Source organism: Buteo buteo, chromosome 8 (genome assembly GCF_964188355.1).
Source record: "Buteo buteo chromosome 8, bButBut1.hap1.1, whole genome shotgun sequence".
Lineage (NCBI taxonomy): Eukaryota > Metazoa > Chordata > Aves > Accipitriformes > Accipitridae > Buteo > Buteo buteo.
Genome location: NC_134178.1, coordinates 278,857 through 339,804, shown reverse-complemented (window position 1 = coordinate 339,804; position 60,948 = coordinate 278,857). Strand labels below are relative to the sequence as shown.

Below are 60,948 nucleotides of genomic sequence, written 5' to 3'. Positions count from 1 at the left end.
ACTTTTAGGCTTTTCTCTTTTAAATGACTAACAACATTATTTAATATTTTAAGACTGTTTCCTACAGGTCTCTCGCAATGAAGCTGGCATTAGGTGCACACTGGGCTGTACTGCTCGCTTGCTCTTGCTCTCGCTTCTCTGGAAGCTCGTTTGGGCGCATCGTTAGTGTCTGTCGTGATGTGCTCTCTAACAGTGCTGCAGAACAATATAATTTTTCTTAGCCTGCTATTTTTTCTTAACATTTTAAGCTGATCACAAGTCAGTTGCAACGCTTTACAGTTTACAGACTTCTTGCCAAACCTTCTCTGTATACTGAAAGCAAGTTAGAAATGACAAAGAATGCCGCGACCAATTAGCACGTACAAACATTTATTTTGAAATTTCCATTCCGACCGTTATGAAGAATTACATCATCAAAGCACTTTATGGCAGTGAAAATAGCTCTTACCCCTCTGACTCGTCCATTACTCCATTAAAGCTGCAAAATGTGCAATCTGCTTGAAAAATAGGTTGCTTTTTATTCAGTTTCCCATGAAAAGTCAAAATTCGATAACAAAAAAAAGGAAAGGAAAAAAAAAAACCAAACCAACCCAGCTTATAGGGACTCTCCATCCGATCCTCTCCCCCTTCCCCCAAAAATAACTTACAAAGATAGTTTAAAGTTTTAAATGAGTTTAAAACCAAGTGCATCTTTTTTTTTATTTTTTTCTTCTTCTCCTCATAATAATCTTAAAATTCTAAAAACCCATAATTTACTTTCTTGGAAAAAAGGCAGCGAGCCGTTGCTTCTTGATTGGAAGAATATGTATCTCCGGCGAGTTCATTTTCTTTAGCTTTACGCTCCTGTTTTTGACGGGTTTCCTGAGGGCCTCGGCGCTGTCCCGGGGCTCGGGCGGGCTCTTCACGTCGTAGCACTGCAGCACCGAGTCCTGGGGCAGGTCCCTTTTGAAGGAAAAGTTTTTGGTGGAGACCCCCGACAGGCCCTTGATCTTGCCGCAGAAGATGGTGGGCACGGCGTCCTTGACGGAGACGATGACTTTGGCTGTCTGCGAGGTGCTGACGATCTCGATGTTGTTGCCGGCCTTGGGCTCGCAGCCCGCCCTGCCCGCCTGCTCCACCAGCCACTTCTGCGGCTGCCGCAGCAGCTCGGCCGGCCCGCCGGCCGCCCCCCGGCCCTCCGCCTTGCCCGACGCCTCCTGGGGCTTGCAGGGGGCGAAGGGGGCGGCGGGGCCAGGCAGCTTGTCCGGCGCGGGGTGACCGCCGGCCTCGGCGGCGGCGGCGGCGCCGGTGCCGGCCGCCTCCCCGAGGGGCCCCGCCGGCTTGCGGCAGGAGGCGAGGGACAGGTCCAGGGCCCCGTCCTCGGGCGGCGGCGGCGGCGGGGCGGCCTCGCCGGCCCGAGGCGCGGGCGGCCCTTTCATGGAGAGGTCCAGCGCCTCGTTCTCGCCGCCCATCTTGATGACGGTGTGGCGGCTCAGCTGGGGAAGCTCCCGCGGGTGGAGGAGGTCGAAGGGCTTCGTCTCCTCCTTCTCCAGGGGGGTCTGGGTGCCCTTGCAGGAGTGGGGGGCGAAGAGCGGCGGCTTGGGCGGGTCGGGGGCCGCCTTGGCCTCGGCGCCGTGGGGCACGGGGATGGGGACGGGGATGGGGATGGGGACGGGGACGGGCAGGGGCACGATGACGGGGTAGGGCACCAGCAGCGTCGCGGGGGGCACCAGCGGGGAGAGGGGCGAGCTGAAGGCCTGGGGCGGGAGCGCGGCGTAGTCGGGGGGGGGCTGGCAGGGGGCCGAGCCCAGGGCGCCCTGCGAGGGAAACAGGTCCTGGAGGACGGCAGCGAAGCCCGGCGTCTGAAAGACGGGGGGCAGGACGGGCTCCTGCGCTTGGCCGGAGGGCTTGGGGTCCAGGAGCTGGGGCTGCCCGACGGGGGGGGCGGCGGTGGCGGGGAAGAGGCCGGCGTGCAGCGGGCTGGCGGGGCAGGCGGCCCCCGGGGGCAGCACCAGGGGCGAGTTCAGGTGCTGGAAGACGTGCTGCTCCAGGAGGACGGGCAGCGGGACGGGGCCCTGGGTGGTCATGACGTAGGGGGTCGCGGCGCCGGTGGCCGGCATCTGCGGGGCGGCGCTGCCGGCGACCTGCAGGTGGATGGGCAGGACGACGGGGCTGTCCCCCAGGCAGATGGGCTGCAGCACGGTGGCCGCCACCTTCAGGGCCACCCCGCTCTGCGACTCGGCCGGCGGCGTCAGGATGGAGGGCGCGGGGACCGTCACCAGCGGGGACAGGGCCTTCTTCATCAGGTCGGCCGAGTTGATGTTCCAGGCCTCGGCCGTGATCAGCTGGGCCACCCCGTTCTCCAGCTTGTTGTTGGCCATGGCCGAGGGCGGGCTGGTGACATCCATGGGCAGGTTCGGGGCGTCCTTGTACAGCTCCTCCATGTCGCGGGGCTTCTCGGGCTCTGCCGGCGCCGCCTCTACATCGCTGTCAGCGGGACCCGCGGCGGCTCCGGGCTGCCGGGAGCATCGGCACCGACATAATTTGGCCTGCGAGCCAGAAACATGTTTTAGGCAGCGCATAAATCTCCTCCTTAAAATAATATTTGCAATTGCCTTTAAAGACCCCATCGCCAAAGAAAAGCTGCTAAACGTTTCCATGCTTCAGGCTAACGGCTCCGTAAGACAGTGTACTATATATACAGTGATGCTGGATATACATACATCCCCGAGTGTTGTACGAAGAGTTTTGAGGAACTTCTATTTAGCTGTAAACACAGATAATGTAAAAGGCCTCAAGGACTGCCTGCAGCCAGCACCCCCCCCTCCACCCAGTACGCAGCCTGATGAACAAGGACTTGGGCCATCCGCTTCACGTTTTTAAACAAAGCTTCACGTAAATGACAGTGCACAGCAGAGCCGAGCAACAGCGTGCTGTTTTAACTCAAGCAAAGGCCCCCAAAACAAACATTTCTAAAAACAGCGCTGCTAAGAAATGTTCCACCCTGGGCGAAGGGTACTCGGTTCCCCTGTAGTACTTGGCCCTTTTTCATCCCGGTGGGATTTACTAAACACAAGCAGGCGCGCGCTGCACGGTGCGTACGGCACCTCCGAAACTGCCGTGTGCAGGGTGAGAAAGGAGCGTGGCCAGGCAACGGCAAAGCAAAACCAAACCAAACCCCAGCCCTCACCCTGCCACAGAGCTAGAGAGAGACAGTAGTGTGAACCAAGCAGCTGATTGATTAAAGACCCAAGGAATAACAAAAAAATCAAAGCAACTGCAAATTTATTTTGACAGCCCAACCCTTCACATTAACCAAGCAAATGGCAATTAAAAAAGGGCAGAGATGGTTTCTATTCATGATTGCGGTGAAATTTCCAGCCTATTTCCTAGAAAGACTACACACCCTCCCCCCCCACCCCCAAAAAAAGCAGCAAATTAATGGCGCTGCGCATGCATTTATTTAGAACGATAAATAATTTCAACGCCGCGAGCTGCCACCAGCAGACTTTGGCTGGGGGCTGGCCGCTCCGCCTGGCACCGCCCGTGCCTCTCCCAAAGTGTGTGGCGCATCCTGCCATAGTAGTAATCACCATGGAAACTTGTCCGGTTTCAGCTCCGTTACCACAGGAAAGCACTGGCACACCCAAAATTTACATTTTTCACCTGCACGTGGCTGAATCCTGCTCCCTACGAGCAAACCGTGTGCCATCGCTGCAGGCCGGCTGGCACGCTGGCGTTGGGATGATAGGGAGGGCAGTGCCGCTCCGAAATTGGATGGGTAAGGACTCCCAGCCTGGGGATGTGTCTGCATCTGAGAGCACACGAAGAGCTCCGCTGGCTCTGACGCTTACAGAAATTATTTGCTCGCATAGATGTTTGTAATACTGGCAAACCTGCAAAGGGGACAGGGAAAAGGGAAGAAAAGAAAAAAAAAAAAAAAACCTCCACAAACAAAGGCTAAAAAATGGCCAAGGCAGGGAAGCGGGAAATCTCCCAAGTCTCTCCTGAGACTTGTAAATCCTTGGATTTGGCAGCAAGATGCTACAGTGAGCGCAAGACTACAGAAATGCCAGGAGTTAATAGCAGAGGCTGGTTGGGTAAAATGCTAATAATTTATCAGACGCGTTTGAGTTCTTAAAAAGGATTTTTAAAAGTAAACAGATGAGTCATTTCTTTTCCTCTCCCACTGCTGGCTTAAGGAGAATAACTCTGGATTTTTCTCATCTCATGAAATGTTCTGCAGAAAGCATTCACAAATACAGGGTTGAGGGGTTTTTGTTTCCTTTTCCAGCTTCGGCTGAGACAGATTACAGGCAGACAGAGGTGCCCAAGCACCGAAAAAAAAAGACCAAAAATCAAATCCCTTATTCAGAAAGTGACAAGAGTCAGTATAAAAAAAATTGCACCGGTTGGGTTTTTTGGGGGAGGCGGGGGGAGGGAAGGGAAGAGCAATCATTTCTAAAAATAAAGACAATGAGGAGACCACTCAGCAGATGCAAGCTGAAAAAAAATAGATGTTGTTGTTTCTGTTTTAAGGAATTAAAAAGTCATTTTCTGCTGCTCTCATATAATCTCTCCCTGTTTTTAAAATGACCATTTTAAAACCCTGTGGTCTCTGCAGCATACACCAGCATCTTTGCTCCTCCAGCTGCTGCAGCACAGCTGAGTATTTTGCACATAACACTGGCTTTTCCCGATGTTTCTGTTTGCTTGAGAAGCGTGAGATCGCGGTGTTTTCATAGAGAATTAACGATCTGGCAGGGACAGGAAATGACCCCTGTTCCCCTGGCAAACCCATTTAATGTTGAGAAATAGAAAAATTAAGATGAAAATTATGCTGCATAAGAGACTTGAGGGATTAGCATGCTGTACAGACCCATGGAGAGGGAGACAGATCACGGATGAAGATGAAAGTATAAACCGTAATAAAATCCCCCCATTGCTGCTTTAAAAGGTGACAGGGCTGCAGGCAGAGGAAATATCTAGATGAGGGGAAGAAGAGCTCATCTATCACCATCAGACACCTTGAAGAAATGCCCGTGGGCTTGGTTGTTTGGTTTTTTTTAAAGCATAGTTAAATATTGTTTTCCACACTGAATCCTACATATTTCTGGGATCTATAAATACAGATTGTTGAGCTTGTGGCCCTACACTGCCTCTGGGAGGGCCCCACTGTGTGAGGGGAAGGAGAAGACGAGAAAGGTGAGATGCAGCCCTCAACCCAGGTTTATGGGTTTGGGGTGAGGGTTTTTTCCCCCCTCACCTTTCCTATGTGGAAGTTTTCCTTACTTCCAGTGTACCTGCTTCTTGAGCATGTGATCGCTACAAAAAAAAAAAAAAAAAAAAAAAAGACATACACATATATATATACACACACACACAAAAATATTTCACGATCCTGCCCGCAGCCTGCAGCTTGGCGGTAGCCAGCTGCCAGGTACAGCGGAGTCCCAGCACAACTGCCTCCTGCACCCTGTAAGGCAATTTTCAGTTTCACCTGGGAGGCAATCCCAGGGCTGCTAAAGATGTATTCCACTAAACACATATTATCAAGGTCAGTAAGCAGACTGAGTGAAAAGGATCCAAGTCCCCAAGCCTCAAAAGAGGAAACATTTGAAGATCTGGGATCAAGAGACAGTTTGAAGTTGTCCAAAGAGGTGTTTTGTAGTTCCTGGACTCCTCTTTTATACTACGTACACTGAGTACAAGGTACAAAACCGTAAGTCAACATGGAGATGACTTTAAAGTGATGTTTCAGTGTTGGTATTAACAGTGATAGCTATACTATATTTCTCCTATAATAAAAAATCAACCTGAAACATGCGCTGGGTTTGGGGTTTGGGGGGGGGGCTGGTTAAGATTGCTGCTTCACTGCACATACATTATTCAGAGTTACTCAGTTTTTAAAACAAGTTTCATGTACCTAATATACACAAATGAAGGTAATATAATCCAGTGAAATTGTTTTAAGTTTCCTCTGTCTACCACACCTCAGTGCCAGAAAATCAATTAATTTCACTTTGCCTACTTATCTATTTAATATTTAATTTGCTCTTTGTTTTAATTGAAAAGAAGCTTGCAACACTGAAACGAGCCCTATTGTAAATAACCCAGGCTTTCCCACCGGGGTGCTGATAAGAGTTAAGTTCATGGCACTGTGCAATGATGTGTGTAACTGTACAGGAAATGGTATGTTAGCTATACAGAAATGCCATGAAAGGGTGCTGATAACTCTAGCTTATTTTTTTTATCTCCTGCTGATGGCCGTGCAACAGACTTTTCTCAGGGCTGTTGCATGCCTTCCTGTGGGACCGCAGCACCGCACCGTACGCAGCTATCCCCATGCTCTGCGTGCTCACCCGTACCGCAGCTTGTACCTCCCTATCTGCACAGAATTCAAATTACGCTATGGGAAGGTTCTCAGATGCTCCCTTTGTGGGATGCCCTGCTCAGTACCTCCTGGAAAAATCAGGCTTCCCTTCAGTATAAACACAGTATCAAACACAAACCAAAATTACAAATCTTGACTTAATGGAACTGCTTGGGGACAAAATTACGGACAGCTTTGGACTTCAATGTTTTGCCAAAACTCACTGCTTGCCGTCGCTGATCCTCCCGCCAGAAGCAACATGTTTGATTTTTGCTTTACAGAAGCCCATGAACAAGGGTCATGGTGAGAGCATCCCCGACAGGGACGCCCCACCACCCTTTGGGAGGGCGGCAGACCTGCCGAGCACCCCCAGCAGCGAGCGCCCAAACAGGTCCTGCACGCCCCGGTCCCCGTCGGGCTGGTCGGCCACCAGCACGCCCCATTGCCCTCGACGCTCCACGAAACCACGCACCCAGCCTGTGCCTTGCTGAGACGCGGGTTGGTTTCTGAAGGAGCTCAGGGTTGGGCCTGCCCCGTCCTCAGCAGTCTCAGCGGCCGAAGCCCGACCCATCTTTCTGCATCCTTCTGCAGTAAACACGCAAGTGGGCAACGACGACACATATTGACCCAGACCAACCACTGTAAGTCATCTAGTCATCTTCCATCCTGCAAATTTTGCTTTGTGTAGTTCGAGCCATACGCAAGTAAAGGCTTTACCATAGTGCTATTGGTGTTTTGTTGCTAGAATAGAAAAAAACGTATTTGAATAAAGTGAGCTTTCATATACCAGATACAAGGAGCTATTACTAGACAAATAATGTACAGGTGGGCTCTCCCATACATGAAAACCACAGATGATTTCAGCAGCGTTTGCCTCTCACGTTTCCCACCGATTCACATATTCAGGCGCCTGAGACTGACAGTCCTGGCTATCCCGCATACCCAAAAGTAGTGTAATCCTCGAGCACCAAAGGGCAGAGGAGTAACCAACTCACAGCTGATGGTGAACCAGCCTTCTCCCCCACCTTGTTTCACCATTCAGGGTGCTGCGTTTGATACCCCCCTACCTTGGCCAGGTGCAGAGGCACCCGGAGGGCCAGTGGGACCTGTCCCTTCTGCTCGCAGGGAGGCTGATGGTGACCCCCCTCCGAGGTACGGGACAGGCAGAGTGGAGGAGACCCACAGGACATTTTGTTAAGGCAACCAGCCCTCCGCCCCCCCCTGCTGGCTCACTGTCTGACCCCAAATGCAGTCCCATCGCCTCTGGAACGGGGGCTCGATTCCCCCCCCCCCCCCCCCCCCCTTGGTCATCAGCAATGGGGAACCACCGGGGATGCACTTCTCTGTCCCCTCCAAGGGGCACTGAGCAAACATCCTGGCTTAGCCCTGCCCTCTCCCCCCTTGTTCCCTTGACTCAACTACCCAGCAACTCCTTGTTAAGATTTAGGAGGCACCATTCAAAAGTGACTGAGGGCAAGGTGAGAAAGGCATTGGAAAGACGGTACCAGCCAGAGAGAGGAGGGAAGGCTACACCAGGGTACCCCCGCCAGTATGAAAGCTACAGCTGCAGCCTGTGCTCCCCGTCCCTCTGCACAACGTCCCCTGCTCACCACGCACCCACGCGCTGCCCTGTGTTACTTCTCATTCTACAGGAGCTACACGGTAGAGGATGAGCTGGACGCTGCCGAGGAGCAGTTAAAATAAGAGCATCTCATCAGACAACTTCAGAAGACACCAGAGGAGTAACAAGGCTCCCATGCAGCTCATGCAACAGGTACTTTTATTTTCCACCGCTGCATTATGGAACCTTCTGGGAGGTGAACCTATTTGTGCCAAGGCTCCCATCCAGGCTGTTAAGCCCTGGGGGGAACGAGAGGGAAAGGAAATCATTATGGCAGTGCAAAATGGCATGTTATAGATAGGACGCTGACAATATGTATACACCGCTTCAGCACACAGCACAATCGTTCCCAAATGCAGAGGCTTGACTGGCTGATTGTACTTCGGTCTTTCAGATAGTTCAGCTGAGAAATACCACGGTGGTCTGCCTATTGCACAGGCTAATCGCCTGCAAAGAGCTGCGTTGAAGTCATATATTTGCTAACTATATTGCTGTTGTCAACAGCCTGTAGTTAGCAATCTATTCCAGGGAGGAGAGAACTCACTTTCTTCTCATTTAAAAACAAATCAGACCAATTGAAAAAAAGATCCTGTCACAGGTCTCAGACCAGTGTCTTTATAACCAGGGGCAATATATACAAGACAGACGATAAGTGCTGTAGAAGGAATAGAGCATTTGCCTGACAAATTTCAACCTGTAGTGAATTTTTATACCCAATTTGGACACCTCACAAAAAAACCCTACATTTGCAGTGGAAACCACGACATACCCCAAGCATACAAGAGATAGCACATGCCGCTGTACTGCCAGATGCCTTTTCCCTTCCTCTGCTCCATTCACAAACTATTACACTAACTGGATATAACACTTAACTGATGGTCTCCTACTTTCAAAAGGACCACCGCTCATGCAATATACAGTATTATATATAAGCAGGCACTATAAAAACAGGGCTACTTTGAAATTACTTGAGATTGATCTTGCTATTCCCAAATGCTCGTTTCTCATATTCACTGCATATCCCCGTTCCTGAGGTCTCTAAACTGTCACACTTGGAGGAACCTTGCAGCAAGTTCCCCAAAATAAAACCTTTGGAATGGTGGTTTATTTTTTTTTCCCTTGGCATAGTACAGAAATGCCTGAACAGTGGCAGCTTGCTTAGCCCGCAGTAAGCCGAACACACACTCTGAGGCGGAGACAGTGCACGGAAATCTGATGTATTAAATGTGACATGTGAAGGACAAATATAAATTTGCCAGCCATAATTACTGCTGAGTCACGTGCCACCCAGTTCAGTGATGTCCCTTCCACCCAGCAGGCTCTCCCAACTCAGGGCAGCTTTCGCACTCCAAATTTCTGTTCAAAAAGGGAAGGCAAGTTACCGCTTTTGCGACTGCAGAAGTATCTGTTTCAATCACCTTTCCCTCGATGCTGCCAGCAGCATGCAGATGTCTCCTCCCGAAGCGTGACGTAGTCCCTTGGGATGGGGATGGCGGCGGCTGCAGCGTTGTGTTGGGATGGGTGCGTCGGTGACCCGGCAATCACCCCCCTGCCCTGAGCACCTGCGGTGAGGAGGTGCTGCCTGCGTGGCCCTGGGGGAGCATCTTCTCACCGGCAGCTTCCCAAAAGCCAACCTGGAGGGCTGCTCGCCCCTGGGAAAGTCCTGCCGCCCTCCCCTCCCTGCCTCTCAGCCCCATCACGCACTCTGCTTGCTCAGAGTCACTGAACCACAGATGGGTTGAGGCTGAAAGGAACCTCTGGAGGTCCTCTGGTCCAACCCCCTGCTCAAGCAGGGCCACCTACGACCGCTTGCCCAAGACCATGGCCAGACGGCTTTTGAATATCTCCAGGGACAAAGACTCCACAACCTCCCCGGACAGCCTGTGCCAGGGCTCGGTCACCCTCACGGTGAAAGAGGGTTTCCTGACGTTCAGAGGGAACCTCCTGTGTTTCAGTTTGTGCCCATTGCCTCTGGTCCTGCTGCTGGACAGAGCCTGGCTCCGTCCTCCTTGCACCCTCCCCTCGGCTACTTCTATACATTGCTGAGATTCCCCCCGGAGCCTTCTCTTCTCCAGGCTGAACAGTTCCAGCTCTCTCAGCTTTTCCACATACGTGAGACGCTCCAGTCCCTTCGTTATCTTCACGGCCCTTCGTTGGACTCTCTCCAGCGTGTCTGTGCCTCTCTTGTACTGGGGAGCCCAGAGCTGGACACAAGACTCCAGCTGTGGCCTCTCCAGTGCTGAGGGGAGGGGAAGGATCACCGCCCTCAACCTGCTGGCAACACTCCTCGTGCAGCCCACGGCACCATTAGCATTCTTTGCAGCAAGGGCACATGGCTGGCTCATGGTCAACGTGGTGGCCACCAGGACACCCCAGGTCTTTTTCTGCCAAGCTGCTTTCCAGCGGGGCAGCCCCCAGCCCACACTGGTGGCTGGAGTTGTCCCCAGGTGCAGGGCTTTGCACTTCTCCTTGTTGAACTTCATGAGGCTCCTGTCGGCCCATTTCTCCAGCCTGTTGAGGTCCTTCTGGATGGCAGCATGACCCTCTGATGTATCAGCCACTCCTGCTGGTCTGGTGTCACCTGCAAACTTGCTGAGGGTACGCTCTGCCCCATCATCCAGATCGTTAATGAAGCTGTTAAACAGGATCGGACCTAGCATTGACCCCTGAGGTACGCCACTCATCACTGCCCCCCGACTAGACTTCGTGCCACCGATCACCACCCTCTGGGCCCGGCCATGCAGCCAGTTTCCAGTCCACCTCACTGTCTGCTCATCCAGCCCATACATCAGCAGCTTGTCTGTGAGGATCTTACGGGGGACAGTGTCAAAGGCCTTCCTGAAGTCTATGTAGGCAACATCCACTCCTCTGCCCTCATCTACCAGGCTTGCTTCTCACACAGTAGGTCAGCTTCCCACGGGGAAGGCAAACTGGCAGCGGGTTGAGAACCTAAGAAAGTCTAAATTAAAGTGGTATCAGGGCAAAACTGGACTTACTCTAGGGATCTCTTTTGCATCAGAGCTCCTGAGATTTACTATACCTTGACCTCCACAGTTTTCACACACATGGTGGACCCACATGTTTACTTTTGGAGCGAGGCCATAGGAAGAATGCAGACTCATGCTAGCATTAAAAGACTTCTTAGGCTTGAAAAGTAAAGTGCATGATTTTCCTATGGGAAAAAAATATTTTAAAAAATTTTTCCTGTCATTAAATATCCCGTTTAACTGATTATTTAGTATCATTTTCAATCAAAACATTATATTTGCCAGCTAAGCAAAGACAAATGAGCTGTTTTGAGAACACAGAGCTAAACAAAACAAACAAGAGAGCCGTTACTTTACAGTAAATTTTAAAAACCGTGCATTTTGTTTTCCCAGCAATCGATACACCAATGATAACAAGAGGAAAAAGGATACCAATGAAACGTAATTGCCAGCCCCACTTCCCCCAAAACTCGAAACAAAAAGCACTCAGTGTCAGCCTGATAAAATATTTGCTCCTTTGCCAGTCAAGTGCTTTATTAAACAGTCCTTAAAGCATCTCAGCTCTTACAAAGGATTTCCAAGTTTGATGTCAGTGAAATGACTTCAAAGCCTCATTAGCTCCCCAGCGGAGGTTTGTTCTCTGCTCAGAGATGCTCGGCTCGCTATTTTGTCCTGACCCCCTCCACTGATCCCAGGCTCAGATATTTTTACTACATTCATTTGATCTTTTCTGAGATCCAGATGAGAATTGGTATTGGTGTGGCAAAGGCCGCCACCCATTGCCTGTCTCTTCTTGCTTATGTGAATCTGTCTCGCTCCCAGTTACAAGGGACAGGGACCCCTCATGGACCACTTACCAAGCCTCAGCCAACAGGTTAGTGAGGTAACGTTAAAAAACAGTTTTAAACTGCTACAGCACTTTTGCAGGTGAAACATCTGCCTTTGCCCCATTATACCGACATGGTTTCGACTGCTTCAGCTGTCTCCCGACTAGCCACACAAGCAAAGCACACCAGAGTACCCCTTGAGGGGTAAACCAGCTTTACCAGCTCAAACCCCATAAACGAAGTGAGGTGCCACCAGCACCACATGCACCCCAAGAGCCCTGGCCCCTCAGACACGCTGCAAGCCCTTTCCCATCCCCTCCTCATGCTATGCCAGCTCCAGCTAAAAACCACTTTTTCTTGGTACAGACAAGGCCAGAATAGGGCTAACCTCAGCACTGCTGAGAGGACTCCCCTTAAGCTCATCTTGCTTGCTAGACCTTCCCGAGTCAGAGAGAAAGAACAAGTAGGAAACAGTCTTACTGTATTTTAAAGCCATGGGGGTTAAGCATAACAAATCCCAACAATTCTGTAACTCATCTTAAATCAACTGAAAGCCAAATTTTCACATAATCTCTCATCGTCCTGATTTAGTCTGGCTTAAATAAATACATAATGGGAAGAAAAGCAAAACCAAATGAAAAACTGAATCTTCCAGCTCACAGATCCTTTTTGGTGAGGTAGAAATGCTCCTAAGGCCACAGGTAAGGACATGCAGGTGATTAACCACATGCACGCGTGCCACCCAGCTTGCCACGGTGGGCTGAAAGGGCAAACCCTTTCTCCCACCTATAGCTCTGATGGCTCTCAGTGGCATGGATATTGTCCCAAATGACAAGATTCAGGGATGGACCAAAGAGCTGAGGACCGAAAACAAACTCATCAGCTTCTCTTGTGGGACAGGGTCTCACTTGGGAGCACGGGCAGATACGAAGGCACAGGAGTATCGGGCTGCTGCTTGGGAGCAAAAGGGTAGAGGAGTCTTCCCTCTCCCAGTGCAAAACGTGGAGATTTAATACTTCATCCTTCCCCACTGGCATGAGTAACCAAATGCTCCTTCAGCTTGCCACTTCAAGATCAAGTTTTATGTTCATAGCTTCAGATTTATTAGACTGACTTTCCCTCTCCTCCACCCCATCACTTTGATAAACGAAGCCCAACATTTCATCAGCTACCTGACGGTGCTAATCCTCAGCAGATTTCAAATTTGCCCTGCTCTTGCACCACCCTATCTAAAAATGTGTGGATGGAAAAACTTTCAAGCAGAAATAGCCCCTTACTTTCATCCTTGCAAAATTTGTAAGCAGCTGCAAGGATTTTGTTTAAAAGAGACAGAAAAATGTAGGACTCCTGTGATTTGAGGAAAACTGCAGCATTTTTTCTTTGAATTTCGCATCCTTTTACACACTCGCTTTCACCCCAGTGTCTGGACCATTTCCTGGTCTGACTTTGAGAGGCAGAGAAATGACCACTTCTCTCCGTGATGCACAAGATGTCAGCCTTCTGACTGAATTCAGGCTAACACCAGCGTGAGATGCAGCATTACAGTGCTGATGATAACGAGAAGACTTCACAACTTTTCACTGTGTTTTCACTCTCAAAGACCAATTTAGCCCCCCTAGAACTTCAGGCCCTGTGCTGAACTGTGAAATACAGATGCCTCTGACCACAAATAATATGTAAATAACAGAAAATACTGAAATTCTGTCTTGTTGCATTTCAGTACTGCTGAGGTTACTGCTGTTCAGTTAACCCATCCAGGTTACCTGTAACACCTACAAATGTCCCCCCCACACATGCACACATGCAAGTACTTCTTCTCTAGTGCCTTCTGCCTCACCTATTTGACCGTGAGGTCTTCTGGGCGGAGATCGTTTTTGCATATGATTAGCACAAAGCACAGACCTCAGCTTGGATGCCAGTTACCACTGCAATCCAGATTACACCTTCCTCGTGGGGACGGGTGGGCACGCGCTCACTGAGGTGGCACGGGACTGCCTTCCTTCTCAGTCTAGCTGCTGGCCGCTACTTGCAGTTGTGTTCCTCCAGCATGCCTCTTCCTCCCATTTCGTTAAGGTCTACTGTGTTTCTCTGCTGCCAGAGCATTTACAGTCTGCCTAAGGGTGAATGTTAATGTCCAAATTTTACTAATCTGATCCTATACGAACAGAGACCTTCCAGCCAGTTCAAAGGAGCCTTCTCCAGCTGGGTATCCTGGCTCCAACCGACACACTGCTCGTACTGCACGGAGGTGAGACTATTCCAGACTGTGCCCAGACTACACAAAAAAGTAATAATGCTCTTTGTCATCAGGGATCCAGACTCCAACCACTCAGAAAAAAAAGGTTATATTTTAGGAAATGCAGGCAGGGCAACCAGTGCTGTAAAAATAGCGCTGCTATTGCAGGTAAAAGAAAGTATTATTTTCCTGATACTATGAACCAGTCAACATGAACATATTTCGCAGACACATATTGCAAGAGGAAACAAGGTCGGTCCTGCCCATGCTTTTCCATCAAACCTTTGGAAAGCACATACATCATGATGAATGCAGTATACCAAACTTTGTTATTATCACCTCCCCTATCTTAATGATGGCTGCGTGGTTCCAGAAGAGGAGTGTGCTGCTGTAGTATATAGAGCCGCTGACATATTTACTGCAGCATTTTTCACCAGCAATTTCCACTGCGATGTGTGCTATTACATGTTCAGAAAAACTTAGGGAAACTGCAGGATGCAGAACAACAATTACATCTTTCCCAGATGAGACTACTATGTTAATGGATCGGCGTCATCTATCACCATAGATCGTAAGTCCTCTGGGGAATGTCACCAGGCCACTCCAATAAATCTGACTGGGAGATTTCGTATTTGGCTATTCGGCTCAGCCTTAGGAAACAGTTTAGCAACACACTCCGCAGCATGACTATGGGTCAGCTCTCCCGGTGAGGTGACATTGCTCTACAGCCGTGAAGCTCTGGATGCAGGACGTCCTGCACGCCAGCATGGAAGGGTACACAGGGCTGCAGCCTGGCATTAATTCCTCACGTGGTTGGTTCTTCAAAGAACCAAATTTTGGTACGCAGATCGAAGACTGTGAAGGAAGAAAGCTGACGGCGCAGCTTTGTTCCTTTACCAACAACAACAAAGAAAAGAAAATGAAAACTAAAGAACAAAACTAGCAAAAAAAACCCCAAACCTGCCAGCAGACCAGTGCAGCTCTGAAGTAAATTTTTTTGCTGTCAATCTATCTTCTTGATTCTTCAGGCCACCTCAGCAGGCAGAGTAGACTGTCTGCCATTAAAATGTAAGGTGATGCTCTATTAGGGAAGAACATACTTCTCATAGGATTTTCCTTCATGAAAGCCAAACAAATAACCTACAGATAAAAACCTCCACGGCTGTACCATGTCCTAGCTTATCCTTGTAATAACAGGAGACTAGGACCTGAGGCTGTCTCCCCTCGTCTCCCGCACTAATGCAAATACAGGAGCAGTGTAAGAGCAGGCTGAGGGGAAGGTCAGCCCCATCAAAGTCCTTTTGGGAGGCAGCTCCAAGCAAGGGGGTCCGAGGGCACTTTTGTCTCTCCTGCTTTGTGTATATTCTGTTTCAGGCAACGATGTATTTTCCTGACACGCCGTTCACATAGCTGGAGCTAAGCATTTCCTCATACAGTACTGGGGGTGGGGATCTGCCACGGCATCGCTGCTCCCAGGCTTAACTGTTTGGAGTCCTCTCTTCCCTTAGGCACCGGCTTTCACCACCCACCCCACCCCACCCCTGCCCCAACACCATGGGCAATGTGCATGGTCCTTCTCCCTCGCCCACGTACCCAATGTGAGGGCATCAACACCAATGCCTGTTCCCACCAGGATGGGGCCACCACCGGACTTGCCCCCTGAAATGGGGACAGCCTTGGGGTGCTGCCCATGCCTGTCCAACCCTCCCCATTCCCACACGCCAGCCCTTAAGCTCCTTGTCCCCAGGGTGGCCGACCCCTCCTGCTGTCTCGGTATGGGTGCAGCGGCTTTGGCCAGAGGAGCAGGGATGGAGACTGACAGCTTGAACTACTGCAGCTCCTGCAGCAGCGAGTAGCTGATGGTAACCAGAAAGGGGCACAATGGAGCTTGGGAGATTAGCAAAACAAGGAGGAAGTAGTTTTAACTACATAATAATTTCAGGGAATAAAAAACTGCCTATAGCCTGTGTAAGTTGTGAGAAACGGCACATGCTCATCTTGCCTCAGGCAAATCCATATGTTGGTAGACTAGCTCAGCTACAAAAATGATACCCTTTCTTGCAGACAGAAACAGCAAGAGCACCCAAGAAGTACAAAATGTTCGGTATTTACTTGGTGGGGTGTCAGAGAAAACAACCATGCTCATTTAAGAGCTTGCTGTTGGCAAAGGGGGAGGGTGGATGCCCCCAGCCCTTGCCTCCTGCAAAAGCTCTCCACCGTCCCTCCAGCGGGGCAGTCAGCATCAGGTCTCTGCACTTGCCCCCTGCTCAGGGGGCTAAACCACTGCCGGATGGAGAAGCTGCTGCACCCTTCAGCTCATGCAAAACGTGGGTCTGCCCCACACCGCCCCAAGAAACTCCATGGCTCCAACTATGCCATAGGCACCCTCTATGTCCAGGCACCCCATGGGCAGGGACAGGTGGGCTGTGAGGTGCCAAAGCAGCGCGTGCCAGGCCGCTGGGCTCCCGGGGCCACTGCTGGCCGGCCAGTCTTTGCCCAGGATGGCGGCTGAGGGAAATCAGAGGAGTCTGCAATAGGGGAGGCACAGCAGGAACAAGCCACACCACAACAGAGGTTGCAAAAGAAGCCCAGAGAGCTAAGGTGGCAGCCAAGAAAAACCTCTGTTTTTACCGCATGTCGGTGGACGTGCTCACGTGCCAAACCCTTGGCCGAGCTGGGTAAACATCTGAACAGCACAAACCAAACCAGAGGAGACAGCTGTCCCCTGGCGAGCGCAAACCCTTTGCGACCCCAGCTGAATCTTTCCCAAAAAGGTGTCGAGATCCATAGTTTGAGAAACCAAGCAGCCAGCTGCTGGCCACGGCTGCACCGACAAGGGTGGCCACCAGGGCAGGTGTGAGTCACCACAAACCAGGAGCCAAGCTCTCTGCCAAGATGTGCTCCACGCCGAGAGGGCACCAGAGCTGCCCAGCACCCACAATTTTTGCAATGGGGAGGACGGGACGGGCTGCAACAACCAACCTGCATTTCCTTGGCTGCCTCGTCCAACTAAAAGGGCCATCTCCACGTGGTGCGTTTCCCGGAAAACGCTTCATGCAGGTTAACTCCAGTAATCTCAAGGGACAGCAGCCAGCTGCTGGGTGCAGCTCTTGCCTCTGTTCAGGCAACGTCCCTTGGCCAAACCCCACTGGCAAAGCCAGTGCCATTTCCCACGGCTTCATGGGGCACGCGGCCACAGGGAGCGGGTCCCAGCACGCACCCATCTTGCCACCCCCAGGTGCCCTCCATGTCCAGTGAAAAGGCTCCCACAGCATGCTGTAAAAGCATGAAAAATCAGTAGGCTCCATTGACTTTTAGCCTGACATTAGCAATTTCATAGCTTAATGCTAACCAGAGCAAAGAGGAGAGTATGCTGCTACCAAAAATTAATTAAAGGGGGGAAGGGTGGGGTGGATCTTCAAAGATCCCGAAGTCACCCAGTACCATGAACGCCTGGTAAACCCTGCCCTGTCCTCACTGTGATGAAGGACGATTCAGCCCCTCCTCCGGGATGAAGCCTTCGCCAGGACCCAGCCACCCACACGGCCTGGCAGAGGTTGAGAGTTGGGAAGAGGAGCAGCCCGGGGGCCGCAGGCGCCCCCCTCCCCCCCATGGTGGTGGCACCAAAGCCACCGACCCGGCAGCAGCGGCAGCACCAGGCACAGCGCTGAGGGGCACCGGCAACGGGGCGCTGGCGGCCGGCTGTTTGGGTTTATCTGTCTAAACAGGCACTGAGGGATTAGGTCCCTCGGCGTCTTTGGCGCTAATTAAAGGCTGTTTATTATCCGATTGTTCCCGATAGCATATATGTCTTCTGAGCAAGTTACGGGGTGCGAGGGACGCCCCGCAGCCCACCCTGCCATCGCCGGGCTTGCCGCAGGCACGGCCGCTCGGTGCCGGGCTGAACGCTGAGCTCCGTCCATTTCTTCCCACGCTGGTCGTGCCGTGGGCAGTAGTTACCAGGAAGAGAAGTTTTGGCTGAAGCGCTCGCTCTCAGAGCAGCACCAGTTACACGTGATCAGAGCTTAACAACGTGGCCGGAGCGAGCGCACGCCAAGGGCAAAGTCGTTACCGGAGCATCTCGGGCAGCGCTTGTACGCACAAAATGTGCATCTGGAACAACGGGCAGCAACCCCTTAACCGCAATTTTTGGGGCCCTAGAAAGGGTTTACCTAAATATAGTTCAATACGGCCCTTTGGCAACGTCTGCGTCCTCGATAGAGCCAGTGGAAGACGGGTGTTTCCTCCAGGCCTTGGCTTAGGTGGGCCGTGGGCACTGAGGGGGTTCGGCTGGGACTGGAGCCTGGCCTTTACATTAAAAAGCCACCGAAGCTGCAAACACAGGCACTGAGAGCAGAAATGCAACCTTCTCCTGGTTGCCTTGCCTATATGCTCCTGACTCTGCGTGGCTGCGTTACGATGCGTTCTTAAAACACACAGTTATCCCCTCTCTTTCAAAAGGCCTTGTTATGCTGCAAAAGGACATACGCAAAAGGAAAAAGTAATTTTTTTTCATAGGCTTCTTTCTTTGTGACTTTCAAGCTTCTGACTCCAAACTAAGTAACACTTTTTTTCATGCCGATTTGTACGTGTAATATAAAAAAATTAAATTGGTCTATGAATCTGCTTTTAATGACACGATGCTACCTGCTACCCTTGTAAATGTATAGAATTATTTTAGTCTTCCTCTTGCTGTGTCTTACAAAGGCAACATACTGTAGTTTCAGCAGTTGCATTTTTAAACGTGTTTATCTGGGTCACTGCTACTTACAGCATAAGAAGATTTAGTGAAGCCAGTTTAGCATCAGTCTAGTGCAAAGGAAAAAATTCTGTAATTAAAACCAAAAGAATTATACTGTTTGGAGGGTAAAAATCTCAACATTATCAAATTAAAGTGTTTGGGCTGATTCAAGAAGAAAATAGACCTCTGGGCAATTTCATTCAAAAGGCACTTGGTGGCTTGGGGGTTTTTTCGGCTCACCACAAATTATTTCATGAAATTGGCAATTTCAGGTATAGAAAAGAGAACCGAGAGCATTACAACGTCAGGATTTTCTTTAATGGTATGACGTAAAATCACTAACGATGGAAGAACATGACTCCTGATGATGGCGGTCCATCTGACGCACATGGAGCACTGCCGATGTGCGTGCCAGCTTGCCCCGAGCGGCTGCACCTCTTTGCCGTGTAGTGGCCGTCACGGAAGACAGGGGAGAAGGCAACCTGTTTTGATGGAAGTGCTCCCAGATCTTTCCACTAAGATACAACTGATCTGCAGACAGAAGAAAGCAGGGGGGACGTTCAGAGGCCAGGAGAGGCACCTAATGTAGTCTCCATGTGTTTCCAATGGTCCTGGCTTTCCAGTGTCTTGGAAAATGCCAGAAGAAAGGAAGATGTTGTTCAGGAAAGGCGAAGCTGCCACTCACGCGGGAAATGACGTGTGAGTCTGAACAGCCACCGGGAGATCAAAGTCTGAGCGCGCCCGCGTGATGCAAGAACAACATCCCTCTGCATCACGCTGCCCGCCGGGTGACAGGGAAGTGACTCAGAAGACGAGCGCACTTCAAAGGCTCCTGGAATACTGGTTTATTTTAGCTGAAGCCCGTCTGCAGCGGACTGGGGAGGACTGCAAGCAGAAAGCATCTACTCCGCACCCTGCAGCCACTGCTGGGGCAGTTCATCCCCCAGGAACAAAAGCCGTCCTCCTCTTTTCCCTTTCTTCTGGTCAACGGAGGAGGGCAGGCAGGGAAATAGCTGCCACTGCCGCTGCCAAACCACAGCCAGCGGAGAACTGACACCGCAGTGGAGCGGGATGAGATGCTCAGCGCCCGCCCCAATGTGCCCCATGGTCTCTACGACAGGAAGCTCAACAACTGTCCATCCATCAGTAGGGTATCAGTGTGACAGAAACATTAGGTTACTACAGCCACATCACCGTGATCCAGAGTTAATTATTCCCCAGATCCAACCAGCAGCAACATAGGGAGCATGGGACGAGTGTGTAGTCGGTAGTTTGATCCTGTTATCGATTGGATGCTAACAGAGGGACATAACTAACTATAAAATATTTCCTGTGTCAGAAACAGGGAGGAAGGATGATGGATTTTCTTCAGATTATTGGGGGCAAGAAAAGGAAAGTCATAAATTCTCAAAGGCTCAAAGTTTTTACTTAGTTTTTCCGAACATGGCAGATTTTTTCCAGGTTTTTGGGGTTGCTTTTTGCTTTTTTCAGTTCCTTCAACATATTCCTTGCTGACAGACAGCACACCAGCTATTTACTGGATATGGTGATCTACAGCTTTAGTCCTTGGGGTTCCTGTTTGATTGCAAGAGGGCAGCTTCTGGCACTCCCAGTCCTGCTGCAGCAGAAGTTGTCTCACAGTCAGCAGGGCCAGCTACAGATCAAGACCCCGAAGGAGTAAAAGGCTCCGTATCTGGCCCCTTAGTTAGAGAGGATTTATTTTATCATACTGTTTTTAGAGATTTATCACTTCCTTTACCTTCCTCCATAAGCACAGTGAAGAAAATCTGTTTTAAACATGGGACAGGCACGGTTTCCATCAGAGGGTAAATTTGGGGGATAAATAAAGAAAAAAGGAGCTATTTTTAAGCCAGAGACACAAGTGTTGTTCATCATGTTTACAAGATCAGGTTGCCACGCCATTCTTCAGATCATCTGAGATCACTGGAACCTCCTTCCTTAAAAATACGGCTATAAGAAGTAATTAAACATTGGCTTGGGGTTTGTGCACATTGGCATGACCACTTTCTCCTCAGGTGCCTTGGAAGTCTGCCACTGGTCCTTACGGAAAAATGCACTTAGCCCTAATATGAGGTCCCGCCTGTTATGAAGCCCTACATTCAACTTGGCAGGATTTTGGTGCAACAGCTTCAGAGCTGTATTGGATCAGTAATGCAGATGCCTTTGCAAGCAGGTTGGACACCAATGCTGCGGAGATCAGGAGCATGCCCCAAAAAACTGAAGCAATGGGCAAAAAGAGGGGGAAGAAGGGTAGGATGCAGGGCTCCTGACATCTGTATTGCAGAACTGCAAGGACCTCTGGACTGTCTCCAGATCAAAGGACCACTTGATAGCAGTCACCAAACGCCTTCTAGCAGAACACCACCATTCATCTCATCCTTCTCATATCCTCCCAAAAGAAGCCACTACGTTGACACACTTCATGATTTATTCGCAGGAGTAGCTGCAATGGAAGGAAGTGGTAGCACATGGAGACCTGGCACCAGCAGAGAGATTGGGGGATCCAATTCTGGGGACACACATGGTGCTGCTCTGAAAAGTGGAGATGGTGCAGGGAACAAGACACAGAGAGTTCTGGGCCTTTAAAAAAAAAAACCCGAACAGAAAAAAACAGTACGACTGCTGTAGAAAAGACGGAGAGAGGAAGAGAGGAGCGCAGGAGAAAAACCTAGAGCTGCTGACACAAGCGATAAGATGAACGAAGCAGCAGAGAACTCCTGAAGGGAGTTAGTTAGGGAAGATACAGAAAACAGTGACAAAAAAAGAGCTGCTGTGCAGTGTCCTTAGCTTGCAAAAATAAGACTCATTGAGGGATGGATGTCTACTGTCTTTCTAAAATAGTTGCTAAAGATGGATGAAAAATTCCTCTGACCACAACTGAGGAAGTGCTCTATTTCCATAGCTTTGAAAGCTGGAGAAGAATTGGGGTGTCTTGATCATACCGCAGAAAGCCAGGTCATGCAAACAGGTGTCCTTGGGCAGACCCATGCTCTCTTTTACAGACCTCCATGGGCTCCCCACAGCCTGGGCGTGAAGGTCTGCTCTGGATTGAAGGCCTGAAGGAAGTGATCGGCCAGCAGTAGAGTCCCAGAGCACCTCCACAGTATGATCCGCAAAACCATTCTCAGCTAAAATCGCAGGAGCTGAGTTTGCGCAGAGTGAAAATATATTGAGGACAATGTTTAAGGCTCTCGAAGAAAAATACTCTACTTTCTGTCTGCAGTCACTCCCACATACAAATCCCCTCACACTTTGTCTTCTAGAAGGAAAGAATATTACACTGAAGCCATTCTTAAGCAATAATGTATCTTGAGATGACTGAAAACCAACTTTAAATGCATGTTGTCATTTACTAAGCCATTAGGAAATTTCTTATCATTGCCTTGAAGCCACAAATTCTTGTGGCCTGCTTAGACCCACTTTGCGCTTCAAATTCTTAAATCAGCACAATAGCAAAGACATTAGAAAATGTGTGTTATGCTGCAGCTGGTAAACACCAAGGAGAACGTCCTGAGCTTTACAACAAAAGGTTACCGTGATTTAACAGACAGCCTCCAATCTAAGAAATAAAGTAACTAAAGTAAATAAAATGGAGTCTGAAAACCAAACAAAATATATTCTCAGGCCAAAATGTAAAAGAACCTGAAAGAGCCAAAGAAGAGTCAATACAGATTTTCAATTTTATTACTTTGATTTAATATAATTCTCTCGATAGTGTTGCTTGCTCAGTACAACCATAGAAATTGTAATGGCAAATACTGTACTGTGATTTATGGACTGAAAGGTTGTCTCATTTAATTATGCTGGTAAATATAACAGTGCAGACACCTTCTCCTGGAAAGCTATTTCTAAATTGCTACATCAATATTCAGATAATCAAAATTGATATTTACCTTCTACAAGAACAGCATGTGCGTGTATGTCCGCATGTGTGCGCGCATGCGCGTGCGCGCACACACGCACTTATATTCTCAATACTTCTCCATCTTTTGGATCGCAGGAATACATGCTACAGGAACTGCTGCTTTATTCCAAACCAAGACCTATGCAGCTGCAGGGTACCCAGCCCTTCACATAGGACATTTCTGCTAATTGTACCCTCTTCTCTCGCTAAAATAAATCCAAGCAGAAGTACCCAGCAGAGGTTCAGTTCAACCACTTGTTACTCTAGACCTATGAAGGTGTAACTTCATCTTCAGTTTACAATGACACAATTGATGGATAAATCGCTGAAGCCCTAAAACATGCAGTCCAACACTTAGGTTAACGCTGTATTTTTCAGTCGGAGTAGAGCACGGGAAATCATTTTTTAACTAAACCTTGCTTTTCTCCCATGGCTTTGCAACAGAAGTATAAAGCGGCGCGTTAAGGCAGATTTCAGGTACCAGAGCCCACGTGCCACTCACTACCTACGGCATCTACGGGGCAGGAGGCTGACAGGGAAGCGAAGGATGCGAGACGGCACCAGCGAAGGAGAGAGAGGCAACGTGGCCAGAGAGGGACAAGGATGTCCCTCTGCAAGGTGGAGCCTGCTGTCCCTGCCCACCCTCCCTTGCACACCCTGTGCCATGCATCCCTCCTGGCCATCCCCAAAAGTCCTGCCCTGGTCACTCCTCCCTTCTCCCCCATCGCACCGGCGTTAGACTGCCGGATGGCCACGTCGGGGGCCGAGGGAGTCGAGGTCCCACAGCAGGCACTTCGCACGCTCTGCAGTGCCGGGGGAGCTGAGAGCGATGGGGACAGCGCCCTGGCACGCAGACCCCCAAACGCTGCAGCCTGGGCGGCCGACAGCACTCCTCCATGGCACGGACCCGGCCTCGGGCTGGCCCGCGAGCCCTGCCTCTGCAGCGCGTCCTGCACGGCCAGCTCGCACGACCGCGTCCCCCAGCCCACGGGGCAGCAAGCCTCCGGGGGAACGCCTGAACAGGGTTGGAAGACGATTATGGGGACAGCAACAGAAGCTCCAAGGATATGTGCCCATCCTCTGCGGCAGGCGGAAGAACGAGGACGCGTCTGGCCGTGATAAATAAACCAGGCCACATCCCCATTTCTGCGCGCCGCCGCAGGAGCCCACGGGGGGATCCTTTGCCTTGTCCCCCTCGATCACTGTCACCAGGAACAACCACCGGCTCTTATCAGCAGAGACATCTCTGGGAAGGAGTGACTTCAGGACACAGTGTCCTTCCCTGGTCCCTTGAACCCCCGAGACAATTTACAACGCTGTCACTCATACACACTCCCTCCTCATCTGCACAGTTCTTGCCTCTAAATCTAACGTTTTGTTTTCTAAATAAATGTCCTTTAGAGCTCTTACAAGACCTTGATGATAAGCCATTTTATTGATATTCTGTTTCACTTTTCAAAATATTTGCAGATTATAGGATAAATAGCGTTTGCTTTTATCCCTTCTTTGGAAGATAACAGTTCGGTAACTTACGTTATCCAAATGAGAATTTATTGGTTAGCATTGGGGAAAGCAGATCCTTTCCAAAATTAACCTTTGACCCAGTTAGTCTTTCATAAACAAGCAATGATTTAATAAATCCTCAGCGCCTAAGAGATGTTTGCAGTCGCAGCATCGACTTGCATGACTGTTGGAAGGTGTAAGGATAACAAAGCTACATCATCCATATTTCACAGCATCAAGATCGGGGATGAAAAACTACGGAAAACTTCCCTAATGAAATGTCAAAGCCAACTAGCTTCACTACAGCTAATCCGCAAATCTTGATGACAGTGCAGATTACCCAGCCTGCTAAACTGGCAAGCACCCAAGGAAGCTCATCTCCCAGGGATTACACCTCCATTTAGGCTTGCCTTCCTCCAAATTATTTGGAAGAGTCCTGGAGGAAACAAGTTTCAGCTCATCCATTTCCTTCTCGAGGCTTTCAGTACACCACCCAGTCTTAAAGCATCAAGCAACAACAGTGCGCACACACGCATACACGCACGCATACACAGAGCCCCAAATATTGACGTTACTGTGCAATAGGCCAGTCACCTGCAGATACCAGGCAGAAAGCTGCTGACAGATGCTGCAGTATAAACCTCCTAAGAACCTTCAGGTTTGGTGAAGAAATCCCCTGCTCTCTGTCCACGCTGCCCCGACGCCTCGATCCGAAACACGCCCGAAATGACCGATTATTTTTTTCTCACACTGGCTATCTATGGAAGATCCTTTTTATAAGTCTCTGTTGTGCAGCTCCTGAATGTCAGGCCCAGCAAATCAAAACACTTTATTGTAATTTCATATTGTTTACTTTTGCAAGGCAGGATCTTGGCAGAGACGAGCGTTTCCTCCAGGGACGAGGAGGATGGGGCTGGGAGGGGGGGAGGACGGAGGGATGGAAGGAAGCATTTTAATGCAGACTTCCTCATTGTCTGCTTTAATAAGGACCCTGGCTGAAATACAAAGGAAGAGGTAACTAAAAAGACCTTTGCTACAAATTCAGAGACGCCAGAGAACGGGTGTGAGGACGCACCAGGGCCAGCCTACGCAGGCAGCAACAACAGATAAGGGATGCGGCAGGAAAGGGCCCGCAGCCCTTGCCCCCACCGCCCGGCCCACCCAGCAGGGCCGGGGAGGATCTGGGGCTCCTCTCCGGGTGGGCGCAGACCAAAGGGCCACGGCCGAGAAGGGGCAGGGAAGGGCAGCCTCCCCCCTGCTGCTCCCACCCCGCTCCCCTGCGTCCCTGCAGAGCCAGCCTGTCCCCCCATCTGGGGACGTTCCTGGCTCCTTCCCCGGACCCTCCTCCTCCCTCCCCAGCCCCAGAGCGTGGGCAGGTTGCCCTCTGAGGAAGACGGCACCGCCAGCGCATTTCTTTCCCCATCAGGGCTCTCCCGGGAAGGAGAAGAGGAGGAGGCTCCTCGCATCCTGCCGGCCAGGGACACTGGAAAGCACCAGTGACCCCACCACAGGCGCCTGTTTTTCACTGCACATTTCCGGGGAGATTTGACTCACAACGTTCAAATGTTTGGGTGAGCAATATTTAAGCTGATGAGAGCATTCAAGAGCTCGGCGTTGGGGGAATCAGGCATTTGTAGCACACGACATCCACGCCCCTCGCACGGACGTGGGTTCACTCTGAGCCTGCTGCTGAAGCCACGGTCCTCCGAGGAGCCTGCAGGAGGTGGACGATGCCAGGACAGCAGCATGGCCAAAAGGGATTCCATTGCTTTCGTTTTGTCCCCAACTGTCCATATCAGAGACCCAGACCTTCTCACCTTCTTTAATCCCAGCTTCCTTGGGCTGCTGCACGCGAGACAAAGTCCCGGGGCCAGACACGTGGAAGGAGCATGATGCCTTGAAGCCGCGACCTGCCCCATCTCTGGGACTACCTGCGGTCGCAGGCAGACGGGCAGAGGCAGGCGAGACCCCCCCACTCCCACACACGGCCTGGCAAACCGTGGCAGAGCCCAGCTGCCGGCTCTCCGCTGGGCACAACAAATCTCCCTGTCCTTCGGCATCATCTCCCCCTCCTCCTCCAGCTTTGTTTGGGTAGAGAAAGTGGTTCACAGAGACCTTTGCACAAACCCACCCCAACGACAACTGCCTTGCGATGTAAAATGATTCACTGGTGTTTAAAAATCCCACAAACAGGAGCCCTCGCCGACTTTATGACCGACTTCCTACAAAGGCACCGAGGCCGGCAATCGCTAATGCTCCGTCTGGCATCGACTCCCCGCGAATATCTTTCAGCAATAACAACTGATAGCAGAGCTCGGAGCCTACACATCATCCTCCTGTTTGTACATAAATTCCCTCTAAAAGGACTTCGGCATCCTCACGCTGCTTCTTCCCAAGCGTTCAGGCTCTTAAAGCCGAGTCAGCCAGACAGAATGGTGCCACGCAACTACAAACAACACAGGACAATTTTTTATTACAATACACGGCACTATTATTTCTAAGAGCACTGACAGTAATATGCGGCGTGTAAAAATACACGTTCATCATAAAGAGGTTAGATACTAATTCCTGCAGCTTAATTTTTTCTTAAGGGCACCAGCCCATTTTTCAATTAAGGCAGGATAATATTATTAATCATAAAAAATTGCTGATGTGTAAAATTGTTTCCTTTCTAGCTAGCACTGGCTGAGAAACGTCGGACACGCTGCCTCCGAATTAGTCTAACTTAGTGGCAGTATGGAAGCTGTATCATCCTTTTTGGTGAGGATTCACGCTGCTCCCAGCCTCAGCCGTGGGGAAAGGCACATCCCTCTGGGGAGTGCACGGACCCACGGATCGGCTGCGCTGGGTGCAGACTGGCAGCGAGGAGCCTATAGATATAGATTCCCAGGGAAGAGCAAGCACTGTCTGCTGTGGGGCAAAATGGCCGGCATCACAGGGCCGCCCCGTGCCAGGAGCATATTTTAATGGCCTCTGTTGCCTGAGCATTTCTGGGGCACCATGTTTCAGCACCCCCTGAAAAGAGAGATGGGGTTTCTGTCCCCTTCCTCAATTTTTAGTGCTAACTTTGGCACTATGGGACTCTCTGGTGAGGTTGTCAGTCCTATCTCTTTAATGTGTCGTCCTCTCCCCCCCTCCGTTTCTCTCCTGCTGAACGGGTTTGCCTAACTCCTGCCAAAATAAGTGGGCACCTTGCCTTCAGACTGGGCCACCAAAAGCCGCATAAAGGAAAGAGAAGAATTAAAAAACCAACCCAAACCCCCTAAAATAGTAAGTTAGGAATAACAAAACCTCTCCTTGCCCTATAGTAAGCAAGGGGGACACCTGGACTGTGACTTGGCAGGACCCGAGAAGATGCTGCAGAGGTGTGGGCACGTAAGCATCCTCCAGAAGGACAGCAGCTCCCTGCCACAGTGCTCCCTGGTACCTGGCTCCACACCCTGCCCAAAGCGGGGACCTCTTGGATCACTCCCGGTGCGAGTGCCCAGCTCCACCCCAGGCTAGACGCGTGAATCCTTCAGGCAGACAGGAGGGGACCGGCGTGTGCCCTGGTCCTGCTCCTGCAGGCAGCCAGCTGTGCCCTCCAGGAGCCCTCCACGGGACACAGGCAGAAGCACCCAAGCGAAGAGCAGGGCTGCCCAAGGCCCCTCTACACCGGGGTCCAGAGACGACCCTTCAGCACATTTGCTGGGGATGATGGCACTGGAGGGAGGCAGCCTGGCTCCTGGCTCCGCAAGTGCCTGACGTGTACTCCAGTGGCACAGATCCAGACAGAACGCCTTGTCTCTACCATGTGTCCAACCCTCTTCCCATCTATGGGCACTTTCCCTCCCACACATCACTAAGTCATATATCCCCCAACTTCTGTTGAGATTTTGCACTCCCCCACTTACAGGACCTCCCACGAGCAGCTCATGGCAGTTATCTCCTTTGCAGCTCAACCTTTGCCCATCGCCTGGAAAACTTTCAGCATCACTCCCAACCTGTGTGCCCCCACCGTTCACCTCCTTCCTCCCTGGTCTTGTTTCTCCCCTGCTCTGGAAAACGCATCCTCTGTATTTTTTTTTCCCATAGTGACCAACCTCCTCCCAGCTGCAGAATTCCCCTCCTGTTTTTCCCCCACACAATCAACTCCTCAACACTATTCCCAGTTACCTGTAGCCTTGGGCCATTAGTTTTCTGACATCACCAAATACCTTCTCACCTGAAGCTGGTATTATTTATATACACATACATACAAAAGGCCATCTTCCACCATCTTATTAACTGCTGACCAAGAATAAACCATGTAAAGAGAAAAGGCCAGATGTTGGGACCACCTTGGGGGATGTGCCACCCCATGGTTGTTGCCTCTTGGCAAATACTACCAAGGGGAGCACTTTCACTCTGAAGTCTGCAGAGGCAAATCAAATAAATAGAAATTGTGAGTTTCAGCCAAAAAAATCATTTCTGACAAGAGTTACTCCTATCCACATGACTGGTCTCATTAAGATCAATGAGAACTGGAAAAAGCTGCAGGACAGAGTGTGCATGTGTCTCCTGGCTGAGATGTTCAGCCGTATTTTTCCTTGTGAAAAGGAAAACTAACCCTGTACCACCAAAGCAATAAACGTAGTGGGATTACTGGTCAGCAACTCACTGGATAACACTTCCAACAGTGCTATATTTAGTAACTACTCACTGACAGTAATTGTCACAAACAACTGAATTATCACAGAGAGATTTTTGTATTATCTACACCCATATATATATAAAAATACCACTTTGTACAAATCCAAAGTATGTGAGGTTAAAGCTAATGGGCTAGCTTTGTTGAGCATCTCAAAAATCAAATTAACTGCAATCAAATTCATGGTACAACTCAGGGTTCATTTCATTACTATCAGAAAATTCAATCTCTGAAATCTTACAATATTAAGCTAAAGCAATGATCTTTCTGTTAAAGTTCTTTCTTTTTTCATTTTAAGGTGAGAAAAAGCTGGTGGGCCTGGGGAAGGTGGGGGCGGGGATTCCCGATGGATACTACTGAAAGCTTGGCAAACATTCAATCAATTACTCTTATATAAGGGAAAGAAAAAAAAAAAGCATCCTTTCAAACATACTAAAATACATTTTGTAGTATAAATTCTACCTCTTGCATCTATTTCTACATCATGCCTTTTCTTGCAAAAATTAAGTATACACACATGCACAAATATATGCATCTACATATTTAAATTCAAAATATAAATCCATTAGAGAGCAACTTAAATCTGCTCATTGCTGCAATAACTAATCATCTTATCTCTGTGCCATACTGTAGGTGGGAGAGTCAGAAGTTCATTGCATTAAATGCAGGCATTTTCCTTGTTTTAATGAAGCAGCCTTTTTGGTTTATTTTACAATAAGCCCTCTTTAACCTTACTGCAAGACCTAGTTGTAGAATACTCACTGCAATTTCAGCCTCCTTTTTTATCCCTCCTCTTCAAGGTTCCCAGCCAGGTTTCTCTGCAGGAGTCAAGTGTGGTTTTAATAAGGCAGATGAGGCAGGGCTTCTCAACTGCTTTTGATAGAGGTGAGGTGGTCAGCTCTTTATTGACTTTCTGCAGTACTGCAGCTACGGACCGTACAGACAATCTTGCTTTATGAGCATGCACCAGGCAGGAAATGGGCCTGGAAATTTCCAGCCGGCAGTGTTTGATGCACTGTTTGAAAAGCTGCACAATGTGCATATAAAGGAAATGAAGGAGAGCCTTTTTTGTTGTTGTTGCTGTTGCTAACCCATCAGGCTGCAGTCGCTACACGTACCTAGAAATGCCTGCTCAGGAGCCATTTTAAGAATTAGTATGTCTCAGCAAAAAGGAAGAAAAACAACGTTGGTTATTTTGTGCATGTGAGAGAGTGCTGCGTATCAAAGATCCTTTTATAAATGCTTGGAAAAATCACATGGGAGGTAACTAGCCGCTAAACGATTTTACTGTCCCTTTCTTATGTCAGCAGCCACAGCACATATACACTGTATACAGTGCACAGCTGCACCGACAGACACACATCCTCACAAGGGCATGTGGAAAAAAGGAAGCAATCACAGGCTGGTATCATGTACTATTAAGGTTTTATTGATACCAGCACGGAGCAATTGCATTACTAATTAATGGATGCTCACAAGCTACACACATCCTTCCAATCAAGTGGCAATAAAACCAGGTAGCCTTCTTCACCCTCACATATATTACTTCGGCTATTTACCCTCCTCCCTGTTTTTTTGGACTTCCGCACACCCCCCTCCCCTCGCCACCCCACACCTACACTAGCAAGGTATATTCCTCTGCTCCGGATCAGGGAGATGCATGCTCATGTCCCTGCTCACGAGCTTCCCACGTGAGGCAGAGTGACGAGCTGCTCTGAGTCGGGTTTGTAATGGCAGACAGGGTCCAAGCTACACAGACAGGAGGTTTGGAATGTCCTGTGTCCGTCCCCCCCCCCCCCCCCCCCGCCCGAGATGTCTCTGCATATGCAGACACAAAAATAACTATTAAAATCGGGCTTGACATCTCTCTGCGCCTCTTTTACTCCCTGCCCAAGGGGGATAAAATCCTCCTGCCCCAGGGGAGCACAGTGACGGTGCACGGATCAAAGACAGCAAGAAGGTTCAGAGATTTTGGTGACGGCAGCCCTACAAAAGCTGGAACAGGCTTTTAGTCCCTATGAAAATACCACACACACGTACCCACGGCCAGGTGGTGTGCATGCAAACTCCAGCTCGCACCCAGCTGCAGCAGCAGCAGCTGCAGAGCCACTCTTGTCAAGGACCGGCTGAGGAAGCCAGGTCCCACCTCCCACTGAAGCACTGCACCCAAGGATCCAGAGCTGCGTGGTATTTATCATGATCTCCCATCCCAAAGCTCTTGGGGACTCTGAAAATAAAGCTGTACACACACACACACGGGTTAAAAAATCTTACAGCTATAGTGTTACTATCACAGCATATGCCCTTACTGCATGTACGATTTAACTACATGCTTAAATTCTGCCGACTTCAGTGGGACATAAGGATTTGCTTAACTTTCATTATGTGCTTAAGTGTCTTTTCTCAATAGATAAGCTTTCCCACACAAGAACTTTAATGTATACTAGTCATTTGTTTTATCGTTACCTGGATAATATGTCTTGCCTTTCCAAGTACAACACTGGGCTACTTCCACTATAGGGTATTACTTGTTACACATAAATGGAAGAGCAGGTAGAAATTGGGACATGCTGGATTTTTAGTTAGCCACGTGAAAAACATGGACAATGATGGGCAGATGATACTGCTGCACACTGCAATGCTATCTGAGTGCTCCCAAATTCTTGCCTGCTAGATAAGCATCAGTGGACAGCTATACAATAGACCTTAAAGGAAGGTGAGGATAGGACAATAACCCATAGCACAGAACATTTCCATACCGTGTTCTGCATTTTATATTTAAAATGCAGCTACAGGGAACAGGCGTCCTGTGAAATAACAGATGTTAGACTCTCACCACACATACACTGCCTTAATTCAGATGACCTTGCTGAATTAGGAAGCTAAATACAAGATAAATGTCCACCTTCTCTCCTGAACGCCTGTCTTGAGCAGACCTGGTTTTGCTGGTGTCTGGCTGATCTGTGTTTCCTCCCAGTTCCCCATCTGCAGTTCCCTAAAGCGCGTTCTACAGCAGTTTGGCTTGTTTTTCCGAATCAGATGCTGCTTACATCGTGAAGCTCATGAATTTTCTTTGCTGATAGGAATTAGCGACTGCTTCACTTTAACCCTCTAACTTGGCAGAAGCTGGAGACTGGCCTGGACCTGCTGCCAGTTTGTGCTCTGGGTCTACTCCCAGTAGGCAATAGATGCTCAGGGCTTCTGGAGAATCATATGCAATACACTGATTTCATCAAGATTACATGCAAGTTTCACTCTTTAAAGCAGAATTTAAACAGTCAAATGATTAATGATTTCTTCAATTCTTAAGATCTTTTTCCCGCGTGTGTTTAAAATACTCTAAGGGAAGAAACAGACTGGCATTGTCTTTCAGTCTTTTGCTGGTGACAAAGCAGATTATCCCTATCATATTCTGCAGGGGTGCTGTCAAATGCTGTTCCAGGCTATGGGCCAAAACCTACCCCCAGTCCATGTGCTCCATTCCCACTGGCATCAATGATATCTCCACCATGGACTGACAGTAGTAAATGGGCAGAGATGTGCTGGCTGCTCAAATAGCACGATCTATGTGCTGAATAATTCATTTTAAACTGTTGCACAGATGTCAAAATGTTATTGCTGATTTCTAGCCAGCAGAACGGGCGTTTCTTCTCCTGATAGGAGTGTGTCAATGCCTGTAACGCCAGAGAAGATCCGGGGGATGTCTCAGCAAGACAGCAAAGCCCATACATGGCATGCTTGCGAACATACAATTAAAATGCTCATTGTAGGCCACCTTTCACTCTCCTTATTAGGATTCTCCTGTGAACGCACTCACCCATTGCCTCCAAAAAATTTCAGAAAAGCAGCTTAAAACATGCCGCAGTTACATAGGTTTGAGCGTATGGTCTCCAACAATCACTTCAGCCCTTTGGATGTTCTGTAAGGTCCCACAGAAAGCCTCTAAGTACAACCAACTTCAGAGTCACAGCCAAGTCACAAGCCACAAATAAACACAAACAAACAAAAAAGCCCCTGCCTCTGTAAATGAGAGTAAGTACATCTATCCTACGGAGCTTGTCAGCCTCGCCATGGCAAGAGCCCCACAGCAGAAGTCAAAGATCTCCCTCCCCTCCAAACACAAGGAAGAGAAAAGGAGTTTTCCCGTGTTTCCCCTTTCACTGTACCTGGAGCAGCCAAGCTGTTCGGCTGAGCTTAGCACCAAGATTGTCCAGGAGCTGGCTGACCCAGCCAGCCGGACTCCAGCTGCTGATGGCCAGCAGCCACCTCCAGCAGCAAGGTGGGACTCCCGTGTGCCCATGGGCTTGGGTGGCATCACTGGAGGTGGATGAGGGTGACAGGAGAGATGGAAGGAAAACGGGAAAGACACAAGAAAGCCACAGGTGTTGAACTGAGGTCAGAGATCGGGGATCTCTGACACAAACCAGAAGAGCAAACGCACCCTGTGCCAGCCCAAGCGCATCTCTACTAGGAATGTGTCAGCTAAAAAGCGCAATTTTCCATGCTCGGAGATGGGCTTTTTCATGTCAGCTGATCTGTGTGGAAACAGACCTAGGCTTAATGAGGTCTAATTTGTTTTAAATCCATAGGTTTCTTTTTAATAATTAACAGTCCCCATCGCTCAGCAAAGCCATTCCTTACCCCTGACTACTTGCTATTAGGAATGAATTTACTGTGAAATACTGCTAAAAGGTGGAAAGCAAGTGACATAATTCAAGTTTTAATTAAAAAATATATATATCACTCAAAGCCAGAGCCGTAGAAGGAATCGTAACCGAATAAGCAAAAAAACCCCCAACCCAACCCAATGCCTACTCTCCCCAGTTACCCACTTTATTCTTTTTATGCTATTTGAATTCTTGCAATTGGTTTCTCTTACTGGATGCCCTGTGCCCAGACCGTATGTAAGGTTTTCTCTCCGCGATTCCAGGAACTAGAGAACATGTCGGCATCATTACCGTGAACATCACACATGCTCACATGTGAGGGTCCAGGAACTACAATTAACACATTAAGAAATAAGAACTGCCAAGGGAGCAACGAGAGATAAACAGCATGGAGCTGATGTAGCAAGAATTCTGCTTGGGAAAGGGCTGTCTCTTGGGTAACGGGCAAGGGAGAGAAATTGAAGCCCTGTGCAGCGCTACCCATTTAGCGAAGAAATCCCCCAAACCAGTTGAACAACTATTTCTACATTAATTTCTTGAAATTTAATTTCACTAAAAGTATTGCTGGTTTTAAACTAGATTTTGAAGGAATCCTGTTTACAAGGCTCCTGTTTACAAAGAAATAATAATCGTGTCCTGTTTGAAAGTTTAAACTTGATATGGTTTTTGCTATTTGAAAAATTGTCCTGAAGTGCTATGGGTTTGTTGTTTTCTTGTTCTGTTTTTTTAATAGAAGCCAGAAATATTTATTTCTTTTATACATATATTTTTATATACATATACAACAAATATTAAAAAATCCTAGAATTAATACTTTTTTTTTCCCTGCTTAATATCCGTTTTGATTGCCCTTTTTTGTTGGGGTTTTTTTTTAATGAAATTGAAAGAATTAATTCTTTTCAAAATTTTCCCAAGGATTTTTTTAATGAAAAAAATTCTTTAGATTCCAGAGTCTTTTATTTAAAGCTTCTAGTCTGAAAATGTTTTGTGTGAGTAGTCCTGCAGAAGCTGCATAATAAAAGCCTGCAAGAGCATGCCCACCATTTGGATATATATTTTCACCACTGCAATGAACAGAAATCATGGACCATGCTGGTCCTTCTGGATACCAGTCCTGACTTTTGCTATTGCTTTCAGCTGGACCAGCTGAAGGCCTTAATACTTTATTTTTCACTGAGATCAGAAGCCAAAGGGACACGATGGCACAGGCGATGCTTATGAAATGCTTTGTCTCACATCTCTCCCACCTTAGGGCTGCCCAGCCACAGAAAGCCCAACAAAAATCTTGCCATTATCACCCCTTTCCTACATTCACTCAAATCCCTGTGAGGGAAAAGGGAGGCAGAAGAGGCACAGACACGAGGGCAGGATTAACAGCCCTGCTCAAACCCACCTTTTGGGGAGAAAAGGGCGAGCCCCTCTCCAGTTGGGGCGATGCCTGTTACCCACGCGGGGACTCAGGCGCAGGGTTTCTGTGATCCCCCATGCTGCCCCCAAGCATCGCTCATCAGTCAACTAAGACATTTCAGCAAATCACATGGCACTTTGTAAAAACATAATTGTTTTTATTTTCCAATTTTCCATGTTTTGTGCAGAGTGCTGCTGTGTTCAAGCGAAGTGAATAAAAGCATAAACAGTAAGCACCATCTGGAGAACATTCTTCCAGCACGCTGAGAAATAGCAGCCGCCTGTGCGCTACCTGCTATAAATAAATGTCATTAAAAAATGTCCAAAAAATTGTTTGTTCCTATTTGATGGAACTGCAGCCAGATAAAACTTTCCTTAACCCTGTCTTTGGGTACCTGCCATCTTCACAACAACAACAAAAAAAGATGCAGATGTTTGTTTCTCATGGCTTTATGTTAATATGGGTATCACTAACAGCTTATCAACCCTACACGTTATTCTAATAACGCCAACAGAGGTTGCAACTTAAGAGTAACACGTGAACAAGACATTCCAAATGCAAATGTTTTTTAAACTCTTTCATGATCACAATATGGTGATATCCCTCAGCTGCCTAGCAAGACAACGGGTAAAATTATTATTGCTCTAAACTGATAGTGTATCAGTTTGGAAGAAAAAAAAAAAGGTAAGTCGGTAATTTATTTTCAGTCTAGCACAAAGCCCGTCTGATCTCCCTCTCTGCTGACAAAATACAGACCAAGTTGGCTGTGGGGCTGTGTGATGAGGCTCTGTGAAGGGTCGGCATTTGCTATGTTTGTTTAATCACTGCAATTAGAGCTATGCAAATAAAGAAATTGTTTGCTATGGTGGCCATGCTGGGGGAAAAAAAAATTAAAAAGAAATGTTTGGGTTGAGCAATTTAAGAACTATCTTTCTTTTTTGGTAAAATGAAAAAATAAAGCTGTTTTGTTTGTTCCACTCAGAGGGCAGCGAAGCCTTGAAAGAATCCACTCACTTTGAAATGAAAAATACATCTTCACGCCGGAACGAAGCGTTTGACATTTTCCCTTCTCTTTTTGTCAGACAGGCATTTCCAGCACCCAGAAAGGGATGCTTAGGAGGGCTTACTGCTTGTTGGGGGAGGGAGGAAAGGATTTGGCCACCCATGACCCGAACCTCCGACACACCTCGGGCCTTCGCGCAGCGGCAGGGCTCAGCACCGCGGCTTCCTCCCTTGAGGACAGGCCGCCGCCAGCCCTTCGCCTCTGGCAGACCCCCAGCTCTTCCCGCTCTCTCCCTCGGCGAAGCCCGGCGGGATCTTCCCGCTCTCCCCCTCGGCGCAGGGCTGGCAGGCCGCCTGCCAAAGGCACGGCGGCGGGAGCAGCAGGGGCGCCCCTTCTCCGTGACCGGCGGCCCCGCCGCAGCTGACGCACCTAAGTCGCCCCACCGGTACTGGGCCAAAGCGTCACCCCACTTACACCCGCACCCTTTGGAACCAGCAGCTACTGAGGCTGGCATCTCGTTCTGGGAAGAGACAGTTCTCATCTCAGGGAAGTCAGTGAAAAAATTAAAAAGCTGACAAGAACAAAAGGACTAAATCTACAGCGATTAGGCTGCAGAAAAATGAGGGCTGGAGAAGCCTCAGAGGAAATGTGACCCCGGTACCCCGGGCACCACAAGACGCAGGCTCCTCTCAGAGGCCGGGCTGCCTCGACCCCTCAGAGAGAGGGTCTGCGCTGAAACGTCTTCCTCTTCCAGTGCTTCAGGGAACACTTCAGTCGGGTTTTGGGTGGGAGGGAGGCGCGTGCATGCCTCAAGGAGGAGGCTGAAACTACCCACGGACCTGGGAAACCGAGTACCCCGCACCGAGCACCCAGGTGTGGATGAAGCGACCGCCTTGAATCCTCCACAGCTGTAACAATTTACAATTGTCTATTAAAAACAAAAAACAACGACCTAAAGTCAGAATAGCCCCTGGCATGGTGTGGGTCTCCCCAGGGCAGCACAGCCCCTGCAGCCCGCACGAGGTCGGGGTGTGCTTCGTGGGGCAGCACGGGGCTGAGGGAGCCGGAGGCTGATGCCGGAGGCAGCCCAAATCCTCACGGATGAGCCACCAGCGGGAAGAAGGATTTTAAGACATTTTAGGGATTTTTCGTTTTGGTTTGGTTTTGTTTGGTTTTTTTAAACCTTGGATTAGTAAGTGTCATGAAGCGATGGGAGTGACTCTGCCTTGTGAAACAACATCCACAAAACCAGGCTGGGTCCCTTGACGGAGAGAGTGGCTGTGATTCCCAAGGCACAGGGTGCATCACCAGCCCAGCTCCACATCATCATTTCAGGGCAAGAACAGAAATGATGGACATAAATCAGATTCGGTCCTTCCCTCGAGCTATGCTGCTTTCTCCAGACCCAAAGTTGTTGTACACTGGTATGTTCGCAGAGCAGCTCTGCTAAAGCCTTGCTTTCGGCTGGGACTGGCCACCGTTCCCACTGGAAGCAAAGGCATCGTTCCCACTGTATTTTATTTTCTGTTTTCACAGGGACTTGGTGTGCCAGGAACTGCATGAACAGGGATGAGAGTACAGTCCCTTCCCTGAAGAAATCATCATCTCAAACCCACCAAGGGCAGGAAATGATAACGTGGTTATGGTTTCCATTAGCCATATTTTCCTAATATTTATATTTTAGCTACTTTTATTTACAGAGTCCACTCACCCTAGTTAAATGAGATACTTGGCAAAGGGATACTTAAGCTGTCTGGAAATGAAGACATTGGACTACTGGTTTTGTTAGGATGATGATTTGCCTAGATGAATAAGGTTTTCCTGGACCAGGTGTGCAGGGAAGGCAGGTGGTGGGAACGTGTCTGTCTGTCTGTGCACACACACATGCATGCGTGCATGTGTGTACGTATGGGGGGGGGTGTTGTTCTTTGTTTTGTTTTTGCCTTCGGTCAAATTCAAACAATGTGCAGTAACAAGAAGTAAATGTCATTTTCCCCCCATCCATCTTAATTTGGCATCCATTTTAAAGCTTACCTTTGACCTTTTAAAATGTTAATACACTTAAGCAGATATAAAAAACACAAAGCTCCTGGAAAAATTAATCACAGCCATACCACGATGCTAGTCTAAAAATGTAACATCAGTTGTTTTCCTCTTTAATTTTAAGAAACATTTGTCCGATGCAGCAGCAGTTACTATGCTACAATTAGCTATTACTTCCTTTTCAAACAAATATCCACATTAAATGCTATAGCAAAACCCTATCAGCATAACCAGCACAACCTACTACGAATTTGTTTTGCTGGGTAACGGCCTAGAACCACAGAAAAGGTCCTGAAAAGGACCTTGAGAAGTTGCCTAACCCATCCCTCTGCCCCAGGCAGGACCAGCTATATCTAAACCATTCCTGACAGGAAACCTTATTTAGACTTCCTTAAAGCAGCAGCCTTAAATAGAACAGGAAGAAATTGCACAAATAAAAATATAAAATATAAATACGAAAAGAATTCATATATGTGCACTATGTATACAAATATGAAAATACAAAGAGACAACCCTGACCTAAATGATAACTCTCCCACCTCTGACCACTTCATACCCTTTAACCAAAGAGTTCAAAACAGGAAACTCTTAATAAAAACACCTCCTTCCTTTTTAAAAATAAAAGGCTGCTTGCTTGAGAACCTCAGCCCCTTGGAAATGCAGCAGCACCTCTTCTCAAGAAAAGCAGTTTCAGAAGCACCAGGTCCCAAAATATTTGGGCCTTTATGCTTCAAAGCAAAGAGCTCTTCAGTTCCACCAGAAAGCAAATAGAAAGCAAGAGTGTTGACCCACCTCTCCAGTAACCAAAGCAAATCTAAGATATCTGGAGCCTGTTCATGATCAAGGGCATGCATCTCATTTGTTGACTTAACCGTTTCAGGTGGCAGGCTGTACCAGGTCCCTCTGGGATCGTCATTGCACAGCTCTGCGGTTACACGCTATGAACATGGGGATCCATGGCACACAGCCATACACTGCTTTCACTTTCTCTTCTGTAGCACCTGATGGCAGCCGGGGCTACCCCCATCAATTTAATAACCCCCTTTAGAAGACAGAAAGCTATGGTGACAGCCAAAATGTATCCTAAAAGACAAGTGATGGTTTCATGGCTACACACAGCTGCTACCCAACCATTCAAAAAAAATCACTTAAGGACCTAAATGGCAAACCCAAAGCAAAGGCACACGCATTCCGTCAGTGAGTGGGGAAATATAACTCCTTGCAACTGCTTTCTTCCACCTACCAACGTTACTTTGGTTACAGCATAACAGCAAGGCTCTTCCGTGCATTCCTTCTTCTAGGATACACTTGTGCAAGTACACGTGCATGCATCTGCCTGTGTATATATGTATTTATTTATATCTACACACTACATGCTCTCTCTAGTAGAAAGTATCCTGTGCCAAAGGGACCCTTTGCTGTCACACCAGAAGACCCTCCAGGGCTGCAGACTCATGCTTCCACTGATCTTCTGGGTGAAGCCCTCTGATCCACCCGCTCTCCCATGGAGCTTGTGGGGAACTCTCCCCCAAGGCCAGGCATCTCAGATAGCAGGTCCGACAGACAGCAGGTCCAACGGGCTTGGCACCTGCAACAACTGTCTCTGAGGACCCCAGTGACAGCTGCCCAAGACAGTAACACAGACAAGATTCTTCCAAACAAGGAATGATCCTTCTCATTTTCTTCCCTGGAAAGTACACAACACTTGCGGGGGGGGAGTGCAAGAACATATATCTGTACATACGTTCCTACTTCCTTCTGGCATCCCCTCAGCATCCCACAACCTGGAGAGCAAGGCTCAGCCACGCAAGCCGTCCTCTTTCCCCACCTTTCTGTGGGGCAGACATCCTGGCCGAGAGCTGCTTCCTGATCTCCAGCCCCATCACCAAGGCTGGAGATGAGGGCATCTGTTATTCAGACAGTGATGCCTGACTGCTCAGTGAAGAAAATCCTGATTAAAAAACAACGTGTTGCCCTTCCTGTTTGCTTTGCAGTGGCCTTGTGTGGATCCAGCTCCACAGCAAGCGATCCAAAACCAACAACCAGAAAGATGCATATCATACACACACAAAAATACTTCACATTTCACTTAGTTTTCCACATCTTCCACTCTCATTGCCCTTCTGCATTATCTAGTTCAATGCTCCTCAGTATCTTTTCTTTAACCTAATTATTTGTATATATTTTATATATATATATGGACCACTTAATTGTTATTTTAAACCAAGGACCATTTTGTGCAGTACTGTCACATAAGCTTTCAAAGACAATCAAATTCAAAAAAAAAACCAAACACAATGAATACACATTCCTCACTTTGCCACTTCTGACTCTAAGTTTCAGGTTTTTTGCTTACATGCAACCGAATGCACATGTGTCATTGTCATACTGCTCGCAACTGGTTTATTCACCATCTTCTGATATTCATGGACTATAAGTTAAGTAACACTCCTCCAGCTAATTAGTTTATTCAGGAAGCACAGATGACTAACTGATGAGCTACAAAAAGTCGCTATTGTCTGAGTCAGTCACCAAGTAACTAACTTGGCCATTCAACCAGGGAAAAGTTTTCTTCTCTGAAAGGTGACAAGTAGCTATGTAATGACTTCTATTATTTTTTCAATAAACTCAGAGAAAATAGGACATTGCAGCTAGAAAAACACAGAAAGAGAAATTAGCTACTACTGTCATTAAGGATTCAGAGGCTGAAAAAGAACAGTTGGTGCAATGCAGCTGGAGAGGCTTTTCGGAGTAAAGTGATTATTCTCTGGCCCTTAATGAATTATTTTTTGCTGGAGTGCAAGACCTGCACTCCTCCAAATAACCTAGCTTTGCCGCAAGGAGCACACTGTCTGCCGGGGCAGGCGAGAGCCATTGTCCTCTTGGGCCTCCTGGTAGCCACTGCACTTCTCCCACCTCTTTGTTTCCATGCCACAAGAAAAGCAGAGAAATAATTAAAAGGTTGAAGCACGTAGAGGCACTGGAGGAGAGACTGCTCTTCAAAACTAGCCTGACCAACTGAATTTGGAGCTACGGCCTCGGGTGTTCAGGGGGGCACCTACCCTCAGCAGCCCCACTGAAGCTCAGTGAGGTGACGCAGCAAGCTTCCTTTGCCTCCCTTGCCTGTCAGAGCTCACCCCCAATCACTGGCTCAAAGATAACAAGATAATAAGATGTTTATGGACTTGGTCAGTCCTGGGGCTTGTTCTGAGAATTTTGCGCCTGCCATGGGGGAGGCGGGGGGGGGGGGGGGGCAAATGCAAACCCAGCTTGCCCTTCAAGCCAACAGCAAGGGCAGTACTTCAAGGGAGCTTATAAGAAAGATCGGGACAGACTTTTTAGTAGGGCCTGTTGCAACAGGACAAGGGGTAATGGTTTTAAACTAAAAGAGGGCAGATTCACACTAGATACAAGGAGGAAATTTTTTACGATGAGGGCGGTGAAACACTGGCCAGAGAGTTGCTTGATGTCCCATCCCTGGAAACATTCAACGTCAGGTTGATGGGGCTCTAAGCAACCTGATCTAGCTGAAGATGTCCCTGCTCATGGCAGGGGGGTTCAACCAGATGACCTTTAAAGGTCCCTTCCAACCCAAACTATTCCATGATTCTATTAACTAGCAAAAATAAAAGGGTACTGGAAACTGGTCCAGTCACTCACACCCAAAGCCAGCACTTGAGTGTGGAGTGGAAGCTGCTGCAGGGGTTCCCCAGGACACCCTGCCACCAACGGGACTGGCGAAATCCCACAGACATGACCCTGTAAATTCACTCTACCCATGTTACAGCATTGCTCTGCACATTGAAGTACAGCATGGATAGACCTGTTTGGGAGGGGGGTGGGGAAGGGAGAGCCAGAACTAACAAGCAACATTTAATCGCCCGGCAGAGCAGCTCCTCCACAGAGTGGCCTATTTATGGAGTTGCTCAGTGCTCCAGGAGGGATGGGCAATATTGCAAACCCAGGAATGGAAATACCCAAGGAGAACCAAGACAGGTTCATAATGATCCTCCGCAGCCTAGGACTGCTCGTACAGCCACCTCCTTTCTGAAATCTAGAGTCCACTGGGAGAATTTAGGCCTAGGGCTTTGAACAAAAAATAAGGAAAACTTTTTCCTCCTGAAGACAGTCTATGAAACCCAAGCAGTGCTGAAAAGTGTTTTACTGTATTGTTATTCTGTAGATGTCATTTCTGGAGGCATGACCCAGTGCAACCTCATCTCAAAACGAAGCCATTCATGGCTAGCACCACACACCATCAACCAACTCCGTCTGCTCAAAATAAAATAAAATTTAAAAAAAAGCAAGTACCCCCATAAATCATTCATCCATCCCAGTTTCATAACGAGAATATTTGTCAGCTCCCATTTTGCTTCCCTTTCTCTGCCTGCCTGCTCTACAAAGCCACCATTTCAGCTGCCTGTGCATGCAGACCAGCAGGCACACTGTGCCGCAACAGCTCCTGCATCCCCATCCTCCTGCCTGCGGAGAGGATGGCCACCCTTCTCCCCCAAACCCTCACCCGCACCACCAGAGATTTTTCAGGGGATTTTTTTTTTAAATATATATATATTTTTATCAGTTGCTCTGGAGCACCCATCAGATGCACTCAGCTCCGTAACAATCACGTGATTTATGTAGAAGTAATTGGGGTTAAACTATCTGCCACATCAAACTCTTCACATTTGGCCCCATCTTTAGGACCTAGAAACATCTGAAATAAATAAAGCCATGTGTCATTTCACAGGGTCTGGGCTTAATTAGGATCATTCTGGATTTTATGGGAGAAATCTTGTACTGCCAGCTTTATGTGGCTAGTCCACCACTTCCAAGGTTATCTGCTTTTTTTCCTTTAGTACCTACATGAAAATATTTCTATTTCCACACAGCTTTTCTTTCTCTCTTTTTTTTTTTTTTTAAATCCTCCAACCAGCCGGATGACAACCACTCCTTATCTTTGGCTGTCTTCCATGCTAAAATAAGAATGCCGTTGTTACGCCTAGGGAGCTGCACCCTTCCACCTCCGTTCCCTCCCAATGTGCACACAGCTGGCTGCGCAGGAACGCCCGAGGTGCCATTTTCTGGCCATTTTTCTGTGATGTTTTTGCAATTTACCCTCTAGCTATGATCTGTATTACTAAATCACACCGGGCCTCTCTCATGCCATGGATTTTACAAACCTCAAGTGACAGACAGTCTCTGTCCTGAAGAGCTGGTGATACTCAGCCCATCTTCACTGCCACCGCTTCCCTGTCTTGACGTAGGCTAGCCAACACGAGGGCAAGCACACAGCCAAACACCACTCGAGCAATGCCGGGCAATTTGATTAGCAGCAGAGAATGACTGGATTAGAAGAAGGACAGGATTAGAGATTAATGAATAGCTGTGAGGCTGCTACATCTGTATTATTGGCTCCAGCAGCAGCATTTGAATGTCAAACTGTATCCCCTCGGAGCAGCTAGGTACCACCTATCGCAGGCTTCAGGCTGCTATGCGCGAGGCAAGTGGGGAAGGTAAAGGGTTTGAGTTAGGGTCTGAACTGACAGCCTGGCATAGGCAAGCCCTTCGTGGGTCACAGGCCAAGATGAGGAGAGGGGAGGCACGGAAACATTAAATGATTTGCCCAAAGCTACACCGGCAATTTGCGGCAGAGGCAGAAACGGGAGCCAGTTTTTCTAAAAAAACGAGTTCCTCACACAGGAGATGAGCCAGCCGCCTTTGTTACATGCAAATGCATTTTTTCCCTGTAATTCACACCGCTGCAGGCTCTGCACAGCAAACGCCAGCTTCCCAAAGTTGTAGTGTGTTCACCGCGACCTGCTCATCACACACATCATGCCCGCTACATGACTAGCTCCATCGTCCAGCCTGCACTTGCAACGCCATCCACGCACGTTGCAAAAGCTTATCACTTGCATCTTTGGTAGGAAGCGATCAGGACCCTGCAAAACCCATCACTGGGGTGATTCCCAGTCTGACTTGGATAGCTCTGGTTACTGCAGCGCCTCCAGAATTTAATGTATACACGGAAACTCAGCATCACTCTCCAGTTAATTCGAGCAGTTATCCCCTCTTCAAATTTGGCTTCCATCATCTCTCAAGGTAAAAGAGATTTCAGTGTCTCCACGAGAGTCCCACTGGAGCTTATCACAGAAATGCTACAAAATTCATCAGAGACGCCAAGAACAAAATAGTGAGGGTGCATTAACTGAACAGGCTTCTCTAGCAGAGCTGCACAAGAAAACGTGCAGGCTATCAGCGGCCTCCTGGACTAGTTACTGTAGTTACATCTGATTAACCAGGGCCACTCACAGAGTCATGAAAAGGAGGGAAAGGCTTTTCCAAATTTACATATTAAAAAAAATGGAAGCATGCTGATTTTCCATCCTGTACTAGTGTTATGCCTGAAACATGCCAATCAGTAGCATATTTGTGAGGAAACCTTTACTTTAAACGCTAAGCCAGTTTGCTAGTGATAGATGACATGAAACATTACTTGGAAAAAACATTTCCTCATCAAGTTTAAATGGAAAATACCTGAAGAATTAATGGGCAACCAGATACCCTTTCCTCTTTAACAATACATCCCCATTAGACTATACGTACATTCTGAAGCCTGCATGGTAAGTGTTATTTTAAAAATGACTTCTGATGAAGAACGGCACACGAGAAAACCGACATCAACAGCAGTGACTAAATCAAAGCCAAACGAGCCTCGTGAAAAAGAGGGAAAAAACGAGAGAAGGCGATGGGCTGCCCTGCAACTCTGGCACAGGGCGCTTGCACCCTGCAGCATCTCCATCTCCCCGAGGGATGCAGAACTTCTGGAGCACGACACTTCACCGAGGCACCCACCGCTCGCACGCCCGCAGCGCAGCCACGCCGGCGCAGAGGACCCACGCCCCGCGGCCGCCTCCTCCAGAAAAAGCCATTAAGGGGGACGCAGGTGACAGTTCACCCTGCTGGCAGCCTTCGCCGGGAAGCCGGGCGACAGCGGGAGGAATTTCTGCCCCGACTTCGGAAGGATAAACCCTCCTCCTCCTCCTCCTCACCTGGGACCGGCTACGAGAGGGACCCCAAATCCCCCCACTGCCGCCCCTCCTGGAACCCACCCTATGTCTTTACTCTCCTTCTTCTAGGGCGCGGCCCCGGGTGCTTCAAGCCGCCGGGACCCGCCGCGTTTTCCTTCCCGTGGGGCAGGAGCCACAAGCCGGGGGGGGGGGGGGGGGGGGGGCGATGCCTCGCCGCGGCACGCGCCGCTCCTCCCCGCGCACCCACGGGCGTGATTTTGGAGAAGTTGCGCGGGCAGGAGGAGGAGGAAGGGGCGGCTGGGGGGGGTTGGCTCTGCCCCTGCGGTCACCGTCTCGCCCCGTCCCTCTCCCCGCCTCGGTCCTCCGCGTCGTCTCCCCCTCCCCGCCACCGCCGCAGCCCCACTGCCGGGACAACCCGCACAAAGCCGCCGCCGGGGTCTCGCTGCGCCCGCTCGGCGCCACCAGAAACAATAGTCACGGGCCGAAGCGGGGACGGCGGAACCGCCGCCGCCCTCCTCCCGGTACCGCAGAGCCCGGCCGCGGCCGGCAAGGGCGGGGGGGGAATTCCCGCAAAACGCCGCCGCCCCGGCCAACCTGTCACCGCTCCGCCCGCCCGCCCGCGGTTATCGGTGCGCAGCCGCTCCGCGGCACCTACCTCCGGTGGAGGGTGCGGCAGCCCCTAGCTGGGCTCCATGGGGGCCGCAGCCGCCGCCCGCCTCTGTCAACCCCGGCCGCCGCCGGGGACGCGCCGCCCTGCCCTGCCCGGTACCGCGTCCCGCTCCCCCCCGCGCCGGGCGGGGCGGGGGCGGGGCGAGCGGCGGGCGGGGCGGGGCTGCCCCACCCTGCGCCACGCCTACTACCGCTCGCTCCGCCCTCCCGCCGGCGCGTCCCCGGCGCGCCCCCCCCGCGCCCCCCTGGAGCCTTCGGCGCGGGGGGGGTGGGGGGGGCGACGGGGACACGCGAGGGTTGCGTGGGGTAGGGCCCGCTGAGGGTCCCGCGTGGCCGCCCCAGCCTTTGCGGGAACAAGCCCGACGCCCGGGAGGATGCTGCAGCAGTCAGCGTCATGCTTCTTAATAAATCTCATGGATTTTTTGCTCCCCGCTTGCTTGAAGTTTTGACCTTGCCTCCTCTGCCGCTATCTCAGACTGACCGCGTTTCTAGTTTCCTATTTTTATTCCCCCCCTTTCTCCTCTTTCGAAAAAAAATTTTTTTTGGCCTGTCTTTTCCACGCTTGATCTCCCCTGTCCCCATTTTGCCATAAGACTCTGAACATCCCAAGCCCCTTGACCGCGGACTCTGGGCTTTAAAATGGTTTTGATGAGGGCAAAAGAGTTTTTCATAGGTTTCAAATCACTATTAGTGTCGCCAGCAGCTTATTGGAAGGTGCGGTGCATTAAACTAAATCCGTGGCTAGTATTACATAATATGCCCTCGAATGTACATAAAAGATGATTGTAATTCCATCTGGATTTCTGTTGATATTAGCAAACCGCTCGAGATTTCCTCTTGCGGTTTAATGGGCGTTTCAAAACCTTTGACTGATGCTGGATCAAACAGATTATGATTTAAGAAAGGGTAAAGCACGCGCACTCATGACATTGTAGGAATTAGTGAAAGGAGAAAAAAAAATACTTAGTAGGTCATCTGCCTAATCCATCTTCCGAAAGAGAGTAGGAATGTCCCCCATAGGATAATTTATGGGCATTTGTCTAGTTTTCTTTCAAATGCTCCAAATATGTGGCTTCCTCATCGCCCATAGGAATTTAGGTCAAGCTGCCTGAGAGTGAATTTCGTAGCATCTTGGGATTTAACATCCACTACTGTTATTCCAAGGTGGGGGGGGGGGTTGGTGTTTGTTTGTTTTTTTTTTCCCCAAACAGCACAACTGTGCAGTTGCAGTTGGTCATTTCTTTCTTGCCCATCAGCACAGAAAGATTTTGGCCATCACTTCCCCCAGGTTGAGAGCCCAGGGACAAGAACAGCTGGGAAAATGTCACTCCATGCTCCGTGTGGCGAAAAGAGTGAGTCAAATGTCAGGACTTGTTAGGACAGCAATGGAGAGGAAAACGGATTTTACACTGGTCTGTAAATCCATGGTGCACCTGTGCCCTGAATACTGCTCAAAAAGGGCACGGCAGAGCTGGAATAGCTTTGCAGGAGGCTAGCAGTGACGATCCATGGTTTGAAATGGCTTTCCAGTTAGGTACATGCAGCCTGGCAAGAGGCATCTGAGGGGAGATGTGACACAGGCTCCTCAACTCTCAAGCGGCATGGAGAGAGTGAGCAGGGACTGCTGACCCTGACTTCCACCACAAGAAGCAGAGGCCATTAAATGGGGGTAGCAGGTGGCCACTTCACCTGACCGTACAGAGGTGATTCTTCATGCAAACACAACTGTGGAGCCCCTTGCCATCCAACAGCGGGCAGTTGATGTCATTTCGAGGGGAGAATGGATTAACTGGCAGAAGAGAAATCCACAGAGGGCAGCCAAATCACAGCCAGCTCAGAAACATCCCTCCACCACAAATGGTTCATGGCTGGGCTTGCTCTGTTCTTGCACTCTCCCTTAGGTGTCCATTGATAGCCATCATTTACCTGCCAGCAGTGAATACACTTCTCAGATTTAATGTCACATCTGGGTTAATTTTGTGCTGCCCACAGCTTTCCTAGCGCCTGTATTGCGTAGAATTGAGTACTAAAAGGGATGAGTGGCTTTCTGGAAGGTATCAGGACAGTAAGGTGGAGGAGTCTTGTAAGCAAGCAGAGAGGCAGCTGGGAGTGCTGTCAACCAAGCGGGCTGCTTGGGACAGTGGTCAGGAACGTGAGGAGGAGGTGGTCACTCAAATGCGCAATAGCAAAACTGGTTTTAAACAGCTGTATTTAAGAGTGGAAAAAGGTTCTGATTTGGAAGAATGGCGTGGGTCAGTGTTTCAGGACTGACAGCTGTCACACGAGTGCTTGGATTACATTACCACCTTTCCGTCGAGAGCTGGAAAGGTCATTGTCAAACATATTCATTGAGGCATGTGTGGACTATGTGACATCCCGTATGGAATGGAGTATGTACAGGTATGAAATCATGAGCCTGTTGTTTTAAACTCTTGGGAAGGAGTGGAGAGGGTGATGTTGGTGCTGGTGTCATAAGCTCTTAATAGTGTAAAACTGTAATTCAAAATTCAGTTCTTGAAGAGGATGTCTGCTCGTTTCAGTGGGAGAGTGGCAATGCTGTACCAATGCACAGCATGTCGTGGAAGTTGGAAGCGTCAAAGCCCACTGGAAAAACCATCACTATACATAGGGTCACTGAAGAGAGAGAGAGTCACTGGTTGCAAATAAGTTTCTCTCACCCTTCTAAAATGCGACAGAAATAATCAAATCTAGCTGTGGCCTGGAGACAGTGACCTTAATTTAAAATCAATCAAAAATCCCTCTGTCGATGGCAGCAGATCACCCCGTTCGCGTCTCAGACTGATGCTTTCCCAAGCCTGCCATCGTCAGTGCTGTTACACAAGTGGGTAAGCCTTGTGTCATCTTCTTGTCTCCCTTCTTCCTCCACGTCTTTGAAGTTGAGATAGCATGGCCTCAAACACTTCTCTGTGTTTCTGACAGAGGAATTGTTTCTGTGCAGTAGTTTATAAAGCTGTACAGGTATGCCCGAGTGTCACTGCTTTATCCATGCAGCTTCTCCAGAGTTTACCAGTTCAATAGTTTTTATCTTAGTACAATGCCAGGAGAAAAACTTGCTGTGGTGAGGTGGGTTGACATGCAGGAGGCAAACTACAGCAAGAATGAAGATGAAGGAGCCCAAACTCTGTACATGAGTGATCTTAGTCAAGTGACTCATGGACATAATTCTTTATGGGACTGACCCCATAAAGTGTTTTCACAGTGTTTACACAGGAAAACGTATTCAGGTGGGTCAGGATAGTCACCATTTGCCTGTCAGGTTGCTCCCCCTCCCCCTGAATCTCACCACAAATTCAGGCATGTGGCACTTTTGACCTCCCATGTAAGCTTTATTCTAAAGTCCGGTGGCTAAGGTAACTATATAGAGAGGATTTGCATGAACTTTATGCCTGTGCTGGTAAGCATACCAATGGGCTGTTACTCTTTCCTTTAGTGGGGCATGTAAAACAGTCGGTGGTATCGTTCATCTTGCCCTATTTCTTGGTCTTGTAGAAACACTTTGATCCCATGACAATACTATACAGCAGCAAAATTAATGCTGCCAGGTGTGATTATTAACATAGCAATCCAGGATGCACTGCAAGCTTTAAATTGGAATCACAAATTCTATATAAGGACTCACACTACAAATGCTGGGTGGGGAGAACTGACAGACGGGTGCACACACACTACCTGTTGTGAACTTTCGGAGCACAGTAAGAGTGCTCATTGCACCTAAAATGGGGGTTCTGAGCAGATACAAGATTTGTAGTGACAGAAGTTGTTTTCAGTTTTTCCTCTAATAATACGTAGGCAGTAGGAAGCCTGTGGCAAGGCTGAATTAAGTACTAAGCAGCTTTAAAATTGTTTAAGGCATTATCTATTATAAGGAAGTTTATAAAGCTCCATCTCCATTATTTGAGTTTTCACAAGGTCATAATCCACTTGACCCTCGTGGTTTATTTCATCACTATTGTCCCTCAGAGGAATTATAACCTTTACCATTACCACTTGCTAAATATATCAAGAGGTTTTAGCGATATTATCATAAATCACCAAGCTCAGCTTTGTTGCTTGTAATGTGACCAAAGTACCTACTGATTTTTGATGTGGTTATTGTCAGCCTAGTTGTGTTTTTTAAATTAGTTTATAATAAGAACACATGCTAACAGATATGAACGTATTTGTGCTTTTCTTTTATATTTAAAAATTGCCTTTTTCTGAGGTCATCTGAACTTCAAGTGCTGGCTTTTTAGGCAATGTTTCTGGGATCAAACATGAAAAATATAAACTCAAGGATATTGAAATCAAGCACAGTGACTTCAGGTAATGCCATTCTCACAATTGTTTCTCTTTTCAATTAAATGCACGAGCGTTCATTAGAAATCATATTGTAATTCAACTATCCTGAAAGCAGTTATTGAGAAAGGCAAAGCTATCACAGGTAAGCCAGGTACATTACTATGTGGCCCTTTAAAAAGATAAGCCATAGGAAAGCTAATGACAAGTGACAATTTTGGATAACAGTAACGCATAAAATTATGTTGCTTTTTACAGTTCAATCTGTTTTCCAGCAGAAAGGGGGTCCCATGTCAGCCCCCCAGGAGACCTTAAAGAGAATTTGCCATGAAAAAGATGTGCCACTGGAGCCAATTTGCAGTCGCACTTAAAGATCAGCTAGGATCAGAAGTTGGCCTCAAAACCATTTTCACAAGATGTACCTTGTAAAATGGTAACTGGGATCCAGTCAAGCTGCTTCCAGCTCCAAGAAGGCTTCACCAGTGCTGTAAATCAGGCTTGCTTGCTGGAAGTGCTGGGATCCAAAACTGCGTAAGATACTTCTTTGTAGCAGCACCTGCAAAAGAATTTTTTCTGACTGACATGATATTGTGGGGCAGGTCTGGGCATACGATACCATTTGAGCTGATGCACAGCAAAACACCTTGAACCAAAAATATCTCATCTGATGAAAACCTGGAAATCTGTCTTTGGAGAAGAGGAGGAGGAGTTATCTGTCTTTATTCTACAGACCTTTCCACTGTGGCAGACAGGGGTATAGGAGTGCACTTCAGCATCCCGCACCTCCCCACCAGCCTACAGGCTTGCTCTACGGTGTATTAATTTACATCTGAGCTAGTCACTCTTCAACCTTTATGGTCAGTGGAGAGAAATAGGCACTTTTAGGATGCAATTCATTTGACCTTTCTTAGACATCTACTTTAGGAAGAGACAAATCACTCCCCCAAGTGTCTATGTTTCTCTGTTGACCACGAAAGGACCAGAGAGTGATTAGTTCAGAGGCAGGTCTCTCTATTGCAGGCTGTCTACATGCAATTAGGTGAATCCCAAACTGATTTTTCTACAATGCTGCTCTCACAATGGCTGTTGAAGTGCTTTACAAGGATTTTTATTTCTATATCATGAGTATATAAAATAATATATTTTTCTCCTTCTTTTGCAGTCTTTATTTTTGAGAAGCATTACGTTAGCAGGGCGTGCATGTTGTGTTGGAGTTGAGCATGTTGGTGCTCTGTTCAGAATTGTTTTCAGCTACCTACTGAGAAACTGGCAATTTTCGCACTATTTCACCCTGTGACTTTTACCAAATACTTGTCTGATTTAATGAAAAGGTGGAAGAAGGGCATATTTTACACGAAGGAAATGAATACAGCATTAGAAACATCTCCCATCACTGTATACGACTAGAAAGCAAAGTTAAATACACACACATTTTTGGTTTTATTTGATCACAGGGCAAGATTTTAAATACTATTAGTAATGAAAAATCTATGGCAGTGAGAGTCACTGTACTGCCATCAGCCCACTGAGCCTGTCCGTGTACAGTACATCTCAGAAAAGGCCCAAGGCTCAGATATCTATCTCTGTGTTCTTGTATTCCCAACAAGCAGTGAATAATGCATTAGTTTTGCTTCAAGCATCCTATTTTGAATATGCTTTAGCCAGAATTATTAGCTTTCATGTAGTGTATATTGTTAACGGAGGTCATGCTCTGTGCCTATCTAGTGCTCTCTCCAGAAGTGCCCTGGTACAGCACACAGAAAGGTTTCACTAGAAATCCTCCTTGTTGGTTGTCACCATGGGGTCCCCCAAGATTTCCATATTACAGGGCCAGATCCAGCTGGAGACGGTGGAAATGTCCCTGCGAACACCACGGGTCTTTGGCTCAGGCCCAAAATATTTAACAAAGCAGGAGGAGGGAACCTTTTCTATTACACTGATCTGGAAAGACTCCTACTTTCTGTCCTCATTCTGCTCTGTGGAGGCCAGCCCTGAGACCGTCCATCCGACCCTTCGTCCAGGCACCCCGAGTGCGTGTGTGTTGAGCTGCGTTGAGAACATCTGAAGCCGCGTAATAACGAGTAAGCCCCTGGAGCTGTCCTGCACTTGGCCAAGGTGAGCATAGCCTGAAGAGAGCCTTTCTTAATCCCTTAGGTCTTGACAAGGGCCACCAGCACCCCAGTGCTGATGATGGGCCATCCCTGGTCATCTGCTGAGTGGGAACTTGTTTGAGAAAGGAGTTGCCCAGCTGAGTCCTGGGGTGAGACCACGCTCTTGGTTGCTGTGAAGCTGTACCGCTCTCTCCTTCGGCAGCCGTGGTGGTCTAAAAAGAGAACTAGCTAGCAAAGAGTTATAAAGAGAGCATTATTTAAGATAAAGGGTATCATTTGGAAAAGAGTAAGCGTTTACACACACACACGTGTACACATGCACACACACGTGCATGCGCACGCATCCCTTATTTAAGTTTCCACAGCTACCCTTGGTGCAATGCAGCCAGCTGTTAAATCCGAAATAGCAACGAATGCACATCATACGCCCTCTGTATTACCATTTGAAAGGGACAGTTCCTTGGGAGGATGGGAATTTGACAGGATATGAATATGTCTGAGACTCTATTAGGCACTAATTCAGCAGGACTGGCTGAATGAGATGAAGAAGCAATGAGGAGGAGAGAATCTCTTCAAATCTGAGCTGATTGGTAATTTTGATGAAAGCCCTTTAGTCTCATTCAGTGACTGTTAATTACCTCTGGAAATTAACATTTATTTTTCTCTTCAGGAAATGTTGTTCACCTGCCAATATGGAAAGATTAATTAAATTCTTCCATGGATGAAGGTGAAAGTAGGGTCCTTGTGGTCAGTGCACATTTTGGCTGTGGAGGCAGGGATATCATGACAAATCCTCTTTTGAAAAGAGCAGTCCAGCTCTTTCCTCTTGTGTTTTCACAAGAAAATAAGTGTGTCCTTGTCCTTCTGGGGTGAGGCTGGCCTGTCATGTGCTTTCAGCAGGGAAGTCTGGGTGCGGGAGAGCTGTGAAAGAGGGAAGGGAAAGGACAGTGATGGCTAGAGTTAAACAGCTTCAAAGTAAATTAGACGAAGCCTCTTGCTTCACCCGAGGAGAAATAATTAACAATTCAGGGCAAGGGTATCTCTGCTTAAATCAGGGGGAAACCCTCAGCTTTGACCCATCTATACAGAGTATCACAAAAGTTAATTGATTCCAAAAAAGTGATAACTTGAACCTCACATTCATAAGCTGTTCATAAACACGACAGCTTCTCGTACCAGTTCTCATTTATTTGATCTTGGCTCAGCCTCAAAAGCTGCTTTTGTCAGCACTAATGATGGCCCTTCCACTGCTCAAGAGTTTATTTCCAATATCCACTATTATGCCATTCACTCCTGCTGTGCAGAAGAAAAAAAAAGGAAAGAAAGAGATAGCGGTGTCCCAGGGGAAACTCCTGTACGTGGTTGGTATGGGCATTTGATTGAGTTCCTGATTTGTAGCTGTCAAACAAATATCTGGGCGTAGTTGCTGAAAAATCAGGCAGCATCATAAAAGGAAAGGAATGCTCTGTTCCTTTTTTTTTTTTTTTCCTGAAAGGAAGTCCTTGCATTAAGTTTTAATGATACATTAAATAGATGGAAAGTCACTTGGAAGCCCAACGGGCAGAGAGATTTCAGGCTGCCTCTGTTATGCTCGCAGGGAGGAAATGAGGCAGCTGAGAAGAAGCTCAGCGTCAGGAAGGAGGCAGACAGGTCAAACGGACAGGCTTTCCAGAAGCAACCTAGCTGAGAGCAAACAAGCAGCTGCAGTCAATCAAAACCAGCAGGGCAGCCAGCTCCAGAGCTTGCTCCTGGTTTGTGGCACAAGCCTAACCACCCCATGGGGACCCGCTCTTGCGCTCCCATCTTCCCTGCAGCACCAGAGCGGCAAGCTGGCATCACCAAGCGATCTTGCCAGGAGCGTGACGGCTGGGTTGGGAGAAGGATGCTGATCTGCACGCCAGCCTTCCCACCTGCAAAAGCCACCCCCTCCACACACACACACACACATCCAGCCCCCTGCTCGGCTCATCTGGGTGCTGGACTGGGGACCTCAGAAAGGGGCCGTCCGGGAAAATCAAGAACTTGGGGTCTGATCCTGGTCTCAGGCTGGAATATTCTTCACACGTCTGCCAGGATCAGCAATGGGCCAACACAGCAATGAAAAATGCAACCCTTGCTGACTTGACTTGCTTTGGTCAGAGGGAATTCTGCCTGACAGAGGCATGGGATACTATCTTGTAGGTTTAGCCAGCAGCAACATTGAAGGGTTGAAGAGTTACACTTTGAAGGCTCTGTTATGGGTGAGAGACTTGTCCGTTTTGGCTCTTCACTGTTCCCTATGCATAGAGAAGAGGAAATAATACCTTGGCCCATTGGCAAATTTCACACAGATTACAGATTTTACCTCTAGTCTACTTTAGAGTGTGTTTTGAGATCAATATGGGAAAGCACAGTGAGCCACTAGTGTTTGCTATATTTTGCATAAGATACAATGCAAGAGGTTGCTGCCAGCCAATGGTGGCATCTTTTGCTTGCAATAAATTTGGGGATTAGTAACTTAGAATCTGTTCAGCTGAACCCATGCTGGGGGGGAGCACTGGAAATTATGAAGACAGGCAGCAAGAAGCAAGCAAAAGTTATATGAACAGAGAAGATGGGATGGAAAAGAGTAAGAAACTCACATAGGACACATCTGTTTAGTGGCCAGTCTGGAAAATCAAAGAAAGAGAAGAGATTTTTCTACAGGGTCTAACCAGCCTAGATCCCTTTTAGTAGCTTTTAAATAATGTCACACGTGGAACAAATATAAAATTTCCAAAGAAAAACATGGAAAGTCTCAGTTATGTTCTCATGAATGTTTTCTATTTCTTTCCCAGCTAAATCTGTTTACCAAGTTGGACTCGATTCTGCAAGTTGCCTCTTCAAAACTACTTTTTTTGACAAATTCATTATTTGCCAAAAACATTCTCCCAGCTTTAATTAAAAAAAAGACACCAAAATTCAATGGACTGGAAAGAGTCCAGTAGGCTTTGGTTCAGGCCTTGTAAAGCAGCAAATAAATATTTTCTGCATGCTTTAGGAGAGCATATGACTCCTCGGTCCTCCACAGTCTCTGCGTAGAAGAAGGGAGCTACACACATGGAGAAATACCTAGTTAGATTTATTTCATCTTCAGTTAGAAGGCAAGCTAGATCTCCTTCAGCCTCTGGCACTGATGGCAGGCTGTCATGATTATAGTCACAAAACCTTTTTTCTCTCATATGGTACACAACTCCAAGTGTCCCAAAGTACATTAAAAGGTAAGTAAATAACACCATGAACAAAAGAAATGAATGCACATAAGTGAAATAGAGAATACTGAGGCTACCTGAAATAATTCTGTCTTATTTGAACTTGCTTTTAACTTGTCTGCCTTCAACTAATCATATTATAGCAAAGAGGAACATAGAGGTGCTATGATAACAGCATGGTGAATGTGGTTTTCAGGCTGATGAAAATAAAATGCAGTGTTTGAAGTCTAATGGCAAATGAGAGAGAAAACACCTATTAGACATGTTAGATGAGCAGTGTATCCAGTTCCTAAAAAAATGCTGGCTTGAATGCTGTCTTCTAAGACAGAAGGAAAGGTATAGAGATATATACATATATAAGTGTAACAGAAAGAAACATAATATAGATATACACACATATATATGTATGTCAATGCTAGCACTGAAGAAATGGTTCAGAGCTGAGTTAGAGGTGCACATGTACATGTTTTTATATGTCCTTCTTGCTGCAACTTTCTTTTCACTGTCCAGAAGAGTTCACCCTATTATATGCCCACTATGTTTGCAATATTACCTGCTTGTCTTAAAACAGCAGCCATACTGTCTTCCTACAAAGCTCAGAGAGTGCTGGCCCTCTCTTGCTGTTGAGATTTTGTGACAGCTCCTACAAGAGCAGCCGGTACATGAGTAATATTTGGAGCCTGGCATCCTGTGTCATCATGATTCCACGAGACATTATTTTATGATGCAAACACACTCTGACCTCCATAGCATGCAATATATCAAATGTGTAATGTATGCAGAAATGATCCCAATAAGGGAGGAGGTAAATAAATTTGTTATGATTTTAATGATATGGATTTTAAATGTCACTTCTGCTGAGCAATTAAGGTCTGAAGAGAGTGACCTTTGCACGGTGCCCAAATTGTCCTGAGGCGTGGTACTTCTCCATGCATTTATTACTGCCTTACATGATAAAGCGTAGCTGTTACAATGTAAGTCCATCATTTGTGGTAGGGACCTTTCTGGCCGAGACACTCAATAAAAGCAAGGTGGTGCAAACATTTTGCCACAGTGTGTTGGGTTGACACTGGTCGGACACCAGGTGCCCACCAAAGCTACTCTATCAGTCCCCCCCTCAGCTGGACAGGGGAGAGACAATATAACGAAAGGCTCGTGGGTCGAGATAAGGACAGGGAGACATCATTCACCAGTTACTGTCACGGGCAAAACAGGCTCAAGTTGGGGAAAATTAACATAATTTATTGCCAATCAAACCAGAGTAGGGCAGTGAGAATTAAAACTAAATCTTTAAACACCTTCCCCCCACCCCTCCCTTCTTCCCAGGCACAGCTTCACTCGCGAATTCTCTACTTAACCCCCGCCAGCAGCGCAGGGGGATGGGGAATGGGGGTTACGGTCAGTGCATCACACGTTGTCTCTGCCGCTCCTTCCTCCTCAGGGGGAGGACTCCTCACACTCTTTCCCTGCTCCAGCATGGGGTCCCTTCCACGGGCTATGGTTCTTCACGAACTGCCCCAATGTGGGTCCCTTCCATGGGCTGCAGTCCTTCAGGCACAGACCGCTCCAGCATGGGTCCCCCGTGGGGTCACAAGTCCTGCCAGCAAACCTGCTCCAGCGTGGGCTCCTCTCTCCACGGGGCCACAGGTCCTGCCAGGAGCCTGCTCCAGCGCGGGCTTCCCACGGGGTCACAGCCTCCTTCAGGCATTCACTTGCTCCAGCGTAGGGTCCTCCACGGGCTGCAGGTGGAGATCTGCTCCACCGTGGACCTCCCTGGGCTGCAGGTGGACAGCCTGCCTCACCAGGGTCTTCCCCACGGGCTGCAGGGGAATCTCCACTCCGGCGCCTGGAGCATCTCCTCCCCCTCCTTCTTCACCCACCTTGGGGTCTGCAGGGTTGTTTCTCTCACATGTTCTCACTCCTCTGTCTGGCTGCAGTTGCTGTTGTGCAGCAACTTTTCCCCCTTCTTAAATACGTTCTCCCAGAGGCACTACCACCGTCGCTGATGGGCTTGGTCTTGGCCAGCGGCGGGTCCATCTTGGAGCCGTCTGGCATTGGCTCTGTCGGACACGGGGGAAGCTTCTATCAGCTTCTCACAGAAGCCACCCCTGTAGCCCCCCACCACTACCAAAACCTTGCCACGCAAACCCAATACACACAGGAACACTGTGTGAGAAACAAGGGATATTATTTACTGAAAGGCACCGGCCCAGTTGAGCAGAGACAAACGTGTTGCCGCCCAACAACCGCTCACAGTTGAAACACTTTGCTTGTAAGCACGGTGCTGCCCACTGCACTCCACTTTGGGGGGAATCCTGTTGCCACTGGGAGCAATCAGTTTTGCAGCCTCTCCTGTCCATTTTGCTCCGTGGGTTGCAAAGGGCTGGGCCTGCGACCCCAGCACACACGTGCCCTCCCAACACGCACACGTAGAGACGTGGGCTGGGGGTCTCCGCCTGGGCAGCAGAGGACAAAGGGGACCAAACCCCCAGGCCATAGCGTGGCACACTGCCCTTCCCCTTGCTTCCCAGGTGAGCAGCATGGTATCTGGCCAAGCCAGGGGAGATGTGCCATGTTGCCCATCTGGGTGTGGGAACAGCATCTTCTCCTTACCCATCCCTGCTGCTGGATTCTGCTACAAGCCCAACTTCCAGAGCACCATCTATTCTCGGGTGTACCCACCCTCTGTATTAGGTTTAAGATCATTTACCTACTTAGTCAAACCAAGAAGAGAGGTTTTAACTAGTGAAATGTAGACCCACTAGTCTCTCACTACTGACGGCAGTTTCTGTTGGGCCGAGAAGTGACCCACATGGTAAGGCAGTCCCTCTGCTGTAGCTGCAGCAGCAAAGGGGAAGCAAAGCCATAGGCAGCTGCCTTCCACTCCTGTGCACCCACTGGTGGTACCAACCGTTCGAGTGCGGGAACTACCTACACCTCAGGTCTAAGGCTATAAAGTATTATCTTTACAGCTGAGGCATTTTAGTATGTGGTAAAATGCAATTGCAAGTAGGAAATATTAAAGTACAGGACTCTGTTTTGGCAAGGAAGAACACAGCAATAACATAGTAATGGGCAAGGTCTACCTTCCAACTGCATCTTTGTAAACACTGCCATGAATACTAGACATTGTGTGGCATCTGTTAGCTCATAACCAGTGTGATGCATCACCAGAAAGAGCAATGGCTTATACAAAGCCATTTTTTTCCCCTCTTCAATATTTTCTCTTCAATATTCGTAACAAGTCAGTGTTTATAAAAGCTGAGTCTCTGGTGGTGACTGCTGGAGTTGCCTGATGGTCTGACAGCAAGTGGTAAGGGTGGCAAGAGGACTAACGGCTCTACTTCGTCAAGAAAGCCCCTCTCCAAGCTGGAAGGCCAACTTTAGCAAGGGATATTCAGACCACCTCTGTACCTAATCCGTTCTTGGTGTTATTGCTAGCAAGGCTGTCCAGCATTGGGCAGATGGCTAATATTTTCTTTCACTATCAGTCTCTGTTGGATTCAGACCAATGATGTAAATATAAACAGCTCTGGCTTTCGGTCACCAAAGCCTCCTGCCATCAGCCCTCCCAGAGAGGCGTTATTTAAATGAACTAGGGAAGTGGGCATCAGTGAGTAAAACAAATCAATTTGCCACACAAACTGGGGAATGGATCTCTTGAACCGAGTACTCGATTTTGCCGTCACTAGCTCATATCCAAGGGGATTCAGTTCTGTGTTTACTAAGTGCCTGGTGTTTGGTGGCTTTGCAGGGTGGGAGAGGTGTCAGAGTATTGAGGACAGTGTGTGTTTTAGGCCATCTGGCATATTTGAGCCACATATGGAGCTCCCGCAACACCGAAATGTGGAACAATTGAAGACGAAACCTGGTGGTCTGCCCAAGTCTAGCTGTATTTCCATGGTATGAGTCCATCTCTGTGGCTGATTCCAGTGAATCTGGGGAAAATTCAAATAATCGATTAACAGCTTAATAGTACTTTGTGCCACTTATTTCCCATGTGCCCATATGTGTGATTTACTGCCAGCAGTTCTGCATTGTCCTTGCATTCCCATGCTCTGATGCATAAAGTCTGGTACCCCGCAGGTAAGGGTAAAGGTATGAAGATGCCTAACACTGCTTCCCCATGAGGAGGAGTCACTCGTGTGACACTATCATTCATGTCTTCCTCACTTGACATGCCCACGCGGTGTTAGGAGGAGAGGGACTGGTCTTACTACTGGCACAAACCCATCATGGAGCAGTACTCATGACTCCACCCCAGCTGAGGAACTCGTCCTAGAGGGACACCAGCCCCTGCCATCGTCCCACCCTGGGCACAACGTATTTTCAGTGCAGCATCCCCCCTCCTGGTACCTCGCCTCCCTCATCGCGTGCTCCTCCACATCCTCGTGGCTGATCTTTCCTGAGCAGCAGCATCACCAGTAGCAAGCTTGACCCTTTTCGGTCTGCTCTTGCTATGGCAATGCATATACCACTGGGGTCCACAAGACATTGGAAGTCTACATCAGGAACACCGCTGGGGTTTTTCTCCACTCACGGAGTAGAAAAGGGGAATATAACAGGAGATGAGGAATGTTTTAAGTCCAAAAATCGTACTTTCCCAGGCTTAACTGTTTAAAACCTCAGCTTCTGGAAAATCTCCCATTCCAGAGTGGAGACAACCCATGGCATCTTCATTACCAGCTGGGAGGGAGACATTAAATCAGAGAATTATGTAGCATTAATAGGAGAAATAGCTTCTCTAATCTTCAGCAGTATGTTCCATCTCAGGAACATTTGCAGGTAAGCAGCAATCCTATACATCATTGGAGAGGTATTTAGTTTTTATGTCTTTCAAAAGCATTTTTGCCTGTTTTGTTTACAATGTCATGTGTCTCAGGTCTTTCCTTTGGGTTGGTTGGTTAGTTTGCTATAGCAAAGGGTAGTCCATTGGGATGGGATGGTGCTGGCATTATTCTGGCTCTTACTACATCTGAAGCCAGTATGCACCTGTTGTAGAGCAATGGCTTCAGACGGTGGGAGGGGGAAGAAAGCATCTATAGGTTTCTGGATTATGCATTAAAAATGAATCATGGATTAATTTAATGCTGCCATAGACAGACTTCATTTCAAAGATCACTGAAAGAGAAAGGAATAGTTCACAGGGCATAAACGAACAGGGAGACTCTTAAAAAAGAAAGCATGCAAATTATAGGGAGCAATATTCAATACTCTTATTTAAAATATTGAGTCTAGAAAGGGAGTCTAGTCTGGATGGGGGATATGTTCTCATGCAATTTTGCAAGGATAGCCATGTTTTACATTTACAGTGTTCCGGGGAATATCTGGAATTCAGCCCATGCTGCCTTTCAGAGGTAAAATAAATAGAGGCAAAATACCTAAGAGTGAATACATTTAAACAAGGTTAACTTGCATCTAGACTTCTAAGAGCCTGGTATTTGCCTCATTTTTAAATCAGAAATTTCTAAAAGCATAGGCTTTTTTAAAAAAAGCCAGACAGAGAATCCTTCTCCCCTCTGGTGATTTTTCTCAACCACTTGTGCTTTCGCTGTGCTGCTGGAGTAGCTGGGAGACAATTGGAGGTTATTTTTAGACTGACTCACTCTGTAAAGCTGACATTTGTAGG

At 48.3% G+C, this 60,948-nt stretch overlaps 1 protein-coding gene across 1 annotated transcript; it reads right to left on the bottom strand.

Moving 5' to 3' along the window:
• Nucleotides 1-352: 352 nt before the first annotated feature.
• Nucleotides 353-45,803, bottom strand: RAI2 (retinoic acid induced 2). The gene is made up of 2 exons (XM_075034673.1): nt 45,669-45,803; nt 353-2,528 (listed from the first exon to the last, which is right to left on the bottom strand). The coding sequence occupies exon 2, from the start codon at nt 2,421-2,423 to the stop codon at nt 753-755; it is 1,671 nt and encodes a 556-aa protein (XP_074890774.1). The 5' UTR covers nt 2,424-2,528; nt 45,669-45,803; the 3' UTR covers nt 353-752.
• Between the last annotated feature and the right edge of the window lie 15,145 nt (nt 45,804-60,948).

Excerpts from the sequence above, each read along its gene's own strand:
- RAI2 (XM_075034673.1), bottom strand. The coding sequence starts at position 2,423 with ATGGAGGAGCTGTACAAGGACGCCCCGAACCTGCCCATGGATGTCACC.